The sequence below is a fragment of the Pinus tabuliformis genome, chromosome 3_2 (assembly GCF_031772625.1).
Source record: "Pinus tabuliformis cultivar Carrire ecotype Pingquan chromosome 3_2, CPIR1, whole genome shotgun sequence".
In the NCBI taxonomy this organism is placed as follows: Eukaryota; Viridiplantae; Streptophyta; class Pinopsida; order Pinales; family Pinaceae; genus Pinus; species Pinus tabuliformis.
Genome location: NC_142302.1, coordinates 668,574,369 through 668,646,457, shown reverse-complemented (window position 1 = coordinate 668,646,457; position 72,089 = coordinate 668,574,369). Strand labels below are relative to the sequence as shown.

Below are 72,089 nucleotides of genomic sequence, written 5' to 3'. Positions count from 1 at the left end.
TTCACAACTTCTACCAAAAATGACTTAAAATTTTGTTATCACTGTATAAAGTGATCCTCATTAACAACCCATGAATTCACATGATCTCCCTGAAGAATAACTTCCTGTAATAGCTCTCATCACTAGTCTTCATAGAAGCCAAAAAAACGTATAATCTTTAGAAACCAATCATCCACAACAAACATTAAGTCGTGTAAAAATGTTATTAGCAATCAAAGTAAAGTAAAATGTCTATCACATTAACTTTGCATGCATCTTTGGTATGGACAATTATGTGTATAATCATGTATTCTGACTCGCATTCATTTCCATCTAACACATTTTACACCACCTCACAAACCTCTTGACCTCCTTGTTCATATTAGGCCAATAATTTCCTTCCTCTAGCAAAACATGTGCCTTGTCACACCTAAGAATTTCTTTCCAAACTTCGTTATCCACTCCTCTGATCAAATTCACTCACATTGACCCTTTGGGTCCATATGGAATTATATTCCTTTGGAAAACCACCCTTCCTAGATAATACAATCTATTTATGTTTTCATCTCTTACAATCTTGGGTTTCTACACATCCATGCAACTTATGAAACTCCATGTCAAATCCTTCATTTACTCAAATCTAACTATCACATTTTTCATTTGTCACTTATACTAATAACATTCTTCTACTTAGAGCATGTGTGACATTGTTCTTTTTCCACCTTATAATTCACCATCAGAATGTAGTTCTACAAGAACTCCACCCATCTTGCAAGCCATTTGTTCAACTTATTTCAAGAGTTAAATAATTGTATGACAATAAATATGTCATTAATACCCATTGATCATAACTTTTTCCTTGTCCTCTAAAGAATTTGCAACATCATAGTCCCAAAATACACCTAATAAAAATAAGCACATGCATACCAACAATTCCAAATGTACTATTATTGCATACAAACTCAATACCAATTGAGTCTAACTTAGGTGGTTGATAGGAAAAATTATTATCCTCTCTACTTGGGTTCAAATCCTAGTTATGACATATTTTCTCTTTATGAGCCTATTGATGATTAAGGCTCTTTATGAATGATGAGGAATGCCTCACCCTTTCTTATGGGTTAGGGGTACATGGTCACACAACTTTTAGCGGATTAAAGCCCACCCCAATGCTCTTAAATTTTGAAATAAGATCAGTTGGATAGCTCAAGTGGTTGAGTATTTTGAATTACAAATAGGATGTCTTGAGGTCAAGTTCTTAGGTTGGTTTCCTTTGTAATGTTCTTGATATTGTGGGCCTCACTCGATATCCCTACTAGGTCAAATGCACTAAGTCTACTTCGATCAGGTGCTCAAAATTAGGCTCAAAAACCAAAGTGTCGGAATCTTGATAAACTTAGCTTCAGATCGAAGAGCTTGTCATTTTGATTCCAACGGTGCGAAAAACACTCAAATACGAGCTCATATGCAGAAGTTATAGCAAGTCAAAGTTTAGGTTTGACTTGCTTGCATGGCAGGATTGGATGATGTGGCAAGGTCCTTCAGCAAATGAGGAGGCGCCAAGTGGCAAGCCGCCATTGGCCCTTGCATGTCGCAAATCACAATCGCAGGCAGGTCGGTGTTAGAAATCGGCCCCCGAGCAGGGAAGGGTGTGATGCGATAAGGCAAGCGGGAAGGTTTTCAAGAAACAGTTGAAGGCGTGATGCGATGGATCGCAATCACAGATCGGTGAAGGGTCGGTGTTACAGAATCAGCCCCCGACAGGTAGTGGGTTGCGATGCGATCTCGCAATCGCGAATCGCATCACACTGCGAAGTCTCACATATACAAGACCCCAAATTATCCGTCAATTGTGAAATATGAAAGGATCCTGGATGCGAAGTGACTTTAGGTGCCAGTTAATACTCCCGTCGGGTCCGCCACATCACAATCACACATTGCCTGCCTTGTTCACAGGAAATAAGCCCGCAGAACTCCGTTGAGTGCGATTTGTGATAAGACAGTCGGTGCTGATGGATTAAGGCCCACCGCGCGGCAAAATTATCGCTCAGTTAGCGGATTTTTGGAGCGAAATTGTGTGTTCCTGTCGGATGTGGAGCATTTTGTGGAACAAATCGTGGGAAAACAAGGGGAAGTCATAACTTCTTCCGTTTTCCACCAAATTGGTTGCAAAAAGAGGCTAGATAGCCCTTTTTGAGTATTTTGGACTCATTGGAGTAGGTTTCAGAAGCATTTGAGCATTGTAAACACAAATTTTTACACTTTTGAGCATAGTAGAGAGGCCCAAACCATTGGAAGCTGGACCAAGGAGACGTAGCCGAGGAGGGGCGAACTCCTTTATCATGTGCTTGTTGTAATGTGTTTTTGATGATGTTTTGCACATGTTTATGATGTTGTTCAGATTATGGTTTATGTTAAGTTTCTCATAAAATTAACATAAAAACTCTTCATTTTACTTGCAAAGATTGATGAATCCTTAAGCACAATGAAAACATTTTGTTTATAATCTGAGGAAGATCTTAACACTGCGAACTAATATTCTAAATCAAATCAAATTTGGTATCAGAGCACTAGGTTTTCTTTGTGAAAGAAGGATTTAGTTTTTTGCAAGTTTATGTCATGCTTACCAGGTTAAAACTCAAAAGAGGTGAAGGAAAGCTGGTTGGAAGCCCTGAAGTTGGGTCAAGGGGAAGAAGAACAAGATTGCCACAATATCCAACACCAGTTCAGCCTCAAGTTGCAGTTGAGACTCCAGAGATCATGTCTCATAAAGAGGAACCTACAATAATATGTGACTTGATAGTAACCTTAAAATTAAATAATAATAATATTATCAAAAATTTCTTTATCATCCATCTAACTATATATATATATATATATATATATATATATTCCTTCACTGAGTGTGGATGTGTATAGTACAAAGGAGCAAAGAACCCTATATTTGTCGCTCCTATGTATGTGTATACCACACGGCACACACCTATCTCTATTCAAAACGACTCACTGATACATAGACATCCACAAACCTTAGGTGCACCTCGTTGTAGGTGCACCTCGTTGTAAAGCATGGGAAAGGTAAACCACAAAAAGGTAAACTAATGTCATCGAATATCCCTTGAAATTCATAACCATATTTTGAACGTTGGTCCGTGACAACTATGTTCTACCCAGAGGCCGTTTGTTGCCACGTAGGATATATAAAGATAGCTAATTGCATTGCAGCCTTACATAATATATGTTGTGCTGTAAAGTTTTATTTTTAGTTTTTTTTAATAATTGAATAATGGTCATACAGTGATGTGTGGTTTGATGGTAAGTTTATTTGGGCGAAGCTTAGGAGACCGTAGTTCAAATCTCATTGAGTACACTAGCCTGCTGTGGTGGATGCTCGAGACGCAGATTCTCCACCCCCGCCTTGGCGGCACAAGAGTCTCGCTTTGCTAAAACCATAGGATCTTAGTATATCGACTTGCAGGTCGCTTTGCTAAAACCATAGGATCTTAGTATATCGACTTGCAGGTAGTTGGATGTACTCTTGGTGTTATAGTCGCAGGCTTTGCTAAAACCATAGGATCTTAGTATATCGACTTGCAGGTCGCTTTGCTAAAACCATAGGATCTTAGTGTATCGATTCACAGGTAGTTGGAGTCTCGCTTTGCTAAAACCATAGGATCTTAGTATATCGACTTGCAGGTAGTTGGATATACTCTTGATGTTATAGTGGTGGCAGCGACACGGATTGATCCTGAGTCGCCCATAGATTAGGATTGACAATTATAAATTTACTATATGGTTAAAAAATAATAATAATTGAATAATAACTGACCACTATTCAGACATTGCCGACATGGCACAATCTCTTCCATATTCGCACCAAATTACCTGCACGAGCACCCCTGCTGGTCAAACCAAAACTTGTGGCTCTCGACGTCCAGATAATTCGCTCATAACACGTGGAAGGAGCAAAAAGTTTGGAAATTACACGTGTCATTCTCGGCTGTTCTGCGACACTGCGGCTTGCCTCGTTCAAATCCGATGTGTCATGCACACCTGTCACCGAGATTGTTACCGACCGCATTTGCAGGGTTTTCAGGATATCCATATTTATTGCACGGCAGCTTTCGCTGATTGAGTAATTCGATTCGTCTTATTTTGTACAGCCGGGGATTCGAACTTCGGCCATTTTGGCTCGGAATTGACGGAATTTCGCTGAGAGTTTTGATCCAGCAAGTCCTGAGTTCGAACTCGGTTTTAGCTTTGAAATGTGAGATAATTGAGCTCGAATCTCGCGTGGTGTCCGAATCAGTGGAGTGTATTTTGCGACGGAGTTTTCTTTCCCTATCTGTGTTGTTGCAGTAAATTGTGCCCGGTGTAAAAGGTTTCCAATTTGGGTTTGATATTCAAAATTGCGATGACACGTTATTATTATTTTTTTTTAAATTTGGATTATTTCTCATGTTATTCTTGAGTGGGTCAAGTTAAATTTTTTTCCTGTATAGTTCCAATTTGGATATCTCCTAAGAAATTTGGAATAACTGGGGCAGATTAACTATTAAATATTATAATTTTTTATCTGAATTAATAGATAAATTTTTCAACAATATTAGATTTTTTTATTTTATTTAAAATCTACCTAAATTTCCCATTTCAATAAATTTTTATTGAATTAAAATTGTATTAAGAGAAAGCCATAATATATATATATATATATATATATATATAAAATGTGTTACTAACTTGATTAATGCAATAAAGATTATTTTTGAAAAAGGTTCTAATATGACAAAATTGTGTAGAATTTTTAGCATTATTGCTTTATTAAGAATTGATGTCAAAAAATCTTTATTTCACAAATCAATTATGCCTTTTGATTACGACAAAAGCTTTAGAGAGAAAATTACAATTCTTCCAAATTTTTTATGGAAGTTCGTTTGAACTTTATGTAGGTGACAACTGTTACCTTCTGGATGAAACATTGTATAGACAACTTGTAGTCATTGTAATTTACTTGACACCTACTTTTCTAACATTGATTATGTAATTGGTATGACTTTGATACCTACTTGCCTAACATTCATTATGTAGTTGGTATGACTTGACATATACTTCTCTAGCATTGATTACGTAGTTGGTATTACTTAACACCAACTTGCTTTACATTGACTCTATAGTTGGTATGTTGTCCAAGATCTAGTAGTTACTCAAGATACCAAATTCGAGTTGTAAAATGAGTCCTCCGATATATCAAAGTGACAATGAATTTTGGAATCTTGTGTGAGAAAAGAAAAGACTGAGTGGATACATAGATGGTGATTGGGACTATCAATGAATGACCGTAAATCCACATATGGGCACACTTTTCATCATTCGTTAGGAATAATTTATTGGATGAATAAAAAGTAGTAAATAGTCATCATTTCATCATTTCAGGAAGGGTAAAATGTGACAATTTAACAATGTTGGGGGCATGGTATATCAATCTCACCTCTTGTCCCATAAGACCCTACAACTGTTGGTGACAATAAAAAAAATTATTAACTAGAGTTCATATGAACAAATATGCATACACATTAATAAAAACCAAATTTCTAAGATATTGGCTAATGTTCTACTCATATATTAATGTTCAAAACATATATTATAGATTATAACTCAAGAAAACTCAACTCTCTCTTCTCTACTTGACTCTTGGCCATCTCTTTACTATCCGTGACCACACTTGTTACCTTAATTAGATAAATTCATGACCAAAATGTCTAAGCTACTTCTAATTCCTATCATGTTATTTATTATCATCGATAACACCTCATTGCCTATCCAATTTTTCATCTTCCAATCTAACGACTCAAATCCATCCCCCACCTTTTGACTTCGTTTGTTGTGTTATTTCTATTTCTTATTGTTCCCTTCTCCTCTTCTTTGTTGTTCTCATCCACGTGCTCATTGGTCTCCTCTTCCAAGGACACTTTGTCTCACTAATTTCCGATGTCATCCTTTCCATGCTTCATCGTCAAGTATCATGTTCTTTCTTACTGCATGCTAAAACTACACTTTGCATTCATATCTTACTTGCACTTCTCTATATGTGTTTCCTTCTACTATGTATGCTTGTGTTTTGCTTTCTTCTATTGTTCTTTCATGTTGAACACCGCCCTCTCACACTATTATTTGGATGCTCCTACATCAACTTCCCCTTGCATGAAAATCTTTATGCACCCTTGTGTTATTTTCGCATCCTCTACACTACTCTCTTCCCTTGAAAATTTGTGATACTTACTCTCATAAATGTTTGCGTCCAACAAGTTATATTTCCATTTCACCAAGTACTACTTGTGCTTAACATTCCTTGTCCAAAATGTCATAAATTCCTCAATTTATTCAATTTCTTTTGGTTTCCTACAATTTACCTAATTGTTTTCTTATGATTATATCCCCTTCCTTGCAGAAATACAAATCCACATCAATAAATGTATAGGAAAAATCTCATACATCTTTGGCAACTTGTCCTTGTATGCACAATTTCCAATTTTCTTTGAATCATGTAGTGTCTAATCTTCTTCACATTTAATTTGTTGTATATTCTTTTCGAATAACACATATTTATCAAGTGTGTCATCTCTTGATCTCCAACTTAACTCTCTTATGTGACTCCATGTATTCCTTATAATTTATGGTATTTATTGGGTGTGGAGTCTAATTATCTTCTTGATTCAGAGGTCTTGTTTTTGTTGCGTTGGGCCCTAGTTCCTAACAGAGTGGCAATGCCGCTTATAGTATTGTCGTTATGAGTCCCCCTAGATGAAAATTTGCCTTGTAAAATATTGTTCCAATTGATTTTCCGGATCCATCACATTCATGTTGATTTGGAGATCGAAGTTTCGAACCCACAATTGTGGTTCATCATCGGGATACAAAGGAATATGGAAAATTGATCAAACCCACAACTGTGGTTCATCATCAAGATACGAAGGAATATGTAAAACTGATCAAACCCACAATTGTGGTTCATCATCATGATACAAAGAAATATGGAAAATTGATCAAACACACAATTGTGGTTCATCATCAGGATACAAAGAAATATGGAAAACTGATCAAACCCTAGTAATTAATAAATATGGGAAAAAAATAGGTTTATGGAAATTGGCCGACAATTAAAATTATTAAGAAAGGATTTTATACATATATTATAAATTGAGTGATTATGTTATTAATAAAATTATTAAATTGATATGTATTAAACAATAATTAAGATGTTTTCCAAAGATTGGTTAATATATTTGTTATATATTATTAAAAATAATAATTTATGTATTCTTATATTATAAGAATAATTAATGTATTATTTATATTTCAAGAATAATTAATATATTCTTAATATTAAAAATAATTATTAATGTATTCTTTTATATTTCAAGAATAAATAATATATTCTTAATATTAAAAATAATTATTATCTTAGGAATATTTAGATGTATGTTTTGTGTTAAATAATGAAATATTAACGAATTAAACCTAGGGGGAGGATTAGTGATAAAAGAGATTTAAGTTGAGGGGGTTCGGGAAGATATGGATTTAGATGTTAATGTGGGAATTCAATTTTCACTTATGATCCATCCTCCATCCCTATTGAGGCTTTTTGGATGTTGGATTTAGATGTTAATGTGGGAATTCAATTTTCACTTATGATCCATCCTTCATCCCTATTGAGGCTTTTTGGATGTTTATTGATTTCAGTGGCCTCTCTAAATTTTCTGTGGAAGTAGTGGTCAATTTTAGTCAATCTGGGTTGTTTATTAGGTGAAAGGTATGATGGTAGAAGTTATGTTAATTTAGGGTTTTTTTCCCTAGAAGACAACCCTCGATTTATATGAGGGAATTGTATTGTGGTTGTATATTATTATTTTGTGCGAGAAAGATAAAGAAGATTGTGTGAGAGTGAAGAAGAAATTACAACGGATTTACTGTAGTTTGTATTTCTTCATTTTGTTTGATAATATAAAAGGAAGATATGACTATTTCTCCACGGACATAACCCAAATTGGGTGAACCATGTATATTTATGTCTCTCTTGTTGTATGTTTTTTTGTGTTTGTCATTTCACAATATTTTATGTGTTTCATTGCTCTATTATTTAATTCCTAGCAATATTCTCCTTCAATCTTTCTTAGACATAAACATACATTTGTTCTATCAACTCTATAAAGGCTTATGCATCATTCCTCTTCTTCATGTAAACTAGTAAATCAACTAAGCTTACAACTTCTTTTAAACTCCTCCATATGTTAAGTTGAACGGAAAAAATTCATTGCATTTATTCATTATTTTCACATATGACAACTATGTATATGCCAACATCTAATTATATTGGTTTGTCCTATCTCTAGCCAAACATTTCAAAAGATTTCCTACATGCCTCTCTAGGATTCCACAACTTCTACCAAAAATGACTTAAAATTTTGTTATCACTGTATAAAGTGATCCTCATTAACAACCCATGAATTCACATGATCTCCCTGAAGAATAACTTCCTGTAATAGCTCTCATAACTAGTATTCATAGAAACCAAAAAAGCGTATAATCTTTAGAAACCAATCATCCACAACAAACATTAAGTCATGTAAAAATGTTATTGGCAATCAAAGTAAAGTAAAATGTCTATCACATTAACTTTGCATGCATCTTTGATATGGACAATTATGTGTATAATCATGTATTCTAACTCAACACATTTTACACCACCTCACAAACCTCTTGACCTCCTTGTTCATATTAGGCCAATAATTTCCTTCCTCTAGCAAAACGTGTGCCTTGTCACACCTAAAAATTTCTTTCCAAACATCATTATCCACTCCTCTAATCAAATTCACTCACATTGACCCTTTGGGTCCATATGGAATTCTATTCCTTTGGAAAAACACCCATCCTAGATAAATCAATCTAATTATGTTTTCATCTCTTACAATCTTGGGTTTCTACACATCCATGCAACTTATGAAACTCCATGTCAAATCCTTCATTTACTCAAATCTAACTATCACATTTTTCATTTGTCACTTATACTAATAACATTCTTCTACTTAGAGCATCTGTGACATTGTTCTTTTTCCATCTTATAATTCACCATCAGAATGTAGTTCTACAAGAACTCCACCCATTTTGCAAGCCATTTATTCAACTTATTTCAAGAGTTAAATAATTGTATGACAATAAATATGTCATTAATACCCATTGATCATAACTTTTTCCTTGTCCTCTAAAGAATTTGCAACATCATAGTCCCAAAATACACCTAATAAAAATAAGCACATGCATACCAACAATTCCAAATGTACTATTATTGCATACAAACTCAATACCAATTGAGTCTAACTTAGGTGGTTGATAGGAAAAATTATTATCCTCTCTGCTTGGGTTCAAATCCCGGTTATGACATATTTTCTCTTTATGAGCCTATTGATGATTAAGGCTCTTCATGAACCATGAGGAATGCCTCACCCTTTCTTATGGGTTAGGGGTACATGGTCACACAACTTTTAGCGGATTAAAGCCCACCCCATTGCTCTTAAATTTTGAAATAAGATCAGTTGGATAGCTCAAGTGGTTGAGTATTTTGAATTACAAATAGGATGTCTTGAGGTCAAGTTCTTAGGTTGGTTTCCTTTGTAATGTCCTTGATATTGTGGGCCTCACTCGATATCCCTACCAGGTCAAATGCACTAAGTTTATTTTTGATCAGGTGCTCAAAATTAGGCTCAAAAATCAAAGTGTCAGAATCTTGATAAACTTAGCTTCAGATCAAAGAGCTCGTCATTTTGATTCCAATGGTGTGAACAACACTCAAATACGAGCTCATATGCAGAAGTTATAGCAAGTCAAAGTTTAGGTTTGACTTGCTCGCTTGGCAAGATTGGATGATGTGGCAAGGTCCTTCAGCGAATGAGGAGGTGCCAAGTGGCAAGGTCCTTCAGCGAATGAGGAGGCGCCAAGTGGCAAGCCGCCATTGGCCCCCGCATGTCGCAAATCACAATCACAGGCAAGTTGGTGTTAGAAATCGGCCCCCGAGCAGGGAAGGGTGCGATGCGATAAGGCAAGCGGGAAGGTTTTCAAGAAACAGTTGGCGGCGCGATGTGATGGATCACAATCACAGATAGGCGAAGGGTCGACGTTACAGAATCAGCCCCGGGCAGGTAGCGGGTTGCGATGCGATCTTGCAATCACGAATTACATCACGCTGCAAATTCCTGCATATACAAGACCCCAGGTTATCCGCCGATTGTGAAATGTGAAAGGATCCCAGATGCGAAGTGACTTTAGGTGCCGGTTAATACTCCTGTTTGGTCCGCCACATCACAATCGCACATTGCCCGCCTTGTTCACAGACCATAAGCCCGCAGAACTCCGCCGATTATGATTTGTGATAAGATAGTTGGTGCTGACGAATTAAGGCCCACCGTGCAGCAAAATTATCACTTGGTTAGCAGATTTTTGGAGTGAAATTGTGGGTTCCTGTCGGATGTGGAGCATTTTGTGGAACAAATAGTGGGAAAATAAGGGTAAGTCATAACTTCTTCCGTTTTCCACCAAATTGGTTGCAAAAAGAGGCTAGATAGCCCTTTTTGAGTATTTTGGACTCATTAGAGCAGGTTTCAGAAGCATTTGAACATTGTAAACACAAACTTTTACACTTTTGAGCATAATAGAGAGGCCCAAGACATTGGAAGTTAGACCAAGGAGACGTAGCCTAGGAGGGGTGAACTCCTTTATCATGTGCTTGTTGTAATGTGTTTTTGATGATGTTATTCAGATTCTGGTTTATGTTAAATCACTCATAAAATTAACATAAAAACTCTTCATTTTACTTGCAAAGATTGATGAATCCTTAAGCACAATGAAAGCATTTTGTTTATAATATGAGGAAGATCTTAACACTGCAAACTAATATTCTAAATCAGATCAAATTTGGTATCAGAGAACTAGGTTTGCTTTGTGAAAGAAGGATTTAATTGTTTGCAAGTTTATGTCATGCTTACAAGGTTAAAACTCAAAAGAGGTGAAGGAAAGCTGGTTGGAAGCCCTGAAGTTGGGTCAAGGGGAAGAAGAGCAAGGTTGCCACAATATCCAACACCAGTTCAGCCTCAAGTTGCAGTTGAGACTCCAGAGATCATGTCTCATGAAGGAGAACCTACAAACATGACAGAAGATGAGAAGACCTTCAGAAAGGCTTTCTTTGATATGACAAAGATGGTGAAGGTCCTCTATGAAGAGAGGAATAGCAGGTTGCAAGGAGAAAGTTCCAAACCTCCCAAAGGAGAAGGCTCTTCAGGAGGAGGTAATGGAAAATGAGGTAATGGGAATGGAGACAAATCTCCACCCTCTCCACCATCTTCTTCATCTTCTTCTTCACAAGCATCTTCACACTCTTCCACTAATACAACCCTTACTCATACTCATCATCATTCTTCAAAAGGAACTGGTAAATCATCTTTTTTTAAACTTGATGTTAAATTCGAGCTGCCTATGTATAATGGTGAAGTGAATGCAGAGAAGCTTGATAATTGGATTCGTCAATTGGAGGTCTATTGCAGGATTCAAAACCTTCAAGAGGATGACATAAATATTCAATTAGCTTCCTTGAGAATGGAGGGTGCAACACTAGTATGGTGGGAATCAAAGACCCAAGAGGAGATTAAAAAACACGGTAAGATCTCAATTTCTTGGAATGATTTCATTGTTGCAATCAAAAGACAATTCTACCCTCTAGCTTATATGCAGAAAGCCATCATGAATTGGCAGAACTTTAGACAACTTAAAGGTCAAAATGTGCAAGATTACACCCAAGAATTCAGAAAAAGGTCTTTGATGTTAGGTGTAGATTTGCAATCACAAGACACATTGTTGAAGTACATAGGGGGTTTACATAGTTACCTTAGGCATACTATCTTAATGTTTAATCCCAATAATCTAGATGATGTGTGTGTGCAAGCCACTCATCTTGAGGCAAGAGGGAAAAACACCCCAGAAGAAGGTAGTAAAAAGCCATTTAAGGGTAAAGAGAAAGAAAAGGGTTTCAAGGGAAAGAAAAATGCATCCATTAAAAAGGAAGGAGAGAAAACAATTTGTAAACATTGTTCCAAAGAGGGTCACGATGAAGCTCATTGTTGGAAGCTTCATCCCGAAATGAAACGAAAGAGATTCAACAACAAAGGAAAATAAAAGATAACTGCAATCACTCAAGAAGAGGATTTGGGATCTGAATCGGGTGATGAAACAAAAATCACAACCATGGGGTTTCAAGGAAAGGAATCCATTGCCAACACTAGTTCTTCAAACTCACATAATGAAACTCCAAATGAAAAGAGGAGAATAGAATTGTTTCACATAAGGGTGATATCGAAACATAACAAGATTGATATGTTGTTTGATAGCAGCTCTCAAGCCAATCTTATCTCAGAAAACATTGTCAAGAGTTTAAATTTGGAAATTGTTCCACATTATAAACCGTATCTGTTTGGATGGGTGTGTGGCAATGCGCAATTGTAGGTTACAAGAAAGTGTAAACTGGAATTCGCAATCACTGCAAAATTCATAAATGAAGTGGAGCTTGACGTTGTGCCGTTAGATATATGTGGCATCATTTTGGGCAGCCCATACCTTTATGACAAAAAAGTTATTTTCCATCGACATGAAAACAAATATCACATATTAAAAAATGGAGTAGAATATATTATGAGAGTTCACAGCAAGAAAAAATATCTTTCACTTGTTAATGCAGGGCAGATGAAAATATTGGTGAATTCGAGCAATAATTTTATGCTTCTCATGATCAAACCCGAGAATGATATTGATTATGAAGTGTTTGATGGTTGTAATTCAAATTTGAAAACTGATTTGGTTGACGTTGTTAACCAATCTGATGAAATGTTTCAGGAATCAAAGGGATTACTTCCCAAGAGGGGAATCCAACCTGAGTTACAGTTGTAGCAAAAGTGTCTTCTTCCTAACATTGGCATGTACACGATGTCAGTAATCGAAAGCGCAGAAATTAAGACACAAGTCCAGGGATTGTTGAATAAAAGGATCATTCAGCCTACACTTTTACCATGTGGTGAACCTCTTACTTTGGCCCCCGAGAAGAATGGTAAGCATTTCCTTGAATGGGATTCAAGAAGTGGTTTTCATCAAAGTAGAGTTGTTGAAGGAGATATAGGTAAGATGACATTTAAAACCAAGCAAGGTTTGTTTGAATGGGTTGTTATGCTTTTTGGTCTTCGCCATGCTCCTACTACTTCTACACATATGAAGAAAGATGTGTTGAAGCCATTTCTAGATAGGATAGTCTATTTGGATGACATTTTCATTTTCAGAATTATGAACATGTCATTTATGAGAAAAAATACTTGATGTCATATGTCAAGAACATTTGTTTCTAAAGATGTCAAAATATATGTTGGATAAAACTTCTTTGATGTACTTGAGCCGTGAAATTGGTTCTTCCAAGCGTGTTCAGGTTCCCAAAGGCTTTTTGGCAATCTGCATGGGACATGAAGAAGGTGAGTTGAAGATATACCTCTCCAAGATTGAAGCTGTAATAGTCTATGGTGGTATTGAATCCATTCCTACAGACACGGGTGAAGGAATCATACATCCCCGTGAAGTCGCAGATGCCTTTGCTATGCTCGCAATTTACGTAGGCAGGCTCAAGATAGTCATTTTGATAAGAGGTTTTTTGGGAGCAACCCAATATTGGAGGAGAAATTTTGTTAATTTTTCTTCTATTGTAGTTCATTTGCATTCGTTGGAAGTTGTGCAAAAGGTCTTCCAGTGGGGAGGCAAACAACGAGAGGCATTTGATGCTTTAAAACAAAAGATCAGTACAACTCCAGTACTTGTTTTTCCAGACTTGGGACAGTCATTTAAGTTTTAGGTTGTTGTATGTGACTATGCCATGGGTGCAGTCTTTATGCAATGCGGTAAGCCTATTTCTTTTCATTCAGAAATTTGTTGAAAATGCAACAAGATGATGGAGCTTAGTGAAAAGAAGTTGCCTTCACTAAGTGGGCCCGCAGGCTATTTTTGGCGCAATGTCTATTTTTAGACTATGTCTATTTTTAGACATATGGATCATGGTCTGTGAGTTGCAGGATGCTATTTGTGGATGATTGGTCATGTTGGTAAAAATAGATGGACTTCTATTTTTAGACATATGGGCGGAGTCTATTTTTAGACTGCCAGGCTAAAAATAGAACAGTCGAACATTATTAGCTCTTAATAATATTTGGACTATAAACATTATCTTATCCTCTTGCAGCACTTCAATTCGAGCTACGGATGTGGCACATGCAAATGTCAGAAGGAAATACGCTTTTCTTATGGGTTAGTTGAGCTATTGCATGATGGACTTAAGTTAGAACTCAAGTGATTGAGTTTGGTGGAGTTGATTGAGGAGTTGATGGAGTTGTGTTCAGTTTGACTTAGTTGAACAAGTTGTATTTAGTCTAACTGCAAATACACAAGTGATGAGTGATGTGAATTAATTATTAATTAATTCACTAATTATTAACTCATAAATTAACTCAAGAATACATCAGTTAACTCAGTGCATGGACAGTTCAGTGGAGACAAGTGTTAGAGGTGAGTGAAAGGGCAAGACAGTTGTCAGTTGTGACAACAGTTGTGCATGAGATTTTCACAATCAATGGATTGAGTATTGCCAATGAGGATTGCGTGGTTCAGCCAAGCGAAATACGAGTTTGGATCAGCCATTGTGCATGAGATTTTCACAATCAATGGATTGAGTATTGCCAATGAGGATTGCATGGTTCAGCCAAGGGAAATACGAGTTTGGATCAGCCATTCTCATCCATTCTCATGCAGGATTGCGCAGTAGAGGCAGGCAAGCAGCGGAGGAGATTTGAACCTGTGATTGATTCAGATCTGAGCTAGTTTGTGTGTAGCAGGTGGAGATAGTACTGAGTACTTGTGAGAAGTATTGTACTATGTATTGTTACACGTTCTCAATCAATATAATATACAGATAGTTGGGGGTTTTCAGTTGTATGCTTTCCCCGTGATATACTGTGTTGATATGTGTGATTGATGCTTCAATGTGCGCATGCGAATGTTTCTGAATACTGCAAATTGATGATCAATAGTAGAGGAGGTTATGTATTATGCATGCATTCCGCAAATAGTGTATAATCGGTATAATCTCTGTGAATAAGTGTCATATTATTCAAAATTTCTACATGGTATCATAGCAGAGTTGATCATCAGATCTATCATTCAGAAAGTGGTTACATTTTATTTCTTCAGGCAGAGTCTGTAATCGGGCCAGGTTGCCTATGGATTCATCCTTCTTTTGGAAGGTGAGATATCCGGTGAATGCCCATACAGTCAATCTCTGTACAAGAAATACTTTGTTCTCACGAATTTTAGATCAGAAGCGGTTGAGTTTTGAGCTGGTGGAATTCGAATTTGTAGCAATGTTTTCTTGGTGTCAAAGTTGAAATGTCTTTCAACGGATTGCGATTGGAGTATGCCCTTGAAGGTAGCTCGAATTATATTGCATGGAAAGACAGGATGGAGGCGGTGTTAGATGACAATGGGCTGAAGGAGTTCATAGAGGCTGAGGTCCCAAATCCTACTGATGCTGCTCACGTTGAGGTTTGGCAAAAGAAGATGACAAAGTGTTGAAGGATTCTGTTGGAGGGCGTGAAGGATCACATTGTATCTAGCCTGCATGGAAAGGCTTCTCCATACTTGATGTGGAAAGCATTGACAGATTTATTCCAAAGCAAGAGCGACTAGAGGAAGTTTGCGCTCAAGGATAAACTCAGAAACATTGAGTGTGAGAATGGAGACAGTATGCCCAGGTATCTCACGAAGTTCACCCAATGTCGGGATGAGCTGGGAAGTGTGGGGGTGACTGTCAATGATGAGGACTTGGTGAGCTTGGCTCTCCTTGGTCTTCTGAAGAGTTGGCATTCCTATCAGGACTCTGTCAATGGTCGGGAGAAATTGCTAGGATGGGAGAGACTTTGGTCTGATCTTGTGCAAGAGGAGATCAGGCGGAATACCAGGGACGGATCTTCATCAAAGGCATCTGATGAAGAAAATTCGGCTTTGGCTGCCAAAGCAAAGAAGGGGAAGGAGAAGGTTTCTCTTTCCGAATCCAATTCTTCCAATGATGGGAAGAAGGTTGACAAATCGAAAGTGTGATGCTTTCGTTGTCACGAGGTGGGCCATTGTGTTGCAAATTGTCCACAGAGGAAATCCAAGAAGGGATCCGGGGAAGGATCTGAAGGTGAGGCACTTGCTTCACAGTTTGAGTTGGATTTCACACTCTTCGCATGCATGGTTTCATCCATGGTGGGAAGTGGTTGGTTTCTTGACAGTGGAGCTTCTTTCCACATGACCGGTGACAAGAGTTTGTTTAGTACTTTGGAGGAGAATGATCTCCAGATACTCATAGCGATGGGTAATGATGAGAAGTATAATGTCTCAAGTGTAGGCACGGTTATTTTTCAGAGGGAGCATGGAGCTCGCCTTACCTTGACCGATGTCAAGTATGTACCAGGACTGGAGAGAAACTTGGTGTCGATCGCGATGCTGGAAGACAGAGGCTATGATGTAGTCTTCAGTAAGGGAAAGGTTTTCCTTAGACACATCATCACTAGACAGGTGAAGCAGATTGGTTCACGGGTCAAGAACCTGTATGCTCTTGAGTTTCAAGATGCATCCAAATCCTTGAGCAGCGAGGCAACTGATGGAGACTTGGTGGTTGAGAGGGAGCGTATATTACCTTTCAACATGCAGAGCCAGAAGAAGTCTAAGACGATTGTGGAGGAGCCACGATTGGTGCAGCAGCTTCAGGAGGTTGTGGAGCAGCCACAACAAGGGAAGCTGAGAGGAGATCGAGTAGAGACATCTACTCATGTAGAGACCTTCAGTAGGGGGGAACTTTGAGCCAGGTGGGCTGAGGGATCGCATGCAGCCATACCTCCAGGTAGGAGGTGGGGTGATGTGGATTGATCGTCCCAAGGAGGAGGGGCAGGATCCTTGAGGTACCCAACCTCTTGGATGAGACCTTGCTACGAGAGCCCCGATGTGGAGTAGCAAGAACTGGCTGATTGGGTAGAGACAGATGCAGATGGAGCGGCAGAGAGAGTGACAGTGCAGGGAATCCCAGGACAACGCATAGCTAGCAGGCTGTAGCAATGCGAGAGGCACAAGTGTTTTGCATAGTGCTAGGTGGCACAGAGAGGTGTGCAATGGTGCGAGATGCATGGAGATGTTGCAGTAGCGCAGATGTCAAAGAGGGAGCACTTGTCAGCAGCAGGTAGAGCTTCAACATCAGAGTATGTTCCTAGCCCAACAGAGTGGTCAGTTGGGAGTGTTTTTGTTCCAAGTATTGTTGGAGCAAGTGGACCTCGAAAATGTGTTGCATGCAGAACATTCTGAAGTTGCAGGATAGGGGTTGTAGATAATCCATATCTTGTTGAGAGGGAGTGTTGAAAATGCAACAAGATGATGGAGCTTAGTGAAAAGAAGTCACCTTCACTAAGTGGGCCCGCAGGCTATTTTTGGCGCAAAGTCTATTTTTAGACATATGGATCATGGTCTATGAGTTGCAGGATGCTATTTGTGGATGATTGGTCATGTTGGTAAAAATAGATGGACTTCTATTTTTAGAGATATGGGCGGAGTCTATTTTTAGATTGCCAGGCTAAAAATAGAACAGTTGAATATTATTAGCTCTTAGTAATATTTGGACTATAAACATTATCTTATCCTCTTGCAGCACTTCAGTTTGAGCTACAGATGTGGCACATGCAACTGTCAGAAGGAAATACGTTTTTCTTATGGGTTAGTTGAGCTATTTCATGATGGAATTCAGTTAGAACTCAAGTGATTGAGTTTGGTGGAGTTGATTGAGGAGTTGATGGAGTTGTGTTCAGTTTGACTTAGTTGAACTAGTTGTATTTAGTCTAACTGCAAATACACTAGTGATGAGTGACGTGAATTAATTATTAATTAATTCACTAATTATTAACTCATAAATTAACTCAAGAATACATCAGTTAACTCAGTGCATGGACAGTTCAGTGGAGACAAGTGTTAGAGGTGAGTGAAAGGGTAAGACAGCTGTCAGTTGTGACAACAGTTGTGCCTGAGATTTTCACAATCAATGGATTGAGTATTGCCAATGAGGATTGCATGGTTCAGCCAAGGGAAATACGAGTTTGGATCAGCCATTCTCATCCATTCCCATGCAAGATTGCGCAGTAGAGGCAGGCAAGCAATGGAGGAGATTTGAACCTGTGATTGATTCAGATCTGAGCTAGTTTGTGTGTAGCAGGTGGAGATAGTACTGAGTACTTGTGAGGAGTATTGTACTATGTATTGTTACATGTTCTCAATCAATATAATATACATATAGTTGGGGGTTTTCAGTTGTATGCTTTCCCCGTGATATACTGTGTTGATATGTGTGATTGATGCTTCAATGTGCGCATGCGATTGTTTCTGAATACTGCAAATTGATGATCAATAGTAGAGGAGGTTATGTATTATGCATGCATTCCGCAAATAGTGTATAATCGGGATAATCTCTGTGAATAAGTGTCATATTATTCAAAATTTTCAATGATAAAGTGTTTAAGTTACAACGATAAAGGCACTTCCATTGGATGGGTTTTCTTCTACTATTCCACTCGGTCAAAATGTATAATAAAGGTATAAGCGACAAGTTTTTTGATGTACTTTCTAGGCCTATAGTTTGTATAACTACTTTCCTCAGGCATCATTTTGTTTTACATGAAAGTTATGTTCAGAAAAAATACATACTTTCAAGATGTATATTCAAGCTTGAGTCAAAGGAATCAAGTGGAGGAATTTATTTACCATTTGCATCATAATGTTTTGTATCATCTTGGTAAGAAGGATGTTGCTACTGATAGTAACATGGACAAGGCCAAAGAGTTCATTGAACGACTCCAAATGGTACATCAAACAATGCAAGAACAACTTGAAAAGGTTAAAGGCAAATACACAGAAAGGCACGACAAGAATCATGGAAATCACAAGTTCCAATTCAGTGATCAATGGATCGAGATTGGAAAGATGAGGGAACTGTACCCTCACTTGTTGGTCAATTGAAAGTGATATTTTGGGGTCCAAAAGGCTTCTAGTGGGGAGGAGTGATCAGGTGCTCAAACTTAGGCTCAAAAATCAAAGTTTTAGAATCTTTATAAACTTAGCTTTAGATCAAATAGCTCGTCATTCTGATTCCAACGGTGTGAACGACACTCAAATTTGAGCTTGTATGCAAAAGTTATTGCAAGTCAAAGTTCAGATTTTACTTGCTCGCATGGCAGGATTGGATGATGCGGCAAGGTACTTTAGTGAATGAGGAGGCACCAAGTGGCAAGCTGCCATTGGCCCTCGCATGTCACAAATCGCAATTGCAGACAATTCGGCGTTAGAAATTGGCCCCCGAGAAGGGAAGGGTGCGATGCGATAAAGCAGGCGAGAAGGTTTTCAAGAAACAGTCGAAGGCGTGATGTGATGGATCGTAATCACAGATCAACAAAGGGTCAGCATTACAAATTCGGCCCCTGATAGGTACCGAGTTGTGATGTGATCTCACAATCGTGAATCGCAGCATGTTGCAAAGTCCCGCATATACAAGACCCCTAGTTATCTGCTGATTGCGAAATGTGAAAGGATCCCGAATGCGAAGCGACTTTAGGTGTCGGTTAATACTCCCGCTGGGTCCGCCACATTGCAATCGCAGATTGCCCGCCTTGTTCACAAACCATAAGCCTGTAGAACTCCGCCGATTGCGATTTGCGATAAGACAGTCAGTGCCGACAGATTAAGGCCCACGATGCGGCAAAATTCTCGCTCAGTTAGCGGATTTTTGGAGCGAAATTGTGGGTTCCTGTCGGATGTAGAGCATTTTGTGCAACAAATAGTGGGAAAATAAGGGGAAGTCATAACTCCTTTAGTTTTCCACCAAATTAGTTGCAAAAAGAGGCTAGATAGCCATTTTTTAGTATTCTGGACTCATTGGAGTAGGTTTAAGACGCATTTTAGCAATGTAAACATAGATTTTTACATTTTTGAGCATAATAGAGAGTCCCAAGCCATTAGAAGCTGGAGCAAGGAGACGTAGCCCAGGAGGGGTGAACTCCTTTATCATGTGCTTGTTGTAATGTGTTTTTGATGATGTTTTGTACATGTTTATGATGTTGTTCATATTTTGGTTTATGTTAAAATTGCTCATAAAATTAACATAAAAACTCTTCATTTTACTTGCAAAGATTGATGAATCTTTAAGCACAATGAAAGCATTTTGTTTATAATCTGAGGAATATCTTAGCACTACAAACTAATATTCTAAATCAGATCAATTTTGACCACTTTACATTAGGTACCATCCTTGGAATCAAGGGAAGTGCTTGGGATTTCTTCGGGATCTATTTTCCAAGGGAAAAATCAATAGGATATGCAAGGAAAATATTTAGGCAATGAGATAACATTTAAAATGAATTCATAAATAATTGGCATAATAGAATCTTGGTAAAAGGTAACTTTAAATATTCATTGAGAAGTAAATCTATACAACAATGATATGAATAATATGAAGCTTTACCAACTAACAACTACAATCCATATATCACTATCTCTAACTCCATGAATTTGAATGAATTGTATCGATTGTACTATTACACCCAACCCCATTACCATATGAGAAATAGCTATGTATATAATTGTTAAGTGTGTTCAATAACTCATATTGTTCACATTTCAATAGTAAAATAGTGTGCAAGAGTTTAAAAGATGAAGATAAAAAGAATATGAAAAACCATTATGAATATTGAGTTTATATTCAAAATCATGTGTTGAGTTGTCAATCTTGTCAATGTGTATGCAATAAACTAACTTGTGAATGTATATGTCCTTAGGTGCATTGGAAAGTATAATGACAATTGTAAGTATATCCATTATACAACAAGTGCTACATAGTAGTTGGTCCTACTACTTAGTTTAGATATAGCTAAATTAAAGTAAAAAACAATAAAGATATAAAAAAAATGGAGTTGGCCAATAATTTCACATTATTTTATGAACAAAAACTTTTGATCTGTAAACTATCTCCTCACACACGTGATATTTAAAGTTCTAACCATAATGATTCCTTATTTAAAAAAGAAAAACTTAAAAAACAAAAACAAAAAACGTTCCAATTAAAATGATGATGTTACTTAAAATTGATTTGGATGAATTTAATATTTAGTGTTTTGAGATTTTGGAAAGTAGTAAATTCCAAATATATATGTATTGTTACTATTTTTTTAGGTTTTTGAACTTCACTATGCAGAAAGATTTTGAAAAAAAGTGATAAGGTATGAGCAATTTTGATGAATTTAATATTCAATCCAGAAAATTGTTAATTCTAGATATAGATAGATTGTTACTATTTTTTTAAAGTTTACTATATACAAAGATTTTGAAATGAATAAGAAAATATGAGCAATATTTAATGTGATTATATCAATTATTAAAAAAACTTGAGCAATATTTGATGTGATTATATCAATTATTAAAAAAAATGGATGTGTAAATAGAATGTTCACTGTACACACATTCATTTTATTTTATTTTAATGTAGTTATGTTATATCTATGTGAGGGCATATTTACTCAACGCTTCTACAGAATTGTTTTTAAAGCTCTTAGATTATATTGAACTCAATGGATTTCTTACCATGTTTATGTTACGAAAGGTAAATGTAATTTTTCTTTTTCATAACAAGGCCTTGTGATCACTGAATAAAAGAAAATTTAATGTTCTTTTCGATATAATTTGAGTATTTAATAGTTAAAAAAAAATATTAAACACTCAAAAAAAAAAAAAAACTATTAAACATTATAGATAGATTGTTACTATTTTTTAAAGTTTACTATACACAAAGATTTTGAAAATGAATAAGAAAATATGAGCAATATTTCATGTGATTATATCAATTATTTAAAAAAATGGATGTGTAAATAGAATGTTCACTATACACACATTCATTTAATTTAATTTTAATGTAGTTATGTTATATCTATGTGAGGGCATATTGTTCTCCTTATGATGGCACCTAAAGTGGTCAATGGATCCTTAAGGAAACACCAATGCATTTTAAAGGGAAAGTGTTTGTTGTGTTGTGTAGTGCATGTTTGTATCTATGCTACATATATGGGATTGTAGAATGTCATGAATTCATATATTTATGACTAAAGATGCAAAAGAATTGAACTATTTATTACCTTTGTCTCTAGATGGAAGGCAATATTTATTTTCAACTGAACATCCATCAATCCCCATAATTCTTGCCAAAACTAGTTGAGAAATAAACTATCACAATTGGATATGATTGATGATTCTAAGTTGAAAGGTTCCCTATACCTTATCAATTAATAATTGTTCAACCTATTTCACTAAAAAGTTTTTCAAAGTGTCGTCATACCATTGTGCCAAAGTGGTCCACAACTACCATAAGATAGCCATCTACCCAACTACTTGTTGGTAGACCCTCAGGAAAAGCCATTGTAATGGACTTCCATTGATTGCTTAGGATTGAATCTACAATGTGCTCACCTAACATCAAATTTGTTGAGTTGGATATGATATAGAAAGAACATCATATAATAAACCATGTCAAATAGAAGTAACGCTACAAATTTGCAAGTATATGAAGTCTCCACTTCCAAGTGTTCTTAAATATTGGATTGATGTGTCTCATTTAGTAACTATAATTTGTGATCTCCATGAAGAACATAAATGACATTTACTATGTACAAAAATTTGTGCTTCAATAGATAATCACATAGTTGTTCATATTCTAGAATTGTCATGGATCTTTGTATATTGCATTTATGCATGAAAATCGAGACAATGACATTTAAGCTTATATGAAAACAATTAACTCAAACAATTGGAGCTATGTAAAAACTATTAATCTTGTTGTTAATGGTCTAGCATGTGTCTCCTAGGGAAAATTTGGAATACTAAATAAAATTAGGATAAAATATTCCCCATCAACTATAAGAGGTGGTGCTCGTAAGAGCGTATTGGTGGGAACATATTAACGTTGGAAAAAATGGACTAGGGGACAATAATATCATTGTGAATTTTCTTTCAGAATCCTTTTAGGGAAAGAGAGTGTGTGTTATACTATGGTTTAGGAGTGGGTGAGTGACAAACCTTGGGAGGTGTGTGATGGGCTAAAACCCCCATCATGGGGGTGCCTTGGAACTTGAGAGAATGTTGGTTGGGAGGAAAGTGATTCATGCACCATGCATTTTCCTTAAAGTGTTATACATAAATGAATGACTTCTATTAGCTGACATTGATAGTGTGAGACTCAACAATAATTGTATGCATGTCTAATGTTAGTACATGCCAAATCAATTATCTATCATATTTTAATAATCAATACTCACCACATGACCATACTTGAGCCACATTGATATACTTGTACCACATAGATCACATATGCCAATATTTACATAGATTGTCATGCATGCATGATGAGTAGTCAATTGCATCCATGCACATATAACATCTTATAGAACAATGATTCAAAATGGGATTTGTTATGCTATATAAAATGATTGAGAAGGTGGGGCACTACATTACCACCTCTCCTCACATGATCCCCACTATTTGAAATTCCAATTTCTCCTTCTTACCCACAAAGTATTTTGAGAATGGATTAATTTGTCATTTCACTCTTAAAACCATACATATATATGCAATGTTTCCTCGAGGTCACAAGTTCAAATCCATAAGGGGGTAGAGGATGTACAACATCGTAGACTTTAGTAGTCAAATTGTTGCATGGATATGGATTCCTTGTCCCACAAACAAGAGGGCCTCACACACCAATTTGGTGTTTGGCTTGACCATGATATCTATATATATATATATATATATTCCAAGAAAAAAATATACATATTTAAGTGCCATTCCAGTACTCCTTCAGTCAATGAATTTTATTTTATCCCATCACAAAAGCCTACATGATTCACTAGTTTAAGACAATCTTCCCTTGACACTTGGCTTAAAACTACCATGTTTATATACAACAAAAATCATATAAACAAAAATTCTAACAAGTCCATGTAATTTGCAACTTCTTACTTACAACACTTTTCATCCATTCTTCTTCTTCTAAGTGTGAATTGAAAGGAAGGGAATGAAATTACCTCAACCCTCCTACAATCTTAAGGCGTTTTTGAAGTGCTTATCTACTTTCTTATTTAGTTCCCTATATACATGCTAGAAAAATATATTTTCAAACTGTACCCTTATTTCATTGATTATGTCCATAATAGGAATCAATAACAAGTTTTCCAACTTACAATTTCATGTTCTATAATGAACTTAGAATCACCCATTATTTCAAAATTAGTAAAATTAATTTTTATTGCAATATTTAACAACAACCAAAATGCAATATTTCCTTGTTGTTGCTTTATATATATATATATATATATATATATATATATATATATATATATATATATACATGTATTTGGAGGATGTTTTCATGTTTTTTAAGGAGTTATAGTGTAACTCATTTCTATTCTCTCATTTGGAATTGTGCTCCATATTCACATTTGTGTTTAGTGACTTGGTTTATTATGGTTTTTAAGGATTTGGTATAAACATTTGGTATTAGATGATCATTTGGTAAATGGATGAAGGACACAAAAATAAGGTGACCCATAAAATTGAAGAGGACTTAAAAGAAGAAAAGGAAAAGTTTAAGAATAAGGATGAAGATACTACTAAAAGAGTTGAAGAGAATACTACCAAAATACTCGAAGAGGGAAATTTGCAAGAAGATTGAAGAAACTCTAAATGGTGATATATAATTAGAAATCCACTCTAGAAGTGAAGAATGGCATAAGATTTTGATGGATGACATCACATTGCAACTTCAAATGGCGAAACAAGACAAGATTCAAGATGGTCACTAGAAAATAATTAAATAAATTGAGCTCCAACTTAAGGATGTACATGTCAAATATGATTGTATTATCTCAAAGTCTAGAGTAATCAAAGACCAAGAGTAATGGATAAAGGATGCCATTGTCTCTAAAACAAGATTGATGATATGGGTGTGTAAAATGAAGGAAAACCTTTAGTGGTGCAATGATATGGACAAAAAAGAAGGATTACAGACAAGAAGATCTACATGAACATCACCAAGGAAGAAGATGGATGGAACTATCAATAATATTAATGGAACATGACATCACATAACCATTACTAGATAAGATATTGTTAGAGACAAGTAACTACAACAAATCATGGAAGCCACAACAACAACACATGTAATCAAAGAAAATAAAGTTATGCAACAACCAACTGCCAATGATTAAGATATAAAATCATTGAATTTGGATGGATGGATCATTCTTAATGGAAACAAGAGAGTGGACATATAATGTATCCCTATTACATGACTTAAACACATGTAAAACCCTTAACTGCAAAACTTTGAGGACAAAGCTTTTCAAAAGAGGGTGCTATGACATAACCTCGAGGGGGCATATAAAAGGATAAATGTATCTGTAATGGAGTAAATGCATATGTAATAAGGATTAGCATAATAAAGGGTTCACATATGTAATTATCGAGAATATGTATATATAAAGGTTACTATAATCATTATTAGTAGGAAATGTGATATGTATATATGAATGTATTAGGATATTTGGAGGAGGTTCCCATATCATTTAAGAAGTGATTGTATAATTCATTTCTCTTATCATTTTTAGAGTTTTGTTTCATGTTCACATCTTGTGTACATTATGTGTATTTGGTTTATTATGTTATTTTAATGCTTCAATACATAACATAGTGCCTCTTATTCCACATGTACTTGATAATCCTTAGCATGCTCCATCGAAGTAGCACCGTGCTTTTATTTGATCAATATGTGGATATTTCAAAATTATTTGGCTTTTCATCTTTTTGGGTTTTTGGATTCTTCTAAATGCATATATAATTTGTTGGCTTACTTGTATAAGGATAATTCCTTTATTTTGAAAAATCATTTCATTTATAACCAAATGATCTAAACCAATACATGGAAAATATTTGTGTTCATATACAACTCTGTCCTTATAACATCCTCTAAGAAATTCTAAAATAGTTTCCTCCCCCCAATTGCTTTTTTCATTTGTTAGTTTCAATGCTTCAGCTCAAACTTCTTTTGTACAAGGAAAATGCACAAGCAAATGATCAGTTCATCAACTTTTGTGCATAGAATACACCATCCAAGACCCTACCATGTCCTCTTCTTCCAATTATCTTATGCAAATACCTTTTTTTTTATAACACCAATTGTAAGAAATCCTTGCTTTTAATAGACAATTTAACTTCCATAAAGCTTTCCACCACTACATCTTGGCCTCCCTCCTCATCTTCATTTATCCCGATCTCATATCCTATTTTTGTTGTATAAATTCCACTTAAGCTTTATTTTTTGACCATGTAATTCTATCTTCATCTACATTAACTTTCATTGCATTGTTCTCGAGACTATATGTATATAATTGTCATTATTTTGCCTCTCCTCCTTGGAGTTCTAGTGGATTTGTTTTTTTTCAACCTTGATTCTATTTAGTGCTAGATACTAGGTTCGATGCATCTGCTAGCATGTACATCTCAAGCTTAGAAAGAACATTTTTTTAAGGCTTAGATAACCTATAGTGACCTATACAATCCATCCATTAAACTTCCCCAATCCTTATTGTATATGTCTTCCCTATCTTCCACACCAACCATCTCCCTAAAAATGGAAGGGCCTTTACTAAATCCTTTTAAATGATTGATCCCCCACTAAACCTTTTCACTTCACATATGATATAATCCTTTATTAAATCACGAGCAATATATTTTTCTTTCATCACTTTTTTCCTAGTCCTTCATTCCTCATCATTCTCCATAATCTTTTTGCAGCAAAAGCCTGCCCAAACAAGTGTATATCCTTTAGACCCACCATCTATCTTCTTTTGGTTTCGCAAGTTTTTTCCACTTACCAAAGGAATGCATTTTCACTTTTCCCTATCCACATAAAAATAAAGCACTTCTTTCTAATTTTGTATAACATAACGTACTTTTCAAATTGAAAACTAATGAATGCCAATAAATATGTATCCCTTCCAATACTCACTTAACTAGGGTCAATCTATGCTCTCTAAATAACCACCTCTAGCGCCAATTAGTCACTCTCACTTCAATTATTTCATAAAACTAATTCCAATCCTTCACTCTCCAATCATTTTGTTTAAAAAGAAAATCGAGATATTTTAAACCATTGTAAAAGCTCAAAGGAATGAAAGCAAATATTGGGAGCCTCATCTTTCTATACCCTCATCTAAGTCATTGAATAAAATTGAAGACTTGTGAACATTTGTTTCCTTCTTGATTTCTTCATCAAACAAGTCACAAAATCTCTTTATATCTTTCTATTTTCCTAGCTAATCCTATGCCAAATAATATGACATCCTCTTCAAAAAAATAAATAGAAAATTCCCTAGTTTAATGTCAATTAGAGTACCTTCCTTTTTAGTTATTAAAACTATCATACTTAAACTTTCTATATATATTAACTAAATTTAATTTTAAAAAAATTGTTATTCTCCCACTTAAATTCAAATCTCACTTGTAACATATTCCATTTTCATAAACCAATTATTAATTAAATCTCTTAAAAAATAAAATATAAAAATATATTATATCATTATCTTCTATTTTCTATTTTCATAAACCAATTATTGATTAAAACTCTTAAAAAATAAAATATAAAAATATATTATATGATTATCTTCTATTTTCATAAACCAATTATGGATTAAAACTCTTAAAAAATAAAATATAAAAATATATTATATGATTATCTTCTATTTTCATAAACCAATTATGGATTAAAACTCTTAAAAAATAAAAATACATAAATATATCTTTTAATAACTACCGTACAAGTACGAAGTACATATAAATCCATAAAGTTATGTTGACAAGATCAAGGGGTTAGTACCCAGCCATCCAATAATTCATGTGGCTCATACGATTCTATGCCTGTCTATTTCAGTCAACCTCACAAAGATAAACTAACTATGGTATTGAAATACTTCTTCTTGGGTTAATAAAATGCCCATGGTTTAACCCTTAAGCAACGAGAAACTTTCTATTTCCAGAATTACCGTGCACGTCACTATCGAGGCGGTGAGGTTTGTTGCAACGCGGTGATATAAAATGTTGCCACGTGGATGTACATCGCGGAGGATTGATTGTGTTATCTAAATTTTAGTGAATAAGCGTGACTCACAAGTTTTATTAAAAACAATTTAATTTTCATATTCAAAATATAAAATATTTATCAACGAATCAAATATGTTTCCAAGGTTTTACGTTGATGTTGATTGGGTTATGGTCCTAAGCCGTGTGCATTGATGTAATAGCAACGAATAGTGATAATGGGTATTATTAAAAAAATTTATATATTTAATTTAAGAAATGGATAATTGTGAGATTTATTTTTTAGATGGTATAGTATTTAATATTATTTTTTGTTTTATTAAGATATTTTTTTAAGGATTATTTATAAATTATATTTGCTAGTATGAATTTATTAATTATGATGATAAATCAATGTATGTTTTTTTTGCTGTGGAATGGTTTTTTTATTGTGAAGTCTTATGAGGTATGGTCATATCCAAGAATAACATTTAAATATGGTGGGGAATTGAATCAATGATTTAACATCTAGGAGTGTCTTCACAAGGCACTCGATCATTGTTTATCCAAGACTTTATAACAATAAGTAATGATTTTAGAGTTATGATAATTTTTTCTATTATTTGAAGTTTGCATTCTAAAGTATAATTTAATTGTTTTCTATTTTTTTTAGTGGGTTTTTGCCCAAAATCAAATGAAGATTTATTGGAATTGCAAGAGTGTCCATCAAACTTGTTCGAATTGCAGGTCTAAGCTATATAATTTGCACAATCCCAATGCCTCCAAATTTTTTTAAGATGCATTGAAAATGCAATTTAAACAAGAAAAAATTACAATCTCACAAAGAACTATATAATTGAATTTCCATAGAAAAATTTATTTGAATTGCAAGTCCAAGCTATATTGTTTGCATAATCCTAATGTCCCATTTTTTTTTCTTCAAAATGTTGAACATATTGATGCTTTGAAAAATGCAATTTAAACAACAAAAAATTACAATCTCACAAAAAGCTATATAATTAATTTTTCATACAAAAAAACAACATAAAACAATTACACATAACCATGATCAAATAATTTAAAGAATTGACTATTCATATAGATTTGATTTTCATCATATATGTTTTGTTTTGTTTTGCTTTTTCAATTACTTTCCGTCATTTGAAAATTAACATATTTTTTTCTTTTTCAATTACTTTCCGTCATTTGAAAAAGTTTCCTTAAGCGAAAAAATAAGTTATTTATTTATTTTTTAATATAATTATATTTAATTTTTTTATTCAACCTTTATATAATTACTTTCAGTCATTTGAAAATTAACATATTTTTTTCTTTTTCAATTACTTTCGTTCATTTGAAAATTAACATATTTAAAAGAAAAAGTTTCCTTAATCGAAAAAATAAGTTATTTATTTATATTTTAGTATAATTATATTTAATTTTTTTATTCAACTTATATAATATTATATATATGATTGATAAAATAAAAAACAACATTTTAACTTTGTTTAATAATTTATATCAATCTAAAATTTATTTAGAAACTTTTCCTATGCTTAAAATTTTTGTCTAAAACTTTTTATTACAAAATCAATTTTTTTAGAAATACAAATCTAAATAATAAATCCTCATAATTTAAAATTAAACAACATTCAATCTAATACCTTCTAGTAACTTCAACCCTATTCTAATTTAACACTATGCATATTACACCTCCTCAAATCTATATTTAAAATGTCAAACAACAAATTGAGCATATTATCAAGGTTTTACTTCACTATTGGATGGGTTATGGTCTAATATTAAGTTGGTTGAAATTTGTTATCATTGATTAGGGTTGATTTTCAATGCAATCTCTAAAGCAACATATAAGAGAATGGGGTTAGAAAGTGATCTTACTTAGCCAAAAAATAAAATAAAATTAAAGAGTTTTAATTAAAAAAGAAAAGTTCATTATGTCTGACCCTTGTAATTATATTTGAGATTCTTCATAGTGACACCCTTTGAAAAACCAAATTTACTTTAATAAAAAATATGATTTTTTTAATGCAATTATATTTAATATTTTTATTAGAATTTATATATTATTGTCTTTATGAGATGTAGACCAATTGTTTTCTGTGGGGTTTAATTCCCACTAGGTTATTGGTTCAATTCTCATGGGGAGGGGTTGAGGATAGCAACCACCTTTGGCAGAATTAAACTATCTCAAGGGGTGTCCAAGCTCGACTGAGCTTCACATAATCCTGGTGATAAAATACCATTGGTGGGAAAATTGTTCTTCCATCCAACATTGGGGTTGGCCCTGGCCTAGGCCTAGCCTAGTTCGAAAAAATAAAAATCTATATAATATTTTAGGGGAAAAAAATCATTTTAATTTCTCATTATTATTATTATTATTATTACCATGGTGAATCAATAATTCGTTAGAGTAATCTGGGCGAGGCCCAAGATCAAACGTAGCAGTTGCTACTATAACAACATCAAGTGTATATCCAATAGCTCATAAGCCAGCCCAAAAGCTAGATATACCAAGAATTTATGACTTAACAAGTGTCACGACTCCACGAGGGTAGGAGAGCCTACTCCTTGGCCTTTATCACAATGAGCCAAAGATGTACCCTCATGCAATTTGAAACCAGGCGAAGGGGATACCATTCCATTGTGTCAACCACTCGGTCATTCCATGAGGCGACTCTTTTTCATTATTTATCATGGTGAATTAGTAACACATTGGAGTAATTGTGGGTGGGGGCCTATTCTTGGAATCTTATTACAAGGGGCCAAATATGTCCATTGGATTTGAACCTAGGTGGATGAAAGAATAAATCAAAGTCCCTACCACTTGAGCTACCAACCTGGACTAGATAGAAATCTTAAGAATGAGTCTCAATAATCTAAAACTAAAAATAATCTAATTTCAAACATTTAACCATGTTTTAATTTGGGAACGTTCATATAATATATATTCCTTTTCATTGACAACAAGGTATTCACTAAGCCATTGGAAGCTAAGACTAATTCTTTTTGACATACTTAGGATTAACAAAGCATTATATGCATTGTTGAGTTCATATTCTTTTTCAAAACCAAGAATCCTTCACATCACTAGACATTTATCACTAGCCTCTTATGTTCAATGCTTATTTTCTTTTCCAAAGAAAATTTTGTGGAAAAATATTGAGCAAAGAAAACCTTATAAGAAAGATTTTGAATATTTCCTAAATTTTATAGATGATATTAATGAAAATTCATTGACATTTATAACAACCCTTAATTTAAAAATATTGAATAAAGTACTCAATAAAAACGACAAACACACAAAATCAATCTCTCCACTTTCTACATAAAACTCAAATCATTTGACAACTCAAACTACCTACTATATTATTTTAAAATTAATTTACCCTTTATAATTTAAACTAAACAACATTTAATTTGAAAGTTTTCTTAAATAATATTAATATACAAATTTTTAAAATCATAAATACACAACATTTAGCTTAATCTAATAACTTCAATTTTCCTTTAATTTCATAATGAACATATACATACCAACATCTACTTTTAACCCTTCTTTAATTTCATAGTCAACATATACATACCAACATCTACCTTCGACCTTCCTTTGATTTTACAGTGAGCAAAAGACATACCAAAATTTTCTACAATGAGCAAAAGACATACCAAAATTTAAACTAAGCAGTGTCCAGTTTAGGACTTTCAATCCTGTGTTTATACGAGTACATATTATTATTATTATTATTATTATCCAATTTTAAGGTCACGGCCAAGCCAGACACCACATTGGTGTATGAGACCCCTTTGTTTGTGGGATAAGGGACCCACCTCCGCGCAATAATTTGGCTACTAAGTCTACGAAAGCATACATACTCTATCTCCTTAAGAGGAAACACATGCTCTTAACCATTAACCCCACTCAAACTGTGTTTCCAAAAATCTACAATAAACAACCTTCAATTTGGCACCTTCACACTTGTCTTGGTGGCATTGTTGAGATACATGCCTTTCAAGTTCTAACTAGGTAAACTCCTAGTGAGACGTGGTTGGATGAACGAACGAACTTAATAAAACATGATTAGGCAAAACAATCAACCAAGGCATTGAGAGCATCAGCATCTAGTTATATGGGCCAATGTGGGTCATAATAGTCACCTAGTGGTTAGAGTTTTCTAGAAAGCATGCAACATTGTGATTTTCCTGTGAAGGTGTGGAAATTAAAAAATCCAAAAAATAAAAGAAATGTCCAAAAGTTGGACCAAAATAAAGGTAGTGGCTGACATTACTCCCCCGAGAGCACCACTCACAAAGTGCCAGCGTGGCACATCGTCCTCGAAATTGGGGCCAAATTGTCGGCCAAATGAAATGAAATGAGTGAACAGCCAATAGAAGCGCCCCAGTTGATCGGATCAAAACCTGTGGTTCTCGGCCACCAGATTTGATTCGCTCGGACACGTGGAAACAACTTGGAGGGCTTGCGAGGTACACGTGTCATGCGCGGTACCGTTCCTCGGCGCCCTGCTCTGAATAGTCGCCTGCCTCGCTCTACTCCCCTGTGAAATGCACGGCCAAGAGTTTCAGCGAGGATTGTTACGGTCCAAACTTCCAGGGTTTTTAGGTATTCTATATCCAGTTGACGGCAGATTTCCCTACCGGACTTATTCGATTCCTCGTATTCTGTACAGCCAGGGACTCGAAATTTAGCCATTTTTGGCCCGGAACTGACAGAGTGTTGTTCAGAGCATTGATCCAGCGGGTCCCGAGTTCGCACTTGCTTTTAGCTTCGCAAAGTGAGGTAGTCCGTTCGCATCTCGCGTGGTGTTCGAATCCATTGAGTGTATATTACGGCTGGGGAGTTTTCTTTCCCGATATCGTTTTGTTGCAGGAAATTGTGCTCGGTTTGTACGAGGTTTTGAGTTTCTGTTTACTTTCGAACCCGTCATCACGGCTATCTGCAGTGAAAGTTCCTTTTCAGCCATGAGCATGTCTGGCTGGAGCTTGGACGAGGTATATAACGGTTCTTAAAGGGCAGTATATGTTTGCCATTTGATCTTTATTGTTAAAATTGAGAAATAATTCTGTTTTTTTTTTTTGTTTTTTTATCTTGCGACCCTAGTTGGGGTATTGCACTCTGTATTGCTTTTGGTTGCTCAAGCCTTTTTAACTGGAGAGGGTGGAACTCCTTACAATATCAGCTTTACAAAACAACGACCTTCCCTGTTATTGGCTACGAAACAGCCAAGGGGTATCTTTAAGATGGAACCACCATTAATATGGTCTCCACACATTAGGAATCAGTGTCTATTGCATTAACACGACCTCACACTTCAGGAAGACTTGGCCAATCGTATTATAACTGGGAGTACACTTGGGTTATGAAACTGGGATATCATCATGGCAGGCACCTCTAGTCCAAATTATCATTTGACTTTGAGAAATAACACTGTTTGTTTATCTTGAGAGCCTACTTGGGGTATTGTACTCTGTTTTTCTTTTGGTTGCTCAAGCCCTTTTTCTGGAGTGGGTGGAAGTCCTTACAATATCAGCTTTACAAAACAATGGCCTTCTCTGTTCCTGGCTACGAAGCCGCCAACGAGTATCTATTCTGTGTAAGTCACCCGCATCCAAGAGGACTGCTTTAGGATAGGACCACCATTAACAGGGCCTCGACACATTAGTTGTCGGTGTTTTGCATTAACGCGAGCTCACACTTCAGGAACACTTGGTCAATCGCATTAACTCCAGTCCAAATTACCATTGGATCACATCCGGACCAGCATCTTGTTGTATTACTTGGATTATTTAGTTTATAGAAGATATTTTGATGAAATAAAAGCACAGTCGTTGGTTTTACTTTTGGCTTCTTCAGTTAGTGGCATTTCAGAGGGCGGGACAGATAGGTACTATTTCCATCTTGCCCATTCCACTAGTGTTTTGATCTTCGAGGCTCTTCTAGTAATTACAGGGAATAGTCCTGTGTCGGTAGGGTTAGTGGCATTTCAGAGGGCGGGACAGATAGGTACTATTTCCATCTTGCCCATTCCACTAGTGTTTTGATCTTCGAGGCTCTTCTAGTAATTACAGGGAATAGTCCTGTGTCGGTAGGGTTATATTGTCCCCTACAACATGCATGGCAGGGATCCTGTTCACTGGACTTGAAGACAGCACGTTGTGCAAACCCAGTATCAAGAGGTGCAGACCAACCAAGCCATGGTTAGAACGTGGATGCCTAGGTGCAAACCAATCAGGCCCTGATGAGAATATGGCTGCCTGATAAGCCTGAAGTTACATAATACATTTGAGCCCTGAGCTTCACCGGTTCAAAATCTAAACAAGGAATAACATGAAGGACAGACATATCATAATTTCCATGGGAGGATTCTGACATGAGCTGTATAGCAAGTGGTTAAAATTGATGTATTCAATGTATCTAATCAGAGTTCTCGTTATCTAAACAGAGTGGAGGCATGGATGATAAGGGTGGTTTTGGTTGAATAAATTTCACTGATAGCTTCACAAAATAATGGTAAACTAGAAGTTTGTGAAACAGTAAAACCAAAAGTTTTTTTTGTTAGAAAGGTTTGCTTGAATTTGCAAAAGGGATTGGACAAAAAAGTTGATAGGGGAAAGTTATAGATCTTTTACATACGCTGTTATTGCCATGGCCTATACGAATCATCCATAATTATGATCACTGATGACACAATGTGACAATTGAGGGTGGGCTGTCATAGCTCGTTCCAAAGTCTCTCAGCCATCAAATGTCTGCAACACTAAACACACATCTGAATGTTATTTTAAAGTTACAGTTTAGAAAACTTTTTTATGTCTAATTCTTAACTTGAAATTAGTTGTAATAGCTATGGACATGCTGGTCAACTACCTTTGACCACAAGACCACCAGTTTTGTTCTTTGCCAAAATACACGCCGCACATTCATGCAACTGAGGGACAACTCAACAAATTTGATCAAATTTTTGGCTCCTGTCGGTCACATTATCCAGTTAAAACTGCCTAAGATGCTATGAAGTAATGCTGTGTATTCTTGAATCTTTACACTTTACAAAGTCTGTAATAGATCTATGAAGTAATGCTGTGTATTCTTGAATTTTTAACGATGTCAGTAATGGAGCTATGCTAAACAAAGTGTAGTCTGTTTACTTTTGAAGGCATTGCACTCTCATTGTTTAGGACTGAGATTTCTTGTCATCTTCTTAATTCTATAATTGAGGTCCATAGTTCAAGTGTTGTATATTTTTCAACCTGTTGCAGAAATGACCATGAATGAGGCTGATTGTTGCACTAATATCGTTGAGACATCGCTTCTCACCCCTTTGAACCTGAAACTCCCTTAAGATTTTCAATTTTTGAAAGATACTATGGATATTTTGTACTTACTTCTAACTATTTTATCAGTTCCTTGGGAAATTGGATTTTTATTCTTGGAAGTCCATTTATAGTTTGATAAGTTAAGTTGCATTCTTCTCCTCTCTCAACTCAGATGCCTTTCTATGGTTATTGCATTTCTCTGACTAGTGGAGCCCCTATTTTAAATTGGACTTTTGAGCATTTTTGTTTATCTTCTGGGACAAAAGTTTGTACAGCATGTTTATTATTTTCGCTTCCTTGAACCTGAAACTCCTGTAGACTTTTCATCTTTTGGAAGATGCTACAGGTACGTGGTATTTGCTTGTAACTATTTTATCAGTGCCTTGAAATTGGGGTTTTATTCTTGGAAGTCCATTTATAGTTTCATAAGTTTATTTGCATTCTTCTCCTTTCTCAAGTCAGGCACCTTCTATTGTTATCTACTAGTGGAGCCTGTATTTCAAATTGGACTTTTGAGGATTTTTTTTTTTTTGGCTTCTGGGATAAAAAGTTTGTATAGGATGGTTATTATTTTATCAATTATATGAATGCTTTCATAAAACGTCATTTAACAAATGCATTATTCACGTGTTTCAAAGGTATGAATTATATGGTTGCCAAGATTTACAACCCTTCCTATTTGTAATTTTGTTTCTCTTCCTTTTCCATGAACAACTGGCAACACTAATGATATGATTGGATTGTGTATTGTACCAGTTGTTTTCTATTCAATCATTTAGCAGATTGCATCTCTTTCAGTGTTGCACTACTATAGCCCAAACAAATAGGAATCATATCATTTCTTCTTTTGTGAGTTTACATTCATTGGATATAAGATTTCACTAGTATTCTCTAAATTTTTCTTGAGCTTTCAAGTTCTTCTCTCTGATTGAAATATTGAATTTTAAAGTTTACAATTATTCAGTACCTGAACTCATTTTATGATTTTTGTGTTTGAAAATGCTGCTGTCTTTTAATAACTATCCAAGTTTAAATTGATAATCAATAATTCAGGATCTAAAACAACAAGGTCATATTCATCTGAGTACAAATGAAAAGACAAAATGCAGGCTTCAAGAGGATGGCTTTCAAAAACTCAAAACAGACTATCACAAAAGTATCAAGGATTTCAGCCCCTATTCAAGATATCTATTTGTAATTACCCCTTGAACAGTGCCATAAAAACATACATCATGTTTACTATTGGACTTAAAGAGGAGCAGCTTCCAGTGTAAAAAATCGGTTCCCGTCTGCCCAGAATCACCTGCATGATGGAAATGACGATCCATTGGCAATTCTGTTAGGATTCTGCATTTCCATAATTCCAAAGTGAGTCGAACTATAGTGTGACTTACCTAACATAATAAATATTAATTATGACAATCAAGTATAATGCATTTCAACATCTGCATTTTTTGAAAATAAAGTGGGGAAGAAATGGATACAACTGGAGTCAGAAAGACAACTGCATCAAACTATCAAAAGCCAACATCAATAAATCTAACTCATCAATGGATCAGTGACCAAGAAAGGTGACAATTCATTGCCAATCTAAGATCTTACAAATGGTTCTCATCAAATGCTTCAGAAAGAAGCATCAAAAGGAGTGAGAGAATATTCTGCCCCCTCCAAGGCAAGGCAAAGACTACTATGCATTATTAGATTAGAAATTAATAGGTTGGCAGGAATTGGGTTCTACACCAATAATGTTGAACAAATGATTATATAGATTTCCACTCTTTCAAAAACACAATCCATACTCAGTTAGTACTTCTTCAAAATTATTGGAGAAGTGTTGAAATTTGAGAGCAATAGAGAATTTCTAGACTTGATAATTACTTGTGACTATTTATTTGCATGTTTTTAATTTATTCTTTACTTCTTTCATTAGGTCATCAAGCAATTATACAAATGCAATATATAAAAGACAAGAGACACCAGAAACTAGGCCAGAGGCCAGGGCAAAACCCACAAGGGGAAAACCCGTCAATCCTTTCCTTATAGATCATTCACCAATAGGAGAAATCCGAGTCACATTTAGAAGATCCAATTGCCAAGTCAGCCCTCCACCAAATCTGATCATGGAAACTGCCATATGATAGTCCATAGGTCTTGCTCAAACTATGTCACTTTCTCTGTCTTCAACCAGCCTCAGAAGCTTGCATTATTACAGCGATAATCACCATAGAAGCTTTGATCAATACCACAGAGAACTAGCATTATCATTGCAGGAAGCTCACATCATTATTTTAGGAGACTCGCATCATCATTACAGAAAAATGTCTCTCTGAAATTCACATCAGCATATACTTCTGAAACTCGCTTTCAAACCTCAAGTAATTTGGATGTGATAGCACTGTTCTTGCCTCAGAGAAACTCAGATATCTCAGAACTCACTTTCCTCAGAAAACTTGGATACTAAAGAACTTTACTTGCCTCAGAACCTCGGATATTACTTCTCTGAACAGATGATCAAATTTTTGTGTGAAACGGTGGAGTAAATGTGCCAATATATAGTTGTTTCTTCGTGTGAAGGGTCACGAGCTTTCTGCAGGCCGACTTGTCTGCTGGGAGGGTTGACTTGGCAGATTGGAAATACAAATGACACTTATACAATTTAAATTTTCTTCTTTTTATAGGGTCATGAAGAACATGCCCTTAGACTTTTTTCTTTTGACCAGAAATAAAGCATGAAGAACATGCTACAATTTTTTTTTTTTGGTTTAATTAAATATTTTTGTTGTTTACATGAATTACATATTCATACAAGTACAATGATAATTATGAAGACCGCACCTAGTTACTATTTCAACAAGAAGTCTACTCCATTTTCAGATCTTTGGTTTGGAGGTGTGTTTTCCCAATTTTGGAATTTTAGGGTTGTAGTTCAACCTCTATTATATTTCTAAATAGTGATCCCAAACCCTGGTCCATTTTATTTGCACAATATTCAATATTTTTTGGTATGTTTTATTCTTAACAATGCATATTTATCTGTGTTGGTATACTTGGGATATTTGTGCCATTTGGACTCTGGACTCTAGAATCTGAAGTATTAAATGAGCCATAGTTGTCACCCTTGTGAGGGATTCCGATTTTTGTGGGTCAAACAATATTTGGATTAGATCTTCTTGGCCTAAGTGTAAATCACCAATCTCTCTTTTGCATCTTAAAAAGGCAAGTTTTGATAAAGATAAGGTAAGATAATTTTATTAATGTAAAATAAATGACCATAAATAGGTCAATGGCATTGAAGGATACAACCAATACGAGTACAACATGGGAGTGGAAACACAACTCCTAGAAAATGCCAAGGCTAAATCTAGTGTAAAATGAAGTAAAAAAAAGGATACGATAATAAGACAACCTCATAAACATGTATATAACCGGATCATTGCTATGAAAGGCGTTCTCTAGCCCAATACAGTAGAGATGTTGTAATATCTTGTTTAACATTTTGACTCAGTCAAATTACATAAAAATAAAAATAAAAATAAAATAAAATAATTAATAACTAGAACTATTAATAAAACATTTTGATTTGGTCAAATAACATAAAACTAAAAATAAAATAAAAGAATATAAAAAACATAAAATTAATAATTATAGTTATAATTATAATTAATAATTAAACGAGGCTAGATCCATCTTACCAACCTACCAAGCGCCGATAAGGATCAAATCTCTTGAGATGCAAACCTCTTTTAGTTAGAGTGAAATGAGATTTGACCCCTCTCGGCGCTTGATAGATCCAGAGTTAAGATGAATCTAGGCTAGGGTATAAAGCTAAGTGAATAAGTCCAGGGCTGGAGGTCGATGATGTCAAGAATTCCCGAGTCTGATAGCCGACAACGGGGGGGGGTGAAAGTGGCACTGGCTCGCTATCAGAGTCTCTTGGATCCAACGAGAAATTTGGCTGTGTGGTTTTGGGGGGATTATAGGAGCGATGGATACTCCTAACATCTTAGGCCAAAGGAAAGAAGGTCGAGGAACCCCATCTGGGGGGGTGGCTGTTTGGGAACTGTTTGGTACTAAACCCTATGACGCTCTGAGTGTGAGTGAACTGATGTGCTATTTGTGTTAATTTTAGGATAACAATGGTATGTTCTATGCTTAGAGCAATTTTACTTCAATTTCTTTATTAGCCCAATATCAATATCCAATTTAGCAATCACATCAACATGATAGTAAAATGCAGATAGAACATAAACAATAATAGTAGAAGACTAGCCAAGACAAGAGGACACAAGATATGGCACCAGCCAGGGACAAACCCCAATGTGGGGAAACCCTTGATCAATTCTTCTTATAATTCTTCAAAAGTTCAGCAGAGAGAGAGTACAATGTATAATATTCACTTGTCCAATTACAGTGAAAATCTGATCAGTCAAACAGCAGAAACAGAAAGCCCTAACCAGAAAGTCAACGCTGGTCAACAGGGCAGATTTCTTCCTTAATTCAGCTCGGTCAAACCCAGTCAACTTCAGCCTCCAACAGCAAGTCTAATCAGCCCAAACAGTCCGAAAAAGTCTAGTCAAGACTGGTAAACGAAAGTCAACACTGCAGCCAGCCCTAGTACAGTCAATGCTGGTCAAACAGGAGGTCAAATTGCCTTGGTTTTTGTGCCCAGAACTGTGGCTTGCTAGAACAGAAATACTCCACCCAAAACCGCACCAAAACAGGTCAACGCAAGTCAAAACAACTTCTGCAATTTTCAATCAAATTTGGTCAACGCTGGAACAAAAAACCCTTCCTTCCCTTCGCACGTGTGGAGAGCAGCTTCTGATTTTCGTACCCAATCAATGAAGGAGAGAGAAGATGTGAGTGAGTGAAGTGTGTCCAAATGAGGAGGAGGCATCATGTATTTATAGGCAAGCGTTGAGGATGAATATATGTGACTATTGGGCTTCTGAGCCTACATGAGTTTGCTGGCCGACCTTGACAATTTGTCCATAATCAAAATAAATTCATAATTCCATTTGTACATGTCAAAATGGGATGATCTTTAGATCAATCCTACACCTCTCGAAGAGAGGAATCCAGGAAAAGAATGAGCTACCTCATATGAGCTGTCCAATGTGAAGTTTGGCACCGCCGTAACAACCTCTAGGGTTCTACTTTTACATTGGAATGGCATTTTTGCATGCTGCCTCATGCCTTATTAAACTTTTTTCATATCACATTTCTTCTTATATGTTTAAGGTAAACGTCTCTAGTCTCAAATTCATTAAGGCTTTCAAGTTTAATAGAATCCCCCAAGCTTCCCATATTCAAACTAATGATTCATTATTTTGCAAAGATTTTGCAAAATAAGGAAATTTTACCATTTTATCAGAGCTTTTGGAATTCTATAAGGTTCTTTCAAAATTGAGGGCAAACATTCCTGTGTTGATCTCTCAACATCTTTCATTGTCACCATTTCCTTCAAGGTTCATTATTTGCTTAATCCTTGCAAGGGGATATGTTCTATAAACATTATTAATCGTCCTCTTAAATATTCAGATCCTCTCCTACTAATATTTTATTGTGGCATATGTTTTGCCAATATCTCTTTTGAGGCTAAGTTGCACTGATACAGATACGGGGTTTGAAACGGATACGACAAATTTTCAAAAAATCCGGATACAATATGGCAAGGAAACGACACACACACACACACATATATATACCAAAAGAAGAATTTCATATTACCATTCATCTTTTAGAATCTAGATTCTATTTCTAAAAGACATAATCATCATCATGAATTCAACATTCATCATCTGGACTACATGGATGTTGAGGGTCTGAAGAAAATGAACAAGAATAAGAAACTTGTTAAGAAGCTTGTGAAGAAGTACCGTGCATTTCTTGCTTCAAAGCAATTATTAAACAAATTCCAAGACTCCTTAGATTTGGTCTCCTTGGACTTGGTCTTAACAAGGCTGGTAAATTTCCCACTCTTATTTCACACCAAGAGTCCTTGGAGGCCAAGGTGAATGAGACAAAAGCAATGGTTTAAGTTTCAATTGAAAAAAGACCCTTAAGGGAGGACGAAACATTAGCAAATGCTAAAAACTAATTGGCATTGAAATTAGAAGAGCCCGCTATGTGTATTTGCCGTTTGGAAAGTTGGAAACTTACCCATACCGCTGGCAGCTGGCCTGCTATGCGTATTTGCCCTCCAAATGAGTAACGTAGTCTCCAAGCAGTGACCGTCGCCGGTCGACGGTGACTCCAACTCCAAGTCGGACGTATGAGTGACTGTATCACCTGGGTCCAACTCCAACTGTAACACCTCCTCCAATAGATTGCGGTTTGCCTCCAACTCCAAGTCGTGCTCACGGTCTCACAGTTAAAAAAATGGCATTCATCGAATGGAATAGGGTTAATAGGTTAAGAGGGGCCGGGTTGATCTTTTTCACCTTCTCTTGCTGAAAAAAATGTGAACAGTTCTTGGCATTTGCCTTTTTTTGGGTGGATCCATTTCCGGATTTTCGGATCCGTTCGGAAATGGATCCATAAAAATTTAAAATCTCCAAATACGTTTCCAAAACCAGATCTGGAGTTTCCGAAATTAAGATACGGTGCAAACACGTTTTTAAGGTGTTTCATGGCGGATTGTACACGGATCATACTCATTTCCATTTCGGAAACCGGGAACAGCGTTTCAGCCAAATTGTCCAGACATTTCTGTAACTTAGTTTTGAGGTACTTATGAACTGAAATCTGCTACAAAATTTAACTTGCTGTCTATGTTACCGGATCTGTCCTTTATGGGTGCTGGATCTGTGGATCTGGATCTACTGGGATCTGGCTCTGAAATGGATCCTCACGATGGAGAAATGGATCCTGAATAGAAGACTTCCCTGAGATGGATCCCAAACTTTTTTGATCCTGAGTTCAGTCAAAACCACTTCTTTATTGGAAAATTGCCACACTATATGGTGAAACCCTAAAGCCTAAAATGCAATCGATCTACAAGAAAATTTCTTCCCCACATGAGCAAAAACACAATAATTTATCTGCGGGATGTTTGATAGAAACGGAGCTAGGAATAGAACTACAACAACATTGGGAAGCAGGCAATCACTTCAACATTATATTTTGTGAAAGCTACAACTTACTGATAGGCTATGGGTTTTACAATTAGTTCTTGACTGCTATTAGTTCTTTTGCTGTGTTGCAGTTTCTGTTCCAGTTTTGGTACTGTTCTTCATTTCCTTGTTCATAAATTCAGATTTCTGTTCTTGCCTGTAAGTTTTGTTTTGTTCATGCTTTTCTGTTTCTGTTCACTCTTATGTTCTGTTCATGTGTGTGTTATCTCAGAAATTCCTAAACTGTGGGAAAGCATTCTCTTGTGACTCTGTGAGCTCTAGCAACAGTAACCAATAAATTTCTTAAGGATTTTATCTGTATCTCCACTCTTATAATGAGTTTTGGCAATGTATGTACTATGTAGTGAGGCTGCAAGCTTCAAGAAATCCTTGAAATATCCTTTTTGTTTAATGAATTTTATGTTTGCAGCCAAAAATGTTTCCAAGTGTTGATAAATTTTTAATTATTCCTTATTTTAGAATTCCATTGCCCTCTCTTGATTATTCACTTAAAATGGTCTATCTATTTTATCAGATCACCACTTTTTAGTGTTGAAGTGCTTTACCTAAAGGCTAATAGCCCATTGTGATCCAGGCTCCAACATGTTTTAAGTTTTTGAACTATTATTATATTTATTTTAGAGTGTTCTATGAATTGCTATATATTTGATATTTCTGATATTAAATTTAAATTATAAAATATTTATGTTTATTTGAACTTGCCATTTCCACTCAATATCTGCATCCTGGCTTTTCAAAAATCTGGTAGATTTGTATCTGTTTCCTGGTAACTTAGCTTGTTGTGCACTTCCCTTAAAAATTGTCAATGGATCAGACTGTAAAAAGACTATTCTTTTTGAATTGTTTTGACAAAGGCTTGAAAGATTCTTGCCTGTTCCATTCAAATGTAAACGAATTTGATGATAAAGAGTTAATTCCTCTCTAGAAGTTACTAGGAGCCTCTGAATGTGTCTAAGATCTCTTCCTTCTGTTCAATCTCCAAAGATTTTTATTAAAGTTACAAATTGAGTGATTCTTTGTAAGTTACAAAGTTACAGCTCCGTTTCTTTCTTCTTATTGACTGCCCTTTTGTTGAATGTTGCAGCTCTTTTTGACCTGGTGATAACTGCATATTTTATGATTCAATTGCACCTCCATGTTGGGAGGAATTTTTTTATTATTATGAAATGTCAAATGATGTAAATCTTGACAGCAATTTTGCTTTTGTTATCTTTGGTAGATGTAAGGATCAATAGAGAATTTCCTCCTAAATTAATTTTTAACATAATCAACATTGGTTTCAGATGGATGATATTGATTGGAATGAATTTCAACAAAGCAATGACCTAATTGTTCCTGACCCCAGTGATGTAGAAGAAAGACAATGGGTAGAGAGTGGAAAACAATGGAACAAGTTACACTCCCAAAATTCTAGTGTCTTGGCTAAAATTGCAGGGCGGAGAATTATAGGGTGCAACAATGCCATTTCTGGAAGCAAGGTCGTAGATCCGTCTAGTTCAAATAACAAGGCAGTGCAATCAGCTCAGTCACTAAATGTGGATATGTGGGACGTCCTTGAGGATGAAGAGTTGGAAAGAACAGAATACAATCCCATGTGTGTTGATGCAGCCATGGGAATTGATTCTCAAAAGGAAGGAGTAAATAATGATTACTGCAAAGATGTGAAACTAGAGTCAGTTAACCGTGGCCTGATTCTAGGATATTGTAAAGAGGATCCTTTACTGGCAAATAGAGATGCAGCTCTAGTGACCAACTCATGCCATTTCTTACTGAATGATATCTCATCACCCGAGGGTGAACTTGATTTTTTTGGAGGGGAGCATAAAAATGAAACAAGCAATGGTACACTGGATTACTGCTGGGAAAACATTTCCAACTTTGAGGAGGTTGACAAACTTTTTCGGTGAGTTTAAGATTCATGTTTTGAGTTTATTATCCAGCATTATATTAATATCTGAAAGAATCTAACTCTTCATTTAATTCCAATCATAAACTGTGTTTTTGCTGTTTGACAGTATTGATTATTTATAATTCAATTGTTATCCCTGTGTTATTCTCTTCCTTATCAAGGAATTTGGGCTTACTGTTAATAGCTATTTTGAGTATCTTTGTTGTATATTAAAATGTGTTTTCTTGTCTTGTTGGTGATTAGATACAGTGAATCCAACCTGGCACAGGCAATTGATAGCAGTTCAGACGAATTAACATGGCATGCATCTTTGTCTTCTTCTAATAGTCATTCAAAGAGCATAGAACCGGGGCTGGCTTCATCAAGCCCAGAAGCAATGACATCCAACCCAACATCTGAGCAGTGTGAATTAAAGATGAAAAATGTTCCATGCGAGAAGTCCCATTTTCTTGTTCTTAATCCTAAATGTGACTCAAAGGTTGACAATAGTGAGTTTAATGACCATACCTCGGGTCAAAATGAGCATTTGAAGGAGTCACTTCCAGTTCACATTCTTGCATCACAAGGACATATACGGAATGAAACTGAAACCTTGTGGGAAGAACAGGTAGATATATGTCTTTGTTCATTGATCTAATAAATGAGTGTTAATTCTAGTTTCATATAGATATAGCCAATCTTGTATTGATTGAGTTTCATATAGATTGATACCTTCATCATTATATATTATTTCTCTTCTATTTAAATAGATTGGTGTCGAATTTCCTAGGATGCATGCGTGTGCTTGATTTAGAAGGGCCCATACTTGCCATATGGGGCTTCTAAGTTTGTTGAATATGCCTAGTTACAGCAACAAAGAATAGTATGAGGTTTGAAGAATCTGTAGGATCTGAGTCCAAGGGTCCAAAGGAGCATCCCACTATCTCTTGTTAGTATACAGACAAGGTAAGATGGTTGGAGATTGTGTTCATCATATCAGGATTTTTAACTATATCTTAACTACATATATTTTATATTAACATACCATAGCAATTGGTTTCATTACTTTTTCAGTTTATCTTTCATTCTATTTGAAGGGAGTGATGGAAACATGATTAGTGGATCAACATGAGCATAGAATATTCATAAACAAGAAACATTTGTCAAAGGGGTTATAGCATATTAAGTACATTTAGATGCTCGTTTCAGTAAACTGAATACCTAAGTCACATGACACAAGGACACGAGACATGGAGGACACGAAAATACAAGTATCCGACACAAGACATGGTGACCCCCCAAAACATGACACGAAGGACACATTGTATACTATATACAAAAAATATAATATATATTGAATAATATAAAAAATTAGTGAATTACACATAAAATATGAAATATATAAAACATTTACATGATGATGATACAAATTCAATCACACAACTAATGCATATAACCAAAATAGCATTGAATGCAATCCATCTCTGAACCAAAAATACATCAACAAAGAGGCCTTAAATGGCCTGTATAGTCCAAAAAAAATCATGCTACAGCCAACAACAAATAACTAGTGCGACATATCATCAAAATCATTGCCTATATTGGGATCCTCATCATCAATATCACCCTCTAAACATTAAAATAAGATAGAAAAAGCTTAACATGTCAAAGCGAGATTCTGTTCGAGTGATGGGTGCATTTTTACCAGGGTCATGACATAGGGGTTCAACAATCGATGCCACCAACATTGACGTACATAGAGGGCTTGGTCATCTTAATTAAATGCTAATTCCATTCCCTCATACATGACGAACTCCAATGGAAGCATTGTAATCCCTCCATCCTGAAATCCTGAAAACTGTTAAGTCTGCTGAATTTTGAGTGGGATCTAAAATATTACTTCCTCCATATGAAATCCAATGAGGTCGAAATCACTCTCAAACATCCCAAGTCATTAATGGTAATGTTAAAAATTTAAGTAAAAGTGGCATTCTCATTTATCTTTCATTTTCATCATTCTCCTTTACCTTTCATTTTCATCCTTTTACTTTAAGATAAAGGAGAAGATAGAGGAGAATGGCACTTTTACTTTAAGAATTTATTACCATTAATAGCATTAGTAGGGCCTGGACAAATCCACTTTCCAACACTTGGAATCCATTCTAACATTGCTTAATTGCCCTTAGCTGCACTCTAAAACCGTTGAGAGCTCCAAACCTGTGACTGAATTGCGTGAGAATGAGGCAATAAATCGATTTTAAGAAATTTTTTTCATTGGACACGTGTCCAAATTTCGGGACACCAATAGGGCTGTGTCTGACACCGGTGAAACTCGTGTCCTATGAACAGGACACGAGTCAAACTCGTGTTGGATACATGTCATCCATGTGTCATGTCTGACATGTGAAATACGGGACATGAGTGGAGGGGGAGGACATGTCCAGTGACTTTGCTGAAGACTTTTCATGGTTCATGCAGAGCTTGTTGTCGATGACTTGTCATAAACTCTAGTCTGCCATCAATAAAGTGGACTTGTGTGTTCTATGGTAGAAAGAATTGATTTTTCTGTTACAGAGTAGACACAGTTTCCTAGATATTGTAGGATGTAAATGGTCTATGTCAGTTTTTTTTCGCATCATTTAGTGCAACAGTCCTTGTAGAAGTTGTGATTTCTCTACTTGTTGATTCCCAATTCTGAAACAGAACTGTCCTTTGGTGGTGATAAAATGGTTTGGTAGTCCACTGTTTACTAAATGCAGAGACTATGTATATACTATATAGGCATCTATTATTTGCTATTCTTATTCTCTTAAGGGTGATAATATAACTATGTACCACAAGTGTGAAAATATACTTATGTACCACAAGTGTGAGAATATTTAGAGAACATATATGAAATCGGTGATAAGAAGGAAACAAATATAATCATGTACCATAAGTGTGAGAATATTTAGAGAATATATATGGAAGCTGTCTTTACTGAACAGTGAGCTTCTTAAGTTCACGTCAGTACTCATCCATACAAAATTAGAGAATTTATAGCAAACAAATGCAACTTACAATTGATTATCCTGAACAACTTGCAATTAGCATCTCTGTCAGCTTCCATTTTTTATTTTTATGGATGCTAATTTATGTTGTAGGAAACATGTTTATTGAAGTTTCTCGTGGTGGTTTATATTTACTCCAAGATCCCCTTCTTTACATTGAATATCTTTGTGCAATGTTATCATATGGCAGGTCGATTCAAGCCTGTTGCAGACAGGGATTTCCGATGAATTCAAAGAAAAGGTCCAGATGAAATCCTCTGATAAAAATGCTTCCCTAAATTCTCATGAGGTATTTTCTTATCCTCCAGAGAAACAGTCTGCACATGCAAAATTACAGAGTTCAAAATCATCTGGTCTACAAGTTTTCCCTTCTCGAGTACGTGTCTCACCGAAGTTACAGGGTGAAACTAATTTCACAAGATTTGTGCAGTCTCAGGTCCCATACATCCATGCAAGCTATGGACATCCTTCGCCTCATATGCTTATGAGGCCACCCTTACTGAGTCCAGGTCCGCAATTACAGCAATCTTGTCAAGCCTTTTCCGCCTACCAGCTTCCAGCAGCTATGCCAAATCAACGATGGCCTATGAAAAGGCCTTCTGATATGCTCTGTAGTTCTCCCATCATGATGCCACAAAATAAAATAAAAAAGACAAGATGGTGCAATCAGATGCAAGACATGATGGCTGTTGATCATAAAGAGCAAAACACTTCAACAGATTCTTCTCTTCTCCAGAAGCATAGACAGAATATGCATTACCAGCATGCAGAAGTGAAGCCACAGGAAGGGACAGACAGACTTCCACTATCATCCAATGGAGGATCAGATCAGCAGGATAATTTATCAAGGGGTCATGAATTGACCGTTGATGATAAAGATGGCCCTATGGAGGCAGCAATTCTTCATCAGCTTCAGGCTTCTGTTGCTCAGGTATAACAATGAAATTCCTAGACCTTGTCCATTTCTTGCATGAAGAATGTGGCATCAAATTTTCAAAATAAATATCACATTCCTGTATTAATCGTTAACATTTTATCACAGCTGTATATTCCAACAAGGCTATGTATACGAGATGCTTTGTACCGTCTGGCTACGAGTGCAATGCAACGGCACGATGTTAGTGATTCCAAGAATAGCAATGCAACTAGAGGAGAGCATATCAGAATGGGTGATCCAGAGGCATCTAGTAGCGACTACCAGTTACAAGATGACAGGTTGCATGAAGAAACTTAATCAGAAGTATTTTGACTTCAATTTGCATAGAGTTTTTTGAATTGATATTAGAATTAAGATTTAGTATTTATTTGATAGTGTATCCTGTGCTTGTTCTAGTTCCGACTATGCACATTATTTTCCCATTGTATCTTAATCTCCTTGACCTTCATGTATTACCTGCTATTGCACAAAATTAAATGATATGACAAACTTGATAACATTTGAGTTTGTCTAGCTGGCCATTTGGGATAATATGGGCCAGTTCATCATACTCTTTGTTTGGATAACTAGGCACAATCTTTGAGAAATTGTGATACATCAACTACTATGAATTAAGAAAACAAGGGACCAAGCCCAGAACATTTCCCAAGACATTGGGAAAAATAAGAATGACACTTACCACAAGATGTATGGCTGCTCAAATAATAAATATCACAAGCTACATCAAAAAGGAGGCCAAGGCTTCTGAACAGCAACGAAGAACTAGTGATATAGCCTTATAGGGAATCAAGCTATTTGATCCCAATCCTTCAAATTCTCAACTGTTTCTTATGGATAAGGATTATTCTAAAAGTAATCACAGAGATCCCTCACACAAAAATGCCAAATCAAAATCAACTTAGTTCTGCTAATCGTTTATAATGGCAGTGGAAAATGCCAAATCAAAATCAACTTAGTTCTGCTAATCGTTTATAATGGCAGTGGAAAATGCCTCATCTATCAATGGTTGGCCAAAGAGCTTCAAGTTTTAATTACCATCCTCACAGCATCCCATGTTCCCAACCTATATCAGCTTGAATGAGTCAAGGAGACAAGTCAACTTCTGCTCGTCACATGTAAGTGCTCCGTTATTTTTTCTATAAAGCTATTTGTTGATATAATTAATGGCAGTGTCACACCTGTTGATTTCCGGGGCTGCATTCTTGGCATTTTTGACTATTACAATGTGAAGGTAGCCTGTGATGACTTCCACAGGACCTATCTAGTTGATAAAGATGAAATTTATAAATTCACCTCCTCTTGTCTTAATTACTTACTTTCTGGTGGGATAATTGTTGAACATGTCAACTTGCATAAATTCATGGCTTTTTGTCTTGTATGGCAAGTCAAAGTACAAAATGTAAATAGGTTGTCTCTTGCTGCCTTGAAATCACTTTTGGATGCCTACTGTTGGGCATGGAATCCCCCCAAGGCATGTTTTGGGGCTCAAAGCCCAAGTTTTGACCGAATCTTGTTGTAAAGCTCCGCGAATTGCGGGTGCGAGGCGCGAAAGTATGATAGAGTCACAGGGTTGTCTGCCCTAATTTGTAATGTAATGTCGGCTGGATAGACCTACCCATGGTCCGCGGACCATGGGATTGTATAAATAGAGCGAGGCTCTAAGTGTAAAATGAGATAGAAGATAATAGAGAAAGAAGAGTCTAAGTAACTAAGTGAAGTGTGTCTTTGGGTCGTAGAGTAGGAGAAGGCTCTGCAACTGAGTGCGCAGAGGCCTAGTAGTCCGCAGCTGAGTGCGCGGACCCCTGCAGCTGAGTGCGCAGGGCGAGTCGAGTCTGTAACCGAGGAAGGAATTAATAAAGAGAAGTTTTGTCATAATTCTGTGTATCTGTTCTTGGGTTAATGCATGTTTGATATAATTTGCAAATATACTGTTTATTTACTACGCGCACCTGTATGAATGGTTTATGTTGTTAAGTATAACTTAAAGCATGCAAATAGGCTAAGATAATCAACTAACATTGGAATACCAGTAAGGTCTTGGGTAATAACGCAGAAGTGCGGCATTTAGCCCCTGGGTAGGGCTGCGCGAAGGCAGTATATCAGACTGCGAGGTACAGGAAAGTGTGCGAAGCAACCTACGCGCAGGGTCAAACCGCGGACCACTTGAACTCATCAGACATCTCCAGGGTGCGGAAACCTGGTTCTAGCACCCTCCCATACTACTTCGGGTGAGACCTCAGTCTGCGCTCCGCGGACTGTTGCCGAAAGGGCCAGTAGTACCGAGATTTTTTTGGCTAACTTAACTCCGAACCTGGGTCAGGCCCCAATAAGCCAACAAATGGTTCCGTTGCCGGGACTGGGATCTGCATAGAGATGTCTGATGTCGTATCACTGGAATCCGACAAAGAAAGAAATTGAAGAGTGGTTGGACAGAAAGATTCACGAGTTCGCGGCGCAGGAAAACAAGAATCCGCGATTATCAAAGGAAGAGTGGTTAGATTGCTACTTATATACGGAAATCCACGAAATTTTCTTTGCATCCTTCCCCTCTGAGTTGTACGAGTGGATCGCGAAGCTAGCAGACAGTCAAGGAAGGTGTAGGCTCGACAAACCTATTGTGTGGACTCCAGAGTTGGTGCGCAGACTGGAAGCATCAGAAGATAAGATCGCGCGCGCTGTGGATCACTGGCTCGATCGAATTATAGGAGGATTTATCACTGAGTTCGCGGTAGATACTTCAGTCAGCTATAGCGAGGCGGAACGACGCTTCCTCAAAGGACTGCGAGGTAAGTACGTTAAATCTTTGAACACTTGGATTAAGATGCTACTGTGTGAAAAGCGGGTTATGCAATAAATTGATGTTTGGGGCTACACGGAGTGGGAGGATCTACAGAAACGAAGGTAGCGCAGAACTAGAAACTAGCCCCTTGATTTCACCTCCGCGAGAAAGCGAGGAAGAGCTCGTGAAGGTTTCACCAAGAAGTGCGATTAGTTTGATAAAGCAACGAATTCCGCGCATACCACTTCCACCTACACCACCGCCAGTTTCACCATCTTCACCCCTGTCTTCACCCACACCACCTCCGCCACCACCACAGTTCAATATGGCAAGCGCGATAAAATTGCTGGTGTTCAAAGGAGTAGGGAATGAAGATCCGGACCAGTTTTGGTTCGTGGTAAGTGCTGTATGGGAAGCGCAGGAAGTCACGGATGACAATATAAAGAAAGTAACGTTGGTCAGCACTTTGCTGGATCGCACATTGACGTGGTATATTAAGCACTCCAATGACAATCCGAACACAGGGATCACGGATATCCAAGCTGTGCTAAACAAGGAATTTAGCAGGCCAAAATCAGAGACACAGTCGATCATCGGATTTAAGGAAATCGCGATGCTTCCAGGTGAGACCCCCTGGGAGCTGGATCAGAGATTGAAGTGTATGATTCGTGAAGCCAACATGACCTTGATGGATGGGCAACACCACGCATGGTTTGTAGCATCGCTAATGCCACATCTAAGGAACACACTGTCACAGCAAAAGCTATCCACTCAGGCCGAGGCCTTGGAGATCACAATGAGACTGCACGAGACCCCGATACAAGATCCTAACCTGGGAGTTCAACAGATCCACGCGCAGTTGAAAAACTTGTGCCTTGAGATGCAGAGTTTGAAACAAGACAGGACAGCTCGCCCAGAAGCGCGTGAGGAGGTATGGTGCATAAAGTGCAAAGGCCAGGGACATGACAAGGACCATTGTCCAGTCTTCGCGAACTACCTGGCGGGAGGAGGACAAATGCCATTGAGAGCAGAGGCACAAGCAGGACCGAGCGCGGCAACTGCATTATGGTGCGCGATTTGTTAGATAGGAGGGAAGCATGCTACAGATAACTGCCATCTATTACAGAAATATACACATAGTTCCCAACAGTTGTTATGTAATTTCTGTAGATCAGTAGGCCACAATGAGCGTACCTATAGAAGTTATGAACTGATGATGGATCAGACTCCCTACAGGGTTCAAACAGAGACACGGGCCCTCGATCAAAATGCAGGATGGCGCGCATTGGATTTCAGGGGTGCGGACGAGGTCGAGGTGGAATGGGACCAGGAAGAGGTCGCGACCAGCTAATATGTTACAATTGCGGAGGGCCAGGGCATTATGCCTGCGATTGTACAAATCCAACAAGACCATCATGCTTATATTGTACCCAGTTTGATCATGAGACAGAGGATTGTCCCACGCTGATAGCGAGGTTGCGTGATAAAGGAGCACTCCAACCTCCCCCGACTCAGAACCTGCAAATGATGAGGTCTGAGTCGCGCGAGGAAGACCCGAATGTAAATATCGTGCTCCGAAGTGGTATCACGACAGGAGATGACAAAGGCAAGCAGCCCGAAGAGAGTGCCTGGGTTCGCAAGGCTCCAACAAAGGAACCAGAATTTGATTTAGAGCGCGCTAAGGAGACATTCATGGAAGCTAAGAAGAGCTTTGCGGATGCCTCCACTTCAGGAAGTAAAGACAAACTGGAACCAGAAATGGACCCATCAATGCTCACTACATTTTTGGAGACATGCATGAAGCTGCTGCGCGACAACAAAGCTATGAAGGGACTGCAAGAACTCATCACTAGATGTGCTGGAACCACGCCAGGAGAATCGTGCGTAGTCCGGAAGCTCGGGAAGCACACAACGCGAACAGGAAGAGAGATGAGATTGACCGCGCAGATTGGGGAATATGAAATGGATCAAGTGATTTTGGATCTAGGATCAGACGTGAACGTCCTGCCAAAGCAGACATGGGAGCGCATGGGCAGGCTTGCACTGCAATGGTCTCCTATTCAATTGCGAATGGTGAACCAACAAAAGATCCTACCTATGGGAAGATTGCAGGGAATAACAGTAGATATTGAAGGTGCGAGCACGCTTGCAGATTTCGAAGTGATAGAGATTGTTGATGACAACAATCCCTATCCCACGCTACTGGGAATAGATTGGGCCATTGACATGAATGGAGTGATAAATCTAAAGAAGCGCAAGATGATTTTCGAGAAAAAGTCACTGTGCGTAGTGGTACCTTTAGACCCTGCGGAAGGATCGCGCTACATAGAGCCAGTGCGCGTCTATGATAGCGACGACGATCTAGACTGTATCTACAAGATAACCGCGCGAGAGCAGGATTGGGTAAATCCAACAGCGGATGGCAGGATTTCGTGGGAGCGCGAAAGCTCCTGCACCTCAGATTCAGACAAGGAAATAGAATGATGGTAGAACCAGTTACACGAGGTAACCACGCTGAATTGCAACATTATGATAAGGTCACTGCGCTGCGTAGCAACGGAAACAAGAGACCTGCCTACATATGATGGGTTAAGTGAGGTAGAGGAGTTCCTGAATAAATTTGAAAAAGAAATGCCGGAACAACAACGGTTCGATGCTCTGAAATGGGTACTGCGCGCTAGGTGGTGGGGTACGCACCAACGGAATTTTGAGGATTGGCATGAATGCAGAAGGATGATGCGCCTACGATTTGGGAAGCCTCAAATGCGGATAAAAGCTGAGCATGATGGATGAAACAGCCCGCGCGCCCACCTTTCCAGATGGGTACAGGCGTATGGTGCGGAACCTGCACGAGCGCACACTGTCCTCATGATAGGAAAGACGACTGACAAGCAGGAGCGGGCAAGACAATCGCGCGAACAACCCCTCCGTGTGGGACCAGGAGGTATGATAAGACCAAGAACGTAGGTTATTCGCGTGGAAGCCTTTGACAAAGTATGCGAAGTACTGAACAGGGCCCACAATGCGAAACGGACTGACTGGGACCTGCGCGTACCACCAGTACTATGGGCTTATAGGACAACATGCAAGAAATTGACGGGACAAACACCTTTCTGGTTAGTTTATGGCGTGGAAGCTGTCATGCCGATGGAGTATATTGTACCTAGTCTGCGCATAACAACGCTCACAGGTATGACGGACTGCGAAGCTCTGGAAGAAAGGCTCGCGCAATTGGAAGAAATTGAGGAGGAATGGTTCTTGGCTGGTTTTCATCAGCAAGTACAAAAGCAGCGTGAAAAGGCCTGGCACAATCGCCATATTAAGTTGCGCACCTTCAAGGTAAATGACTTAGTGTTCCTGTATGACAGTAAGTTTGAAAAATTCCCGGGAAAGTTCAGAATGCATTGGCTGGGACCATACGTGGTTAAGGAGGTCACAGATGGAGGCGCGATCCAGCTAGTCAAACTAAATGGAGAACCTTTCCCAGGCAAAGTGAATGGCAACCGCTTGAAACCCTACACGAGTGGGCCGACTATCTGACTAATCGACAGAAGCATAGTCTTAGCGCTCCAAGGATCCAGACAAAGGCGCGGGACTATAAACATATGTAGCAGATACTGGTACAGATGTAGAGAAGCAGTTTAGACACAGAGGTCTTAGAATAGCGTATGCAGCAGATCCAGCAAGCAGCAGCTCAGTGCGCTGCTGACCTCCGTGCAGTTCGAGAACAGTTGGAGGGACTCGCGCAAAGATCGCCGCGTCGACAGAGTGACTCGAGGGCGAGTCACGATGTTTGTGTTGGGGGCCTGTTGGGCATGGAATCCCCCCAAGGCATGTTTTGGGGCTCAAAACCCAAGTTTTGGCGAAATCTTATTGTAAAGCTCCGCAAATTGCGGGCGCAGGGCGCGAAAGTATGATAGAGTCACAGGGTTGTCCGCCCTAATTTTGTAATGTAATGTCGGCTGGATAGACCTACCCATGGTCTGCGGACCATGGGATTGTATAAATAGAGCGAGGCTCTAAGTGTAAAAGGAGATAGAAGATAATAGAGAAAGAAGAGTCTAAGTAACTAAGTGAAGTGTGTGTTTGGGTCGTAGAGTAGGAGAAGGCTCTACAACTGAGTGTGCAGAGGCCTATTAGTCCGCAGCTGAGTGCGCGGACCCTTGCAGTTGAGTGTGCAGGGCGAGTCGAGTTTGTAACCGAGGAAGGAATTAATAAAGAGAAGTTTTGTCATAATTCCGTGTATCTGTTCTTGGGTTAATTCATGTTTGATATAATTTGCAAATATACTGTTTATTTACTACGCGCACCTGTATGAATGGTTTATGTTGTTAAGTATAACTTAAAGCATGCAAATAGGCTAAGACAATCAACTAACATTGGAATACCAGTAAGGTCTTGGGTAATAACGCAGAAGCGCGGCGTTTAGCTCCTGGGTAGGGCTGTGCGAAGGCAGTATATCAGATTGTGAGTTACGGGGAAGTGTGCGAAGCAACCTGCGCGGAGGGTCAAACCGCAGACCACTTGAAATCATTAGACATCTCTAGGGTGTGGAAACCTGGTTCTAGCACCCTCCCATACTACTTCGGGTGAGACCTCAGTCCGCGCTCCGTAGACTGTTGCCGAAAGGGCCAGTAGTACCGGGATTTGTTTGGCTAACTTAACTCCGAACCCGGGTCAGGCTCCAATAAGCCAACACCTACATTGATGTTTTTGAAGAGCCCAAAGGGTTCCTACCCATGCACGGAATACAACATTCCATCAAGCTTGTTCTAGGTTCCCCAATTGCCAAGTCAACATCCATATTGCACCACAGCTGTGGAAAGTGTTGAGGTCGATTGCCAAATCCATTAGTGGTTTGAAGAAGAAAAGGTTAGGCCCAACACTTCTGCTCATGGTTTCCCAATTCTTATTATTCCCAAGGAAGATAAGAATGAATGGAGACCCCACACAACTTATAGGGCACTTAATGAAATGATGGTCAAAAGCCATTATTCTCTTCCCAAGATTGACTTCTTATATCAACTTAAAGGAGGTTCTGCAACTACATGGATTGTGAAGACAAATATATGAGGTTCTTAGGTCATTTTTGGAGGAAATTGTGGAATAAGATGAGGACAAAGTTGCAACATAGTTCAACACATTACCCTCAGATGAATGGAAATAAAGAGGTAGTGAACCGAAGCCTTGGATTTTTTTTTAAGGTGCTTAGTTGGAGATGAGCCAAAACAGTGGGATTAGGGTGTGGTGTAGGTAAAGTTTGCATATAATAGCTTTAGGAACATGTATATAGGTTTTCCATTATTCATATAGTCTCTGGGGTGAAAATGAGAGGAGTTGTAGGCTTGATCAACTTATCTAACATAGATAATGAGGATATACAACACACAAGTATTCAGTGGGCAGATGGAGTCCATAGTTGTAAAAACTGGAATTTGGTTTCGAACTAACCTTCTATCTAACCATGATTCAAATCGGAACTGGATCAAACCAGATTGAACTGGATTCAATAAACTGGAATTGAAAAAAATACACAAAATAATTAATTTTTAATGAAAAAATTATTTTTAAGATTACGAACCATTAGAGACAAAATATGCGAAGTCTGCTCATTTATATATACCATGTAAGGGTGGATATATCAAAACTCGCACTGAGTGCACTACATATCATCAACAAAATACATAAGTAATGAGGCTCTAAATGGCCTCTAGAGTCCAAAAACAATTCTACAACTCAAGCAACTAGGCCCCTAGCCTACTACAAATCAATGATCAACATGATCACTCATCAAACTGAGGGTTCCGCATTAATTTGATTGCTTGATAATAACTCATCGAGTTTCCATATAATTAGTGAGTGCTACACAACTAGTGAGTCTTAGTTACGCTGAGTTGACCTGCCAAATTCTGGCAAGTGTTGGTGAGTCTTCTAACTATGAGACATATTTCTTAGAACATACATAGACACATCAAACATAAATAGTAGATTGTAATAGTTCAGGCTGAAAAGAATAAGAACCAAATGACAAAATAATTCCCAGGTTTGGTATAACTTATTCGCCTTGTGGTACAAATAACGAGGTAAAGGTCAAACAATTGGCATAATTAATGTTTCTCCTTCTATAGACACAACTTACCTATTTATCTATAAATAGTTCATTAATTGCATCAATATCACTTGCATAACCCTAATCATTTCTAATAATCAAGAGTACGTGTAACATTTTGATGAGGGTTGCACACATTGTTTTTCATTGAGTGGTCTTGGCTTTCTTATTTATCAATAGATACTAAATACACACCCCTTTATCAATAAGTAAGCTCATAAGCTGAAACACCATAACAATGTCTTTCTCACTAGGCTATTTGTTATCAATCAGATTCGTCCCTTGGGAATTGATCCCAAGGAATCTGAGTGGGCAATTTAGACTTGCTATCCCTCTCACCAACATAAAGTATTTTGCTTTAGAAGTGCAGAACTAGTGCATGCTTATTCCAAGGGGGCCGTTTTTTTATAGATTCGACTGATTTGGTACCAAAACAGGCCGATTTTTAAAACTATCAATGGAACAAGTGTATTTGTAGGTTTGGGGTTGAGTGAAGGAAAATAGTGTGGAGTATAGGGAGTGTGTTGATGCACGATGAAGATACAAGTTATTTGACACTGGAGACTTAGTTATCATGCATTTTGAGAAAATAACACATTATGGGGCATTTTGAGAAAATAACATCTTAGAAGTGCACACAAGAAGCTAAATGTGAAGAAGATTGGATAGTGTAGGATCGAGAAGAAATTTGTTAAATTTAGATAACAATGGTATGTTCTATGCTTGGCACAATTACTTCAATGTTCCTTTAGCAGCCTAATGACAATTTCAATTTAGTTTTCCAATAGCAATCACATTAACCATTAATCACATTGATAGTAACATTAGATAGAACATGAAACAAAATGCAGAAGACAAGCCAAGACAAGAGGACACTAGATTTGGTGGATGCTAGGGAAAAACCCCAATGTGGGGAAAACCCTTTGATCAAATCTTCTTATTATTATATCAAATGTTCAACAGAGAGAGAGAGTACAAAAAGTCAAAATTGACTTGCCAATAGAAGATCAAAACAACCTTGTCAAAGTTCTGCAACACTGTCCCAATCAACAACAGTCAAATCATCCCAAACCAGAAAGTCAAAGATGGTTAATGCAACAGCCAAACTTCTTCTTTGAAGCTCAGTCAAAGGCAGTGAAACTCAGCCTCTAGCAGCGGTCAAAGTCAGCCCAAAATAGTCATAAAATCTGTTGTCAAACTTGGTCAACCTGTAGTCAAACCTATGGCCAAACAGGCCTGTGGTCAACGTAGGTCAAACCATAGTTTTTAAAACCGGAACCGGTGACCGGACCGGTCCACCTAATGAACCAGTTTACCGACCGGAACCGGTCTAACGGGACTGGTTTGGTCTAAACGAACCGGTTTTAGAAAAATACATTAAATAATTATTTTTTAATGAAAAAAACTATTTTTAAGATTTAAAACCATGATTCCAAGCCAATAGAGACAAAATATGCAAAGATTGCTCATTGATATACCATGTAAAGCCTTAAAGGTGAATATATCAAAATGGCACCGAGTGCAATACATATCATCGACAAAATACATAAGCAATGAGGCTCTAAATGGCCACTAGAGTGCAAAAATAAAGCCTACAAACTATGGGGCCAGTGGCCTACTACAAGACTTCAGTCTAGACTCTACATATATGATAATAGTAATACTATAATAGTGATCAACATTATCACTTGAAGTTGAAACTTCTCATGAGTCTCAGTCATCATGATCAAACTCAGTTGGTTGAGTCTCGACTCCCAAACTGTGTAGCCACAAACTTCTCTATTGGTTCAGTGACTTGAGTCTCAAACTTCTGAAGGTATTCTGCCCTAATATGCCCTATTATCTCATTTGGTGCTCCACATGGCTTTACATGGCCTCCTATCCCAGCCAAGTGTTGCTTGAACCTGTTAATACCCCCTCCTTGAATGGATTTTTGGCAATATTTGCAGATCATTTTGCCATCAATCATATCACAATGAGCCCATGCAGTATCTTCGGCTTTTGGAGGCATGATGACTCCCTGGATGGTAGATCATAGAAGTGAGAAGTTTATAACACAAAAAAAAATTCATGGACAGCAGACTCAAATGAGGAATTATCAAGTGCAAATCCTTACCTGGAAATGCAAACTAGCTCCCTTAGCCTCCTCTTGAAGATGGCAACTCCACTGACAGCTACACACTATCTCCAAAATAGCTCCAACTCCAACTCCAAGATGACTACTTCAGCAAAAACTCCACACTCTCCAAGCTCACAAACAAACTCACAAACACTCACAAACACTCCAAATCAGTTGTGTGAGACAAATGAGAGTGAGAGGGGTCTCTTATAGCAAGTGTGAGGGTGCTTTTGGAGGTAAAATACCTTTCCCTCACCCCCAAAACCCCTAAACCACAAAACCACAGTGCTTTGTGTCATAATTCGGTGGGCTGTCCATAAACCGGCCGGTTCCGCCCTAAACCGGCCGGTTTTGACCGGTTAGGGCCAGATTTCGGTCACATGAGGCATCTAACCCGGTTTTTAGGCCGGTTCGGACCGGCCAGGCCTCTAACCGGCCGGTTAAACCGGTTACCGGTTTTTGTGGCCGGTTTTTAAAACTATGGGTCAAACTCCTCCTTTTGCCTCGGTTCTTGTGCCCAAAAATGCGGCCTATTGAGACAGAAATCCACCCTGAAAATCGAGGTCAAACTGCATAATTTTTTGAGATTTTCGGCCCTGTAATTTTGTCTTGTAATTCGACCTCCTTGTGCCACACGTGGGAGAGAGAGGGAGAATGCCCAATGTTGTACGAACCAATGAGAGAAGGAGAGAGAATGTGTGAGTGATGATGATGCTAAATGAGGTGAGAGGTCACTTGTATTTATACAAGTCGTTGAGGGTGAAGAGTCATGTCCATTGGGTTTCATGAGCCTACATGATGATGTGGCCGACCTGAACAATTTGCACATGTTCAAAATCACACTTCTGCTTGTCCAAATGAGATGATCTTTATATCAATTTTGGTCCTCTCGAAAAGAGGAATTTAATGCAATCATCATCTCCATCAAATGAGCTGTCCCAAGGTGGAATTTTGCCCTAGTTTCCAAGTTTAACAAAATTTGGCATCAAAGCATACAGAGTGGAGATGCTAAAAGAATTTGATATATCGCCCATATTAATAATGTAGATTTGTTCGATTGCAAAGAAGGAGAGCTTGTCGCAAAGGATGATGAAGACGCAAAAGGTGAAAGTGCAAAGCTAGTGTAACAATAGTCCCTGTTTTATGTGAAAAGAAAAAAATATTCTGTAATAAAAATGATATATTGATTGATAGAATGAATATGAATGATGATACATTAACCCTTGTGACGATTTACTTTATAGTATTGAGACTGGTCATGAGGTGAAAGGGTACGTGTCCCTTGACTTTTGATTTAATTAATTAATTTTTTATTTTTTATATTTATAATTATGTGTAGCCCACGGGGCTTTGAATTGATGGTGAATGGGTGTATTTTCAAGGCACTCCTTGCGAAAAGGTCACTAGTTCAAATCCCCATGTGTGGAAATGGTCATACGTGAATGACTTAATGCAGTTGAATCCCAAAATGATATCTAATTTATAATTATGTTTATAACAATTAGATTAGAAGAAACAAATGCTATAGAAGAAGCTCAAATTGATTGAACGAGTTTTGGATGAGAAAGTGACTAGGACATGGAGCATCGAGTACAAACAATACTTGGTGAAATGGAGGAACATATTAGATGGGAGTCATAATTGGATTTTAGAAGCTAAGTACCAAATAATTCTTGAGTGGAAGAATGTTGCAAAAGCATATGAAGGATTGGCACGAGGACAAACTTGTTTTATTTGCAAGGGGAACTCAAATGCTACATACAAGTGCAATAGAAGGAAAGTCCAGCAAATGGAATTGTTAATGATAAAGTACGAGTGCAGCGAAAGATGTAGTGTGAAGTTTAAATGCGGATGGAGAAGGCACATGACATGCAAGACAACCCATGAAGAAAGATGATGATGTTAGTAGGAGCATGATGAGGAGTATGCATGGTGAACACAGTGAGTGCATGTGGTAGCATAGTGGAGTGTTGGAGGAACATGAAAGATTACATAAGGAAGGCAAATTGTGGTGTAGATTTGAAGTGCCCAGAAGAAGCTAAAAAGAAAAAAGGAATGTGAAGTGATAGAGAGAGAGATGAAGTGTCGTAGAAGGATCCAAATAGTCAACTAGTTTAGAATAAATATGATGGAAACCAGTGGATTCGAGTTGGCCAGTCTTATATTATCCTTAGTAGTTAGTTTGTTAGATGTCAACTGTAAACTAAAGTAGAGAACTGAGAGTGCAAACTGTATTTTGAAATTTATATGTATTATAATGAGTGACAATGAGAAAACAATTGCCCTTGTGAGTTGCGATTGCGAGTTGGTTCTGCTATGCTGTTTGGGAATTTGGTGATCATCTGCAAATTTAGTATTGCATTTTTTCTGAACACGTTGTTGTAGATTGTTGCGTAGAGACTGAGAAAGTTGGAAGATTTGGCGCGACATCATTCTTTTCAGCCACCTTTCTTCTAGATTATGAAGTTTCCATTCAAAATCTTTTCATAATTCACCCATAAAGAGTACATGCATTATACCTAAAAGTAAGTATACCATTTATCGACACCTATGTTCCACCAAGTTTTTGGGATGGGGAAGCACAGGAGCGGGGAGACCCTTTAGGGGGATGTGTGGGAGCACCCCCAAATTTTAGGGAAATTCAGTGTTGACAAGGGGACATTGAGGTTCCTGGCATAGGGGTCTCTGTTTCTAAAATTATAAAGATAAAATAAGTAATTATAAAATCCCAACAATCGCAATTCATCCCATGCAAATTCATCGTTGTGCAATTTAGTGGAAACAATATAATCTTGCCAATCTTGAATTCTTGAAAATTGTTACATCTATTGAATTTTGAATGGGATATGAAATTTTACTTTCTCCGTATGAGTCCAATGAGGTTGGAACCACTCTCAAGGATCCTAAAACAATTAATGGCAATGTCAAAATTTTACGTAACTTCAAGAATTTAATATTACCATCAATTACGAAGCTCACAAACTCCTCAAAGCTCTAGCTCTGATCTTTGTTCTTTCTTCATGAGTTGTTTGACAAAATTCTAGGGGGGACCCTATCTAGATGCCCCCCTTCTGAGGGAGGGGAACACCTAGATGTCCCCCTTCCTAGGGAGGGAAACACTTATATGTCCCCCTTTTGGGAAATTGTGTCCCCCACATCGAGGAAATGTTTCCCCATGCATTTCCCCAAGTTTCCCCCAAACGGGGACATGGGGAAATGTTTCCCCAACCATGCCCCCTCCATCCAGGGAGCATGGGAAATGTGGGGGGTGCACCCCCCATCTTGGCGAAGCCTCCTCATGGAACACCTAAGTTACCGGAAACGCCTGAAGAATTTGTCGGAAACGCGGATCCCCGTTTCCGATATGGAAACATATACGATTCTTGTTTGAAACGTTGTAAAAACGTTTTTGTGCCGTTTCAAAAAATCGAAAACTTCAGATTTGGATTTGGATACGTTTCCAAGGGATTTAATTTTTCTGGATCCGTTTCCGGATTTCTGAAAACGGATCCACGAAAATCGTGATCAGAATCCACCCTTAAAATGTTAAAAATTGTGAAAATTCGTATAGCCATCAATAAATAATACAAATGAAGAAATCAGATTTGCAAATAAACTCACTATAAACACAGTCTCATAATGTCTCTTCTAAATATTTAGAAACAACGACACTCCATATATTTATCAAGGATTCTTACCAAGAAAAAGATAGATGTTCAAAAATTCAAACAAAAGGGTTTGATGAATGTCTTCGTAAAGAGATTTATTTGAGCGATTAATTTTCAGTTTGGTTAAGTTTTTGTTAATTGTCATTGATTTCATAATTATAAATCCCTCCAATATAACAAATCCTCTTTAGCCAATCTTTTGCCTGCATATAGTCAAGAGACCAAGTTGACGTTGAGAAGATTGAAATGTTCAAATAGGTCTTGACAGAATATCCCAATGATCCCATGGGCCTTTTAATTGCCATGCAAGGAAGATAGATATAATTTGCCATGCATGGCATGTTCTTTGAAGGAGTTGGACCCGAAAGCACAAAGACTGTAGCATTTCTGATTACATTACTAATGATGATGATAACATGTTGAATGTTATAATAATCAGTAATGATGATGACAATGTTTATGCTGAATCGATGATGATGATTTGTTTATGTTGAATTCATGACGATGATTATGTATTTTTAGATATAGATTCTAGATTCTAAAAGATGAATGCTCATATATATATATATATATATATATATATATGCATGTCGTTCCTTGTCGTATCGTGTCCTAATTTTTTGAAAATTTGCCGTATCCGTTCCCGTATCCGTTTCAATGCAACTTAGTGGAACACTGGTCCTTGTTGTATTGTATCCTAATTTTTTGAAAATTTTCCGTATCCGTTCTCGTATCTGTTTCAGTGCAACTTAGTGGAACACTAGTCCACACCATTTCTTTCACCTATATCTATATATATATACATGTCGTTTCCTTGTCGTATCGTATCCTAATTTTTTGAAAATTTGTCGTATCTGTTTCAAACACCGTATCCATTCCCATATCTGTTTCAATGAAACTTAGTGGAACACTGGTCCACACCATTTCTTTCACCTTGACTTCTTGCACTCAAGGCCATTGTGAATCTATAAGGAGCACATGCATTATAGCATTATACCTAAAAGTAGGTCTACTATTTATCCACGCCATTTCTTTCACCTTGATTCCTTGCACTCGAGGCCACTTTGAATCTATCTCCTAGATATAAAATCGAAGCATTGTCCGTGATGAGGTTCTCATAATATTTATGCAACAATAATATTTTTGATAGGTCTTTCAAGGAATACTGGTCTCCTCTTATGGGGTCCCAATTTCCAAATATCCCTTCACGAAGACAAATCCTTCTTGGTAAGCAATTTCTCTTTACTTCTAGAGTGAAGGCCAAGTGATCTCACTAAATATTTGAAGCACTCCCATGTGACCAGAGCCTAAATCTCTGCCGTTATGAAGTCACTAAGTTGTTGGTAACCCACTCGCCACGGTTTCTAAATCCTTTTCAACATAGAACCTTGAATAGACAAGCTAGAATCACCTTAAACAATGTCTTCAAAGCTGAAGCTCCCATTGAATCTAAAACAAGAGATGCTGCCCTAATTCTGTGTTTAAGAAGCACCTGACGATGAGCATATCCGTGAAGACACATTACAATCCATTTAGCAGATAGTGCCAAACCCTAGATGCATATATCAGTCAGTTCCAAGTCTGCTCTATCCTTCTCAATTATATGTATATTCTGTAAATGGAAGGTAGACCTTGTCTCTTACCTGGTTTTCTCCATAGACAGTTGTGCAAAATGTGCTCCAAATTGGAATAATAGAAGCATTAGGGAAATCAACACGAAGAGTTGTAGACATGTTCAGTTGCCAAAATACTGGATGCTGCTACAAGCTTCACTGCTAGTGAAACATTCTTAAGAACCACTTGTCACTGTGTCAGGCTTGGTCCCAACTTAACACCTAGCTGCACATGTCCTTGAGAGACACAATAAACATTGAAGGGGATCCCCAGCTATTCTTCAAGAGCCCTGTCTGGTGTATTACTTCCAGGGAAGGTTCAACCCATGTGGTACAGCATCTGAATCAATAACCCAACATTTAGTTTGATGATCACTGATGTTAGTGTCATATGTCGAACAGGCCTCCAAACATTACCCTGACAGTGACAGATACCTGGGATTAGCTCTGGAGAGAGTGCTGCTTCCTGAATCATCTGCAACATACTACATGCAGCATTTCTTGTACCCGTGGAATGAATTTTTTTCTAATATGTTATTGAAATCCAGTTGCCTGTAATCAGTATCCGATAGCATCTGCAACAGTTACATACACTAGTGGAGCAAGTGGACATCCCTGTATGATTGACCTCCAATTTCCAAAAGACACTGGGGTTATCAGTAACCCATTGACCTGGAATTTAACCAATGCTTTGGAGAGCAAAACACTACAGCTGCTCTAAATCTGGACCAAACCCAAGACAACACATCATGTCCAAGATAAATCCCTCTCAATTCTGCAGAAAGCTAGGATTGCATTTCAACAGCGGAATTTGCTGAGGTTTATTTTGTTTTTGGTCACTGACAGATTTTAAGGGATCAATGTGTCCGGACGTATATTTATAAATAGTTTTACTGATTGGCATTTGGTAATTAAGATAAAAAGATGCAAATTTAATACATTGTTGACATAAATTCCTAGTTAAAAACCAATAGTTAAAAACAAATATCTCGTTAAAAACCAATAGTTTCATTGATTGGCATTTGGTAATTAAGATAAAAAGATGCAAACTTAATACATTGTTAACATAAATTCCTATTTTCTAGTTTTAGTTAAAAAAACCAAAAGCTTCACTGATTGGCATTTGGAATTAAGATAGAAGGATGCAAATCTAATACATTGTTAGCTTAAATTCCTATTTTCTAGTCCCATTCCATGTTATTAAGGGACAGTATGGTGTTTGAACCAGAATAAAGGATAACACTTTCTTTTCCTTCTTGTTGGAGACTTGAAAGCTTTTTATATTATGGTAACTGAATCTGCCAAACTTGAGGTGAGGAACTAGGATATTCAATAAATGCCTAAACTGTCTCAGATAGGTTTTCTAGTCAGTTCCATGCATACACTATGTTGGATGCTGGTAATTTACTCCTAACGTTTCTGTACTATTTTCTGATTTGGAGTGGTTGATACTTTATTATTTAGTCAAATTGTGTTGCAGAATCTCCAGAGTCCCGTGAATGGGCATTAGTATGAAGATCTGTGATTGATGTTTTAATCTGAGAAATTGTAAATTTTCGATTTGCTTGTGAATCGTGGCATTTCAATTATATTGTATATTTTATGATGTTTATCTATAACTGTTTAGTCAATTTGTTAATGCCATCATGTCTTTTTTCAATATGACTTTGTTTCTTCTTGCATTCACTCTAGAATATTGCTGTAAGGTTGCACATTGGCCTATTATTGTGGTCATTTGTTGGATATAAACAAAATTATCCTATCTTATCTCATTGCATTGATAATATTCATTATTTCATATGAATTACACTTGAGCTAGGTGTGTTCTATTCTGTTGTGCTGGTTTTGGAGTATTTATGTTTAGTGGTGCAATAGCTATCTGATATTCATATTATTCCCAGTTGTTCATAAAATGGTTTTATTTGGTCTATGTGGACTTATTGATATCACTACTCATCACTTAAGTTAGTCATACTCAACTGACATCTGAATAATATGTTGTGCCTTAAATGCAGGTGTGCTGGATTTACCAACTTTGAAACAGAGACCAATGCTATTGATCGCTCAGTGGCTCATTTACTCTTCCACAGATCTGCAATGCCTTCAACTGGTGGATCATTAAATGCAACAGAATTTCCTAGTGACTTAACTTCTATGAAGCCTCTTATTTCGGAAGAAGCACCGAATTCCTGCTTATGGCAGCCCCCAGCATTGCATGGTTCAACTTGGCTTGGGGCGAATACATTGACCACAGTGCAAACCCCTATTTGTGGTCAAGTTCTGGCACCTATGCCAGACTCTTGCATTGGATCTTTTAATCAAGGTATAACTAACATGAAAAGTGGTTCTTCCCTGGCTGGAACTTGCAGTACATCTTCTGCTGTTTCTCATTCTCATCCTAGAGGATGTGGTAACTTGACCTCTTCGGATCTCCATGATACTGGAATCAATTCTCTGTCCAGACACCAAGTTGCTCAAAATAATAATTATGGTTCTTCTGATCTGAATTATAATGTTCTTTCTCATACAAATGCTGTTATGGAGAATAGTGAGGGCTTTCTGTCACAATATATGAAGAAAAGTGAAATCTTAGAACCAAATACTGGAAACCAAGCTAGACAGGAGTCCTTACAAAATATGGATGTTGAGATATGTGACACAAATTTTGATATTCTGATGTCAGAAGAAACTTCAGAAGTGGGAGTCAATAAAGAACTTCATGTGAACTATACTGAGGCAGAAAATACTGATCATGTGACGCACCCAATCTCTCCACCAGCTCGTATCATGCTAGTCCACTAAAAGATTAGGTAAAGCAAGTTATAGTTAAGGTAGTTGTTCTTTGGTGCACAAGTTTTCAGCTCAATCGAGGGTTGCATGGTACAGAGAACAACAAATTTGTAAATATGAAGCAGTCTCCAAACCATTGCCAGCATTTTTCTTTCTTTTGTGCTGAGTGCATAAATGAGAAAAATAGCCTCACAGGCAGGTTTAAGTAACTCATTTTTAGAGAAATTGGAAGGATGTATATTTTCTGATCATTGCAGATGATCGTGATATTTCACTGGGGTTTCAAAGTAATATATGCCAAGGATTACAGTTTGCACTTTGCACTTTGCACTTGTGGACCAGATGAGTTCTTGAATCAGTCCACAATTATAAAATTTCTCACATATGAGGATGAGCCATATGTTTGTGTAAAATATAATTTTATGCATAAATTTCAAATTGATTTCTTTCTCAAAATTGGAATAACAATACTGTCATAATGTTTCAGATATCTGATCATCTTTTTACATGGAGCTTCTCTTATGCTTCTTTCCTATGTTGTGCTTATTTCATATGTTACTTCTCCTTTTACTAAGCTGGTTTCAAAATTTTCTCATCAGAAATCCCTACATGTTTTTTTGTATTAGTGGTTATGACCCTGTAGTTCTAGCAGTCTACTTCAACATCAAACAACTTTCGGAATGGACTTTGTGATAGTTTGGACAGCAGTGTTACCTGTACTGCAATGCTTTGGTTTCTGATATGAAAGGTCCCTGTTTAAGATAGATGTTTAGATATACACAATTAATTTGTTATGTTTTCTTTTCAAACTCTCTAAATTCTTCTATTTCGAAGGGATGTTCATTTCCAATTCATAAATGCAGCAAGTTATTAATGTTGCATGAGAACCATTCCAAAACAATCATAGGTATTCTCCAATGGTTTCCACAGGTTAAATCTCTCTCTCTCTCTCTCTATATATATATATATATCTATCTCTATATATATATATATATATATATATATATATATATATATATATATATATATAGGGTTGTTCCTAGGCGTTTATGTTTGAGAAATGACATGGATCAGACCCAATTCGAGGTCAAACTCTTCTGCTATGAACTCTCTCACAGGTCTAGGCCAATTCCTAACAAGTGAGCAATGGATGGAACAAGCATCTGGCTCAATGCAACTCTAATTTGTATTTTTGATTTCCATAAATGATCTCTCCTAAGCTATCCTTCATTTTAGGGGATAGCCTTACTCGGCACCTTGTTCTTTTGAGGGAATTGCATCCTGTAGTCTTTCAAGCAGAGGCGATGTTGGTATTTTAAGGCCTCAACTCTTGCAGTCTGAGTATCTGCATTGGCTATTTCTCCCCCCATCAGGGACTCTTTGGCTGCTCCTCTTCACCCTTAGCCCCTAAAAGGAGAGATTAATAGGTTGATTTGGGAAGGCATATCGACAATTTATCTAGGTACTTAGATTTCTCTCTGCCAGGCTTTGAGCCCCAAGCCCCCCTTGTATATACTATATTGAACATTTCTTACAGATTATTGATGGTCTTGTTGTTCACCCAGGCTATCTACACCAACATCGGTCACATGATCTTAGGATCCCTTTTGCGTAGTTGAGGGTGTGCACTTACCAATTGGAAGTTGAGACAAATCACCATATCCAATTGGAAGATCATTGGAAAACAATGTTTTCTCTGGACGATTGAGGACGAGGAACATTTTCTTTCAATTTTTTAGATGTCCCATTTATTGCAAAAACTGAGGGAGATTTCACTATCTTACAGAGACTTAATGGGATCATTTTATCTTCTAATATCCTAAATAGAGATGCTTGGTTTTGTTTCTCAGAGAGGTGGTTTCCTTTAGATGGCAAACTTTGTGTTGCTGCTCCAAATCTACCAGATTGAGCACATCCTTCTTTTAGCCCATCTTGACTAATGGAAGTGCCACGTTTTATGTGGATATTGGAGATATTGGCATGGACAATAGTTGATTGGTTAGAAAATGCTCCCTTGCTCAAACTGCCCCATGAATTCGTCAACATACTGTCTGATTTGGATGATTCTGATGATTCTGCTGGCCCGGCTTCAGTCCTCACGGACCAACGCCGCCTCCGGAGTCGCTCTGCACAGAGACTCCTACGGAGATAATTTCTAGTGTTTTACATAAAGGATTGTTGCTTCCTCTGATGCCTAACTCAATATTTGTGAACAGGAACAGATGACCAAATTCTTTCCTTATATTTGGAATTTAGTGACTTTGGATGTTGGGACAGCTTTTGTGTTAAGCTCTCGACTATCTCCCTTAGTCCAATTGATTCTTTTTAGTTCATGGCACTGTCCATATGACATTTTCAGATTAAATATTAATGACTTCATAGTGATGATGAGAATTTGTACTTGCTCTTTGATTTGGTCACCAACTAAAGATTTGCTTATCTGTAGCGTTTCATCCAAGGTTTGGTTAGTTTGCTCTGTGTATTCACTTGCCCTTTGTCTTTCTCTCCAACATTGTACTTTGCTTTATTGTTTAGGGTTTGGTTATTCGATGATTAACCCCATCCATGGTTTAGTTAGTTTGCTCTGTGTATTCACTTGCTCTTTGTCTTCCTCTCCAACATTGTACTTTTTTTTATTGTTTAGGGTTTTGTTATTCAATGATTAAACCTATTTTTATTTCTTACTATGTTGTTTCTACTTGTTGCTATGTTCTTTACTGTTTTTCCTTCGGGGAAGGAGATGCTCTAGACATTCTTCATTTGATCACTTTTTAAATTATCAATTTAACAAGACCACCCATTTTGTGATGTAACATCTAGTTACATTTGCAATTTAAATGCAATTAATATGAACTTTGAAACAACATCAAGGTACAAATCTAGACTAGGGAGATTTAGTCGACATGTCTACAAAATCAACAACAAATTTGTCAATGATTTGACAACTTTAAGAATTATTTTTTAAAATTCGCTTAGAAAATTGTAAAAATGATGTGTATTTAAGGAATTCAAGGTCAAAATCTATAAAATTACGAAACATCAATTTATGATTTTTTAAAACTAATTTGCATTTTCTTGTTCTTTTTCGAAATTCTTGAACTATAGAATATAAAAGTAAAAATGTTATAAAATATGTGAACATTCATTGGGATATCAGTTCAATTGATTGAGTTAACATAGCTAACACTCTAATCTTGGGAGTTGTTTGAGATGAAAGCTTCAAGCATGGTTTTGAAGTTAGAGCCATTTAATAATGAAGCTTAGGGATAGACAAGATAAAATTTGTTAGGGAAACCTACTACAACATTTAAAAATGCCTTTTGTGTTGAGAAATCTAGGGCAACTAGGTTAGGTGGTTTCTCTTACTTTGATAATTGCTTGTGATGTCTTTTTACATACCTTGAGTAGATTATTTTTCACCTTGATTATTATTATGTTTTTTTCATTAAACAACTACCAAATCATAAAGAACAATGAAACAATAGGACACATGATATAGGTGATCAACAAGGGCCAAAACCTCTCCAATTGAGAGGAAAACCTACAATAATTCTTCTCTTCTTATAGAACTTCAAATTGATGAATTCTAAGACCTATGATCCTTGACCAAGGCCCTCTAAGACCAAGTCAAATCTTTCTTGCTTTCCATCAACTTTGGCCTCAACAACTTTGACCTCCTAGCAAATTCTTCTGCAACTTCGACCTATCTAGTAGATGCTTTTGCAACTTCGATCTGCCTAGTAGAATCTTTTGCAGAAACCCTAGGTGGCATGTGTGAGAGAGTGTTAGAGATTTTGTCCTCCTTTTCTCCTTCCCTTGAGATGAGACTTTCTCCTTTTCAATTTGGCTTGCAAGAGAGACTTCTCTTAACCCAAAACTTGGCTCTACTCAAGTCATTGCAATTCGGTAACTGCAAAAGGATGCCCTAATACTTTGCACGTGTGGAGAGTAATAACCCAAAACAATCCAATATTTCTGCTCTTTTTTTTCTTCTTTTTTTCTTCTATTTTTCGCATCCTTTTCTCTTCCTTGATCGAACTTGATTGTGGTGAGTGAGTGTCCTTGAATGAGGCCAAGTTCTCCTTTTTATAGTCTTCTTGTCCATGATTGTAGGCCGACTTGTAGCTGTCTCTAGGCCGACTCATCATTGCTTGATAGGTCGACTTGTTACTAGCATTATGATGAGGTCTTGGAGGGTCTTTTGACTCAAATAAAATTTATTTTGCAGTATGTAACTTGCCCTAATGGGTCTTCAATACATGACAATGACTCGATTGATTTGTAGACAAAATAACAAGCCCTAGAAGCTCTCAATGGGAGCTTGACCTATAAAATAGATTTCCTTGAGCATGAAACC

At 37.0% G+C, this 72,089-nt stretch overlaps 1 protein-coding gene across 2 annotated transcripts; it reads left to right on the top strand.

Moving 5' to 3' along the window:
* Positions 1–32,854: 32,854 nt before the first annotated feature.
* On the top strand, positions 32,855–68,044 carry LOC149182414 (uncharacterized). Of its 2 annotated transcripts, none has more exons than XM_089416839.1 (7): positions 32,855–33,321; positions 44,063–44,682; positions 44,938–45,295; positions 47,908–48,006; positions 48,148–48,648; positions 48,760–48,932; positions 66,958–68,044. In XM_089416839.1, the coding sequence occupies exons 1-7, from the start codon at positions 33,292–33,294 to the stop codon at positions 67,742–67,744; spliced, it is 2,568 nt and encodes an 855-aa protein (XP_089272965.1). In that variant the 5' UTR covers positions 32,855–33,291; the 3' UTR covers positions 67,745–68,044. The 2 variants fall into 2 exon arrangements, with proteins under 2 accessions (XP_089272965.1, XP_089272964.1); XM_089416838.1 differs by having other exon boundaries at positions 44,932–45,295.
* The last annotated feature ends 4,045 nt before the right edge of the window (positions 68,045–72,089 follow it).

Coding starts and splice junctions, on each gene's coding strand:
- LOC149182414 (XM_089416838.1), top strand. CDS start 33,292: ATGAGCATGTCTGGCTGGAGCTTGGACGAG. Junction 33,322..44,062: donor CTGGCTGGAGCTTGGACGAG/GTATATAACGGT, acceptor CATTGGTTTCAG/ATGGATGATATTGATTGGAA. Junction 48,933..66,957: donor TACCAGTTACAAGATGACAG/GTTGCATGAAGA, acceptor CCTTAAATGCAG/GTGTGCTGGATTTACCAACT.